Source organism: Quercus lobata, chromosome 12, assembly GCF_001633185.2.
Source record: "Quercus lobata isolate SW786 chromosome 12, ValleyOak3.0 Primary Assembly, whole genome shotgun sequence".
Classification (NCBI taxonomy): domain Eukaryota; kingdom Viridiplantae; phylum Streptophyta; class Magnoliopsida; order Fagales; family Fagaceae; genus Quercus; species Quercus lobata.
In genome coordinates this window covers 9,853,712-9,925,800 of record NC_044915.1, presented here as the reverse complement: position 1 = coordinate 9,925,800, position 72,089 = coordinate 9,853,712, and the positions used below count along the sequence as shown (strand labels likewise).

The following is a 72,089-nucleotide window of genomic DNA, read 5'->3' as shown; positions in this document are numbered from 1 at the left end:
GCCGTCTCTTCTTTTATTTCTCCTCAACCATTTTCACTTTCATCTCTTTCTTCACTGTGAAGAATAAGCAAGAGTCTATCTAAAACAAAAATTTTATAGTAAAATTAGAACCAAGTCATACGGTTTCCACCATTGATGTACAAGAACCCCACTCTCTCTAAGTGAAGAAAAATGATCCAAGTACTGAGCATAAGTCTTCTGATACCTGAAACTACTCTCACCATGACATCTCTGCTGACTCTGCTTCTATTGTAATGACTAATGACACTCAACAAAGATATCATCAATCATACAAATCGCTCCCATCTCAATCAACCTCTAAATCAAATGAAACGTCCCTTCCACATCCATTTCATCACCACGATATCCCTCTCCAAAATCGTCGTCTTCAACCAGCTGGCAAAATTTAAATCAAATCCCTGAATCTTATTCACATCGCCAATATAACTCATGGAGGTCTGCGCAGTGCGCAGGTTGAATCTTCCTCATTTCCCTTATTTACCTTTTTTACTTGGATCTCAAAGAACAACGGGATTTTGATCTTATTTTATCTCAATGAATGAAAGAACAACGCTTGCACGTGAGGTTTCTAAGTTATCTGTTATTATTATTATTATTATTTTGATAAGTTTATGCTGACATGGCAGTTGATTTTTTTTTTTTTTTCGCTAAAACGCAAATTATATCATTTAAATTTGATTGAAATTTATTTCAATTTTTTAATTTTATTTTTGTTCAATTGAGTCCTCTAAGTATCAAATTTATTCAATTCAGGTATTTTGTCTAATTTTGCTTTAAAAATGCCCTTAAAAATTTTAATTTTTTACTTGAAAGAAATCTATAAAATTAATAATAATTTTTTCAAAAAAATCTTTTTTCATTAGTTAATTTCATACTTAAGGACAATTAAAAAAAAAAAAAAAGACTAAAGACTTAAATTGAATAATTTTGAATTAATTTAGATGACTCAATTGAATGAAAGTAAGTTAGAGAATTGAAATAAATTTTAGTTAAACTTAGAAGGTGCGCTTTGCATTTTAGTTTTTTTTTTTTTTGGTAATTAACCATGTTAACATTTTCTATCCAACACTTAACAGTAAAGACCATTTTGACACAATAATAAAAGATTAGAAGCTAAATTAACACATTTGAAACATTAGGGACCAAATTGACATATAAGGTAAATGTAAGGGACAAAACTCATAATTTACTCTAGGTTAAATTGTTGAAATATTCCATTATACAAAGTCAAAAATATCCTCAATTAAATATAAAAAGTCTAAAATATCCTCAACTAAATATAAAAAGTCTAAAATATCCTCAAGCTCAGCTAAACTTAACCCAGGTAAACACAGCCTGAGTAAAACTCTTGAAACCTCCATATAGTCATTCTCTTGAAATCAAAACCCCAATAAACCAAAACGTAGATTATATAACAAAAATTATGAAAAAGACAACCCAAATCAAAATTATAATAAAAGGCAAGGACTTGAAAAAACTAATAATAAAAAAATATATATATCCACATTCAATACCAACATTCTCATTTCGCCTCCTTTAAGAGCATTGGCACCCAAATTGTAAATTTATAGCATCAAAACCATAAAAGTGTGCATTATCGGAAATTCTAATGATAAAAAAATTTACAATTGTGCTACAGTACTATCTTATAAATAAGATGGTACTGTAGCAAGATGGTATTTTTATAAAATAATATTTTATTAGGTTTTGGGTTTTATTTGGGTATTGGATTTTATTCAAATTTTGAGTTATATTATTTTATTGAGTAGATATAATATTTTAATGTGTTGTATGATAAAATAAAAATTGAGAAGTTGGTTGCACAAGTAATAATTCTAAACCATAAAAATAGAAAAGTAACAAAATTTAAAGAGGTATAAATTCAGGTCAAGGACACATGAATCATTCTCCAACTAAAAATTCTATAAAAAAGAAAAAAAAAGTGAAAATGGCTGCCAGCCTTTCCCCTTAACCAATAAGGTATTAAATTTTAGCCTTACCAAACTCTGCTACACAGTAGAAACACACACGTACGGAGGTGCTCATAAATAATGTCCCCCCCTATCCATTATTCCTAAATCTTATGGCCGGTTTGGGTAAAGCGGATAGGAGATTGTAGGGTAGAATTTGCCAGTAATTAGCTAGATGTCACAATATTTTAGGAATCAAAAGATTCCGTTAAAATTAACGGATAGAGTAATAGAATAAGTGAATTTGCTCTTTTTTTTTTCTTCTTTTTTTTATTATTTTTTTTTATTTTTTTATTTTTTTTTAAAACAAAGAGGGGACATTGCTTTATTCCAAAAATTAGGAGGAAAATTGTACCCCAAACATAAAAATGCTTTTCCCCCCAAAAAAATAAATGTTGAATTATTTTGCTATCACTTAAAATAGTATAGAACATAATACAATTCATTTGCACTACAAGTAAAACACACAATACAACACATTTGCACTAGAAATAGAATACATCATATATTATCACCATGGGTGGTTAGTCTAGTGGCCATGGGTTCACTCCTAAGGGTTTGAGAAGTTGAGATCCTAGGTTCGAATCCCACAATGAGAAGCGTTTGAGAAATAACTTCATGCTTTCGACTCATACTCACTAACCCCCTCAATGGGGCTAGGTGTACAACAATGACTTATCCGGATCTCCTACTCTCGCAGGCCCAAGTCCAGGGAGAAGAGTGTCACTATGATAATGCCCAAGTGGAAGATGCCAACTCAGATAACCCCTTTACCCATTTTTCATTCATTGAAAAAAGAAAAGAAAAAGAATACATCATATATTTATTCAACACAATACAAAACAGGGAGAGAGTAATATAGCAAAATATAATTCTTATTAACACATATTTAATTCAAATCTCCTATTAAATAAATTAAAGACTTTGGATAGATGTTTTTTTTTTTTTTTTTGGGGGGTTAAAATAGATGCCTTTAGTTATGGACCAAAAAAAATCACAAACCTTAAACCTCATCATTACAAATATGGCAACTAATGATGCAAGATGTGAAAGCATTAAGATGCAAAACATGTCTAGTTTTAGAAAAACAAAAAAAAAAAAAACATTTTTCCTTTTAAAAAATAACCTCAAATACATGAGAGTTCCTTGAATTCACAATGAGAAAGGATTCTAGAATCTACTAGAGAAACAATAGATAAAAGTCTAAATTTTTATTAATATCAATAATACTGGAAAAACATTTACAAACTTAGAGGTCTATTTAAAAGCTTTGTAAAATTTGAAAGACAATAAAATATATTCTAAAATAACTTCTAATTAATACCTAACCATAATAGAAACCATATTTGACTTAAAAACTATTAAAAGCACTTAAAAATAAGGAAATAACTACCATAAACCTAAAATAACAAAAATTACATAAAAACACCAAACTTAATGAATTACAAAAATTAAATTTTAGATCCTGTACTACATCAACTAATGTAAATGCAATAACAAACTCAAAACAATAGAAGAGATAACCTCGTGAATAGTGTCTTACAATCCTTTATTAAGTGAATATCCTTTAAAATGATCCAACTATACCTTATACTGAAATAATGGGCAAATAGCCACTAAATGTTTCTGCATTTAGGAATGGAATGTCTATTTAAGCTAAGGAAATGAATGGAATTAAGTAGTATTTTTTGGATGTTTTAAAATAAATGAATGGAAATGAATGGAATGTAAGTAATCTTGTTTGAGAGTAACGTATAGGAAAATGAATGAATCATTTTATATGACAATATTATTATTAGACCCATATTTTAAAATAAATGACTGAATATATAGGGGTATTTTTGGAATTTTAGTAAAAAAAAAAGTCATTAAATCTAATTTTATTTCCTCTAATTCATTTCAATTTCAAGGGGGAATGAAAATTTGAAATTTTAAGGGAATAAAAAAGAATAAGTGTTTCCTCCTATCCATTTCATTCACTCCCACTTAAATTCTCAAATAAGGGAATAGACTTTTCATTTCTTCCATTAAAACTCCTAAACAAGGAAAGAGAATAATATTCTTTTTGTTCTTTTTCATTTCATTCCATTCTCTACTCCCAAACAAGGGCTTAGAGTACATCAAATATTTATTCAATATAAAATAGAGAGTACCATAACGAAATATCATTCTTACAAACACATATTTTAAATCTCCTATTAAATAAATTAATGATGAAAGATAGATGTGTTTAAGCTACTTTTATTTTTGAAGTAGATGTCTCCAGTTATGATCAAATAAGAAATTACAGACAACCATCAAGTCCACCACAAATATGGCAGCCAATGTAAGTGCAATAACAAAACAAAAAACAATAGAAGATATAGCCTCATGAGTAGTGTTTTACAAAATCTTATTTAGTGAATCCCCTTTCAAAGGATCCAACAGTCCCTTAATGTCTTGTGGCGGGTGAAAAGTAGATCAATTAATTAAGGCTCGTTTTAATTATGTTACATTTCACCTACACAATTAATTTATAGAGATGGGATGCAAGGTCAACCTTTAAATACCTGTTGTGTAACAAGAGACAAAAATCAAAGTAAAAATCTCTATGCGAAGTGGAAATATTCAACTGGAAATAGCATAAAAATTAGCTAAGTGTTCGTCCTCGGTTCAGTCCAAGGATGAAGGTACAACTGAATAGTTTCTTTCTCTCTCTTTTGTATTTCTCCCCAAATCTTTGGTCCCCTTGATCCAGGTGCTTCTTGGCTTTATATAAATTAGCAAGAATACATTTGGATCTTACATTTGGAGGGTTGAGATCAAATTTTCTTGGTACTTATCCCATCAAGACCTTGCTAGAAGGTTTCTACAACAAAATATGAGCTGTGAAGGACACTATTCATGGTCATTTCTCCATTAATGCAATTAGTTAAGTGGTTGCAGTGCATTTAATGCGGAGGGAATGGTTGCCTTGTCCTTCCTTTTCCTTCTTTTCCTTGTTCAAAACCAAGTTACCTTTGTCTCCCCAGGGACTGCACCATGCTTCCTTCATTCTGGATTCTCGACCTTCCCAAGGTTAAGTAGGAACCTTCGGCATCTTCATTAGCAGCATCATCTTGAACTCCTTACTAGTTAAACAAGTTTTCTCCGTAAAGTTTCCTTCCTCGGAATTACTCTTGTTGCCTCTATTAACTACTTTTGATCCTCGTCCCCCCATAGGTCTGTTTGGGATCCGCTTATTTTGCTGAAACTAAAAACTTTTTACTGAAAGTACTGTAGATAAAGGTAAAAGTTAGTTGAAATAGTAAAGTGAGACTTATAAATAGTACCAAAAAGTGTAGTGAGACCCATGAATAATAGCAAAAATAAGGTAAATAGTAAAATAAACTCGTTTTTTAATTTGGAGCTAAACACATACTTATAGGAAAATAACCATTTCTACGTTTCTCGACCTTCACACTAGATTTTCCAATTGTATCTTTTATAAACCTCAGAAGTCCTAGTGTTAAGTTATAGAAGAAACTAGTTTCTATACTAACGATATGCACATTGGTTCATATCTAAAATCACATATATAATATCATTGTTCAATAACTAATATCTCATTCAAATCGTTGGTTCCTTTGACTAAGACTACACATGTTTAATTCAAGTATAAAAAGTGTAGAAAATTTCTAAATAAAACCAATTTAATAAAAATTTCTAACATGTTAGATAGAATAACGAGGTGAGGACACAATTGTGAAAACCATATTATAATATGAAATAGATCAACATGTAAAAAGAACTCCTCAAATTTGTGACAGTTGCAAATAGACATCCATGTTTGAGATTAAGAATAACTAAATTGACCTCTCTAGTACGTTCCATCAATTGTTAGTGTTGAAAAATCATTTTGAAAATAAGATTTAATAGTTTTTTTTCACTAAAATTAAAATCTAATTAAAAATTTTCTTTATTTAATCTCTTTTTATTTTTATTAAAAAAAAAAAAAAAAGGCAATCAAATATTATTACCATCCCCAGCAGTGGGTGTGGTGGTCTTTGGCCATCTCTCTCTCTCTCTTTGCAATAACATAGTCAAAAATAATTCTTTAGGGGATGTAGTTTTTATGTGGTTTACCTTAATATAATAAATGTATAAAATTATATATATGTATCTTATTTATTGGGAATATAATCAAAATATCACAAAATTATAAATAATTATTCTCAAAATAAATTTTTTAAAAAGTAATTATTTAAAAAGTAATCTCTTTGAATAATATATATATATATATATATATATATTGTAGGGGCTGGTCAGACACTAAAATTATTAAAAGTCAAGTTAATTGGGCCTGTGGCCCATCTGAGGATACAAATCTGTCTGAGGAGACCCATATCAAATTGTAGGGGTAATCAAACGAAAGGAAGAGTGAATATCACGAAAGATGAGTTCAGTATTCGTTCGAGGACAAAATCCTCCTAGGCAATATGAGTCCGAGGACGATTAGAACGCTACCTTGTTACAAACATACTTCGGAGCTACGTCACCACTAAAGGTGGGATAAGGGACCAAGGATAAGAAAGAGAAGGCAAACAAATATCTACAGCAACAGCTACCTCCGCATTAATTGCCTCTCAACCAACTCTTTGGCCGCATTAATGTGAAGGTGATGCCTGAACAGTAATGAAGCAGCCTTACAGCTACTAGTAGGAGGTTCCAGAAGGTGTTAAATGGGATAGAAAAAGATCTCTTGAACCCAACCTACATGTGTGTGGTGAGGATGGTATGAAGAAGGCAGTATATAACATGAAAGAAAAACATGCAAAAGGAGAAAAACATGCAAAAGGAGATCGGAACATAAAGAAAGACACAAAGAACACCCAAAAAAAAAAAAAAAAGAGCTGTATTAGTTTCAAAGAAAAACAAATTGTTGTGTCAGTTATAATCCACCATAAACGTGAAGTTATCGTTTTACTTTAAAAAAGTTAATCTAGTTCTTGAACACCCACGCTCTACAAATTTTATTGTTTAAACCTTAAACGTGCGAACCCAATACCAGTTTGGGGTCATTGCAAATTGAGTCCTTACATATATATATATATATATATATATATATATAAATATATATTTGGTAGGATCTTTGTATAATATTTAAATGGTTATAATAAACTAGAAAAAAAACAGAAGATATATGTATTCTTTCACATTTGAGTATATTCTAGTCACACCCCATGATTAAAAATGTTTTAATTAGAATCATTTGTTTTGGGATTGCTTTAATCACACCGCTTTCATGCATTTCCTTTGGAATGTTATCATTGAAATTTATTGTACTTATAAGTCAAAATATCTAATGTAAGCCTCAAGAAAAAGTTTACATCATCCTGTGCTCGATAAGATTACACACTATTTCTAACATTTGCTGAAAACTAACTGGATTAATAAGAAATGAATAAAATTTGGAGATGCATTATTACATTATACATATAAAAATTTTATACTAATTTACAACCGTTTATATTTTTTGTTTATTTATTTAAATATCATCCCTTCACATATATCTTGATAGGATATGCTTATAATATGTTTTTTTCATAAAAAATTATAATATGTTTTTTTAGAAGAAAAATATGGTTAGAAACATTGAAATTTGAAGAAAATTGATAGTATGGAATCTGCTTGTAGGTCACCCAAACCTCATATGTTAGATGCTTTCTAAAATCACAATGATTTTTGTTTGCTTAATAAATTGGGATCAAAATTCTAAAGTGATTTTGTTTTTGGATTTTATAGCATCTGCGTTGGCAACAGAAGAGGATATAGTGCATGATTTGATGGACGAGGGTGTGTCAACAATTGTTCTGACTGGAGAAGCTGGAGTAGGAAAAACTTGGATGGCGAGCGAGATCAGCAAACGGGCAATGCAGGTGGGCATATGTTTTGGGACTATTTGGGTGTTTCCGAATCCAGAGGATCTCAGCTTTCCGATTACAGGGGATCTCAAGCCTCATATCTTGAGCATTGCCCACCAGTTATCTGTACTTTCTACTGTTGAGGAGTGGGAAGATCATAGTACCGTCATTGATGAAAATATTACTGTCAATGATGAAAAGAAGGCAACGGATGAGACTGGGAAGTCGGGAGATGACACTACTTTCGAAGATGACGAAAAGGAGGCATCGGAAGATAGCCTGAAGAAGAAGATGTCTGATAAGCTTGAGAAGATGAGATCTGATAAGCTTGAGAAACTGAGATTTGATTTGATTCAGGAAGTGAAAAATGATATGACTGATGTGCTTGAGAAAATGAGATCTGATGAGCTTGAGAAAAAGAAACTTTTATCTGCTGAGCTTGATAAAATTGGACTTGATGAGCTTGAGAAAATGATGGTTGACATGGTTAGGATAAATGAACTTTTATCTGCTGAGCAGCCTGGGAAGATGATATCTGGGATTGAGAAAACGAGATATGAGAATATGATATCTGAGTTTGAGAAAATTATATCTGAGAAAAATGAACGTTTATCTGCTCTGCTTGGGAAAATATCAGAGAAAGAGAAAATGAAATCTGAAGTATCAGAGAAAGTGAAATCTGAAATACCAGAGAAAGGGAAAGAGAAAACGAAATCTGAAGTATCAGAGAAAGAGAAAGAGAAAGTGAAATCTGAAATACCAGAGAAAGGGAAAGAGAAAATGAAATCTGAAGTATCAGAGAAAGAGAAAGAGAAAGAGAAAATGATATCTAAAATATCGAAAAAACTGAAAATGATATCTAAAATATCAGGACCGACAATGAAATTTTTCAAAGGATGGACGTGTCTAGTAATTCTAGATGGTTTTCCTGAAGAGGTGCAAGAGATGAACTACTTCAAATACATTCAGCTGCTTCCTCAAAGTGATAGAGTTGTGTTTAAGTTTTTAATCACTACAAGAAGAAAAGTGACTGAGCCTGAGACTGGGAGCAACAAGAAAGTGTTTAAGATTGAACGCTTGTCTGATGATGATTCTTCGTCTCTATTGGGGAAGAAAGTCAAGGAAAAGGATCAAGGCCATCCAGATTTTGAAACATTGTATAAAGAAATTGCTAAAAAGAGCAAGGGTGCTCTGCCAGCAGATATTAAAACGTTGTATGAAGAAATTGCTAAAAAGAGCGAGGGTCTGCCAGCTATAATCCTTATGGTAGCAGCAGCCTTAACTCATATTGAAGAACATGATTTCGATTCGAGAGTTTGGTTGTTGAAAGGTGCTCTGGATGAACCAGAATCCACGCTACTGGGCTATGTGTATGACATGTTGGCTTGCACTGATATGGCTTTGATGAATTGTTGTTGGCAAAGTAGGCAATTATTTCATAAATTTGGAGGCATCAATTATGAGGAGTTGATAGCTTGCTGGATACTCGAAGGATATATTGATGTTAATGATCAGTTTGACAAGGCATATGAAGAGGGACATTGTGTTTTGATGAAGCTTATAGATCGTGGCATACTGAAATTACGCGTAGATGGTCTTGTTACCATGGAAGGACTAGCACTTACTGTTCCTGATGAGCATTGCCATGGTTGCCGGACGTCAAGCTTGGGATTGGCTACTGTTCCTGATGATCATTGCCATGGTCGTGAGATATCAAGACTGGGGTTGGCTAGTATTCTTGAGTATGGAAAGGAGCTAGGCATTGGGCGAGTTGCACCAGGGGAAGGCATGATAAAAACACCATACGGTCCTAAAAGTTGGAACAAAGTTTCCACACTCTTGATAGATGGAAGTCGTTTCTCCGGGGAAGTCCTTGACACAATGTTTCTTCAGCCCATGAAGAATCTCCAAGTTCTTGCCATTTTCAATCCCAGATTCAGGTCACTACCCTCGTTTTTGTTTGAAAATACTGACCTTCGCTTGCTTGTGCTCAGGGGCTGTGATCAATTGGATAACATTGATCAAATCAAAAACCATGAAGATTTAATCGTTCTGGAAATATCTGGTGCTAGCTCCTTGCAGAAAATTCCAGATGATTTTTTCCTGAAGATGAAACAACTTGAAAGCCTCAATCTCTCTGCAGTCCCGTTTCAATCACTGCCTTCTTCACTTTCCAAGCTAACTAAACTACGTCGTCTCATCCTTCAAAAGTGTTCTGAATTGAAAACACTACCATACCTAAAAGAAATACCACCAAACCAAAAACTTAAGGAAATACCACCAAACCAAAGACTTGCCAACCTTGAGGTCCTTGACCTTTCTGGTTCTACTTCTTTGAAAAAAATTACAGACAAATGCTTAAATCTTGAGAAACTTCAAATGCTTGACCTTTCCCAAACCCAAATTAACCATTTGCCCATTCTGAAAGAACTTAAAACACTCACTCGGCTCATATTAAAAAACTGCAAATCCATAACCAGATTGTCCAAATTTGATTCGTTAGCTTCTCTCCATAATCTGGGTCTTTCTGGTTCTACTACACTGAAGCAAATCCATCATGATGATTCCTTTAAAAACAAAGGTGGCCTCAAAGTCCTTGATTTATCTGAATCTGGAATTGATAGTTTACCTTCCAGTTTTACAAACCTTTCTACTCTTGAGTCGTTTGATCTTTCTGGTGTCTCTAATTTGGTCAAAATCCGAGAAAATATCTTTGCAGGGATGACATGTCTTCGTAGTCTCAACCTCTCAAACACTAAAATTGAAGAACTGCCACCATCCATTTCCAATCTTAAGAACCTTCGTCAGCTCCTTCTAAGTAATTGCACATTGAAAACATTGCCGAAAACGGGAGGGCTTACTAGACTTGAGAAACTTGATCTTTCTAATGCCTCTAGTCTGGATAAATTCGAAGACGGATCCTTTGACCATTTGACTAACCTCCGCTATCTCAACTTCTCAAACACCCAAATTACAAGTCTACCATCTATAGCCAAACTCGTGAAGCTTCGCCAACTTTTGCTACAAAATTGTGTACACTTGTCTGAGTTGCCGTCCTTGGATGCCCTTGAACAACTGGAGGAGCTTGATCTATCAGTAAAAGAAACAGAAAATAAATCCTCTCAATCTTCTCAAGAACCTTTGGCAGAGCCTTTGAAAGAAAATGAGGCTAAATCACCAGTGAAAGAAACAGAAAAGAAACCTTCCGAGTCTTCTGGAGAACCTTCGGCACCAGTAAAAGCAACAGAAAAGAAGCCCTCTGAGTCTTCTGGAGAACCTTCGGCAGAGCATTTGAAAGAAACTGAAGCTGCTAAATCACCAGTAAAAGAAACAGAAAAGAAATCCTCTGAGTCCTCTAGAGAACCTTCAAAAGAAACTGAAGCTAAATTATCAGTAGAAGAAACAGAAAAGAAATCCTCTGGGTCTTCTGGAGAACCTTTGGCAGAGCCTTTGAAAGAAGTTGAAGCAAGATTCTTAGAGAAGATGGTCCACCTTAGGCTGCTCAACCTATCAGGAACAAAACTTAAGATTAAGATACCTCTAATGTCCAACCTCACCAGCCTCACCAACCTTACCGAGCTTTGCCTAGGAGGTTGTAAACTTTCAGATACTGTTCCAAGTTTGGAAATGTATACAAAGCTAAATGTTTTGGATCTTTCAAAGACAGAAATTCAATCTTTACCATCACTTGAGAATCTCACCAATCTCCGTGGTCTAAAGTTAAGAGGTTGTAAAAAATTACAGCAACTACCAGATCTGAAGTCATTTAAAGATTTGGAGTCTCTTGATTTACAAGAGACTGGGGTCAAAGAATTTCCCTATTGGATCTCAGAGTTGACTCATTTGAAGCACCTTGATTTACCAGACTTAAATGATCTTAAAACACTTGATTGGGAGAGGATAAAGAACTTACCAGAGGAGCTAAACTGGGATCATTGTGGCATCTTCAAGTTCAATGAAGAGAGGCCTTGCATGTCATTGAGTGGCACTGAATTTTTCCAATATTTGACGAAAAAAAATTTTCCAATATGGGAGACATGTTTCAAAGAATTTCAATTCTCTGTTTGTGCTCTTACGAAGGAAGGGAAAGATTCTAGGAAAGAAAAGAAGAAAGATAAAGGTTCCATCCAAGGAAAGAAGGAAAACAAAGTTTCGAGGCCAGAAAATAAGGATGACAAAGCTTCGAGCCAAGAAAAGAAGGAAGACAGAGCTTCTAGCCAAGAAAAGAAGCAAGACAAATCTTCTAGCCAAGAAAAGAAGGAAGACAAAGCTTCAGGACAAGAAAAGAAGGAAGACAAAGCTTCAGAACAAGAAAAGAAGAATTACAAAACTTCAGGACAAGAAAAGAAGGAAGACAAAACTTCTAGCGAAGAAAAAAAGAAGGAAGACAAAACTTCTAACAAAGAAAAGAAGGAAGACACAGCTTCCTGCAAAGAAAAGAAGGAAGACAAAAGTAGAGATATTTGTTGGCATAGAGTTGACCCAAGCTTTAGAAAAATCTACTTCCAAACTCATTGTTTTCCTAAAGAACTTCATCGGTATTTGGAAATCATTGGATTTGACGAGTATCCTGTTGGTGTTGAGGATGTGCTCATGAAAGCCGAATATGTGTCTTTGATTGAAAATGACTTCGTCGAAAGCTTATCTAATTTAGGTGTGGGCAATTTGAAAGCAATGAAGGGCTGTTGGTTGGAGAGGTGTGGCGAAATGGAGACAATATTTTGCAGAGAAGATGCAGAAGTTGAAATGCAGAAAAATCTAAACATTCTATGGGCATCAAACCTTCCTGAATTGAAGAGTGTGTACAGTGGGGAAATGCCACATGAGAGTCTCCTAAATCTAACAGAACTGTATTTAGATTGTTGTCCGATGCTTGAAGTTGTTTTTCCCTCTTCTCAGCTGCCAGAAAATCTTAAAATCCTTGAAGTCAAATTCTGTGATAAATTGGAGACTCTGTTTAGGCCCACTAAAGTAGAAGAATATAGGCACAGTTTACAAAAGCTGCATTTGGTGGAACTGCCTAAGTTGACTAGCATGGGGTTGCTGGAGGGAAACAACATTAAGGACAGATTCCCATCCTTGAAAGTAAAAATCAGGGAATGCCCGAATCTGAAGAACATAGGAACAGTTCAGGAGTTGGGAGGACTTGTGGAAAATTCTAAGATTGAAGAGTATTGATTGAAGTGCCATCTCAACGTGGCTTTTGGAAGGGTGGGATATGCAGCAAGTTTGAGAAGCGACCTCCTGGTGTGTGTTTGTGTGTGATAGGCAAGGTCCCTCAATATTTATCATGTGCATTTTGCCGCTAACAGGTAACTTTTGCTTTCTTATGGTCTCCCTGCGTGTTTATTATGTACACTACAGAATGTGCATGTTTGCTCAGCCTTCTGTTTTTCAATTCTCTAAGTTCATTTTTCTTATATTTTTCTTGATGTGTGGTAGGCAATTTTTATAGGTTTTTCTCCCCTTAATAATTTGATAGTTAAAATGATGAGGAATAAGAGATTTAAACACTAATTCTTTCAATATAGGAGAGCCACTCGATTACTAAGCGCCTGACAACAAGTTATATAGTTGTTGCAAAAGTTGTCTATCAATATTGGATTTTTTGTTCTTTGTATTATAAAAGTTTTTGTATTGTAATGCTCCCAAAGAAAAAGATAAAAGAAAAGAGTTTATTAAATTAGGACATTAAATAAATTAATTTTGGTATTAATTATTTATTAGGTTTCCCTTTATGTTCTGTAATATCAAGAGCTTTATAGATCAATTGATACCCTCCTATTTAAAGTTCAAATCTCATTCTCTCAATAATCAAATTATAAAAAGAATAATTTATTATTAATTTTAAGGGTGTAGTTTAGAAAAATTAAATTAATCAGCTTCTATTAATTTCTAAAATCATCAAATGAAACGTATTCTATATAGAATTCTAGGGAGGAGTCTAAAATTTACTAAGGATAATAGATCGTGGTTGAAATCTTGAAGCCAAGATCAACTAAAGCATCCCCAAGGTAAGAAATTCTTACTAGTAATTCTAATCTCTTCAAATTTCCAAAATATAGAGTTTTAACATTTGGGGATTTTTCAATATTAGAGGGATTTTGGCCAATTAATTTTATTAAATGTGATACTTCAATGGATTTTGGTTTTTGGGCTTAGATCATTGACTCTAGGATGTTAATAACTTCATTTTTTTAATGAGATTAGTTAATGAATTAGCCCTTAACATGAAATTAGCATTATAATTTCATTAAAAAAAAAAAAACTATATATTTGAATTCTGATATGGTACATAAAAAGAAAATGTAGAAAAGACAAAAGAAAATTATAGAAAAATTGGGGAAAAAATATGGAAATTAAGGGTTTATATCAAAGCCCGCTCCCGGGCCATATTGTTGGGGGAAAATATGGCTCACCTCTTGCCCAATTTGGTCCAATAAGCAATTTATCTTAAAGTATGTAATTTCCAAAATGTAGAAACTTTAAGAGGCAATTTCATATTGCTTCTCTCAAAATTTTTATGTCAAATTTTAAGATAGTATTTTTTTTTCCAAAATTCCGTAAGTAATATTTTTTTGGTTTTCTCTTAGCTGAGGTGTTTTAAGGAAAAAGTTCAAATTAGATCGAACATGCATACATTTTGGTTAATTGCTAAAGTTTAGGGTTAGTAAATTAGTTTGTATGTTCCATTATATTAGCTTGATCTTGAGTGTCATACCTTTGAAATTTGGTGGTTTTAGTAAGGCTATTGGAGGTAAGTGACATTCCCCTTATCTAGTGGTATTTTTACTTAACACATTTAATAAAATAATTAATTATTCTTTTTAGGAAATTATTGTTGATTTTTTTTTTTTAAATAAGTTTGTTTAAGGGGGGAAAAAAACACAATTTCCTTCCTTTTTTGATGAAAAAATGATGGAAATTTTTTATTAAATTTATTTTCTCTTTCAAATGTCTACCTTCTTCAAAATTGAAATAAATATGTGAACTTTTTTGTGTAAAATACCAATGGTTCAAAGGGAATAGATATATAAGATTGTCTCTATTGTTGATTGAAATGTTATTATATATGATTTTGGATATGACTACAATGAAAATTCATTTGTTTTATGAATTTGATTGATTACAGTTTGACTATACTTTGTACCCCACCAATGGGGTATGCATTGGTATTTTTGGGTCTTACACTAGCCTATATGTTATTCTAAGTCTAGTCATAGGTATATAACATGATCATAATCATAATTGTTTAGTATATGTAATATTTTATGACATTTGTATTATTTTCAAAGTTCAATGAATTTCTATATAATTGTCAATTGCTCTTAGCAATGTAATTATTAGTTCTAAATAAATTTAATTATTGTTTCCAAAACTACTAATTAAGTTTGTTTACTATGACCAATGATGTTTTTATTATATACCACATTTTTATCCAACTAGGTTAGGGCTTAAAGCTAGTGGTTACTTATTGAGCTCACTATTTTCTTTCTCTTTTACAGATATTGGGGAGTAGCAAGCTTATTGAGCTGTTGTTGTGTGTGATAGGAGCTTAGTGCTAGTATCAATAAATGTTACATGTTGAAGTTTGAGCAACTTTTAAAATCTGTATTTGAGGAACTTCTACTTGTGGTATGGAGTCTTGAAAACAATTTGGATTTATTTGCTTAGCTATTAAAATTATCTGAGATGAACAGTTATTTGTAATAATATTTAATTTGAATCATTTCTGAGTGTATGTTTTGGAGGACAATTATAGCATTTAATAGGGTCTTGTACCTTGAAAGGTGAATCTTTCGAGTGTGCAGTCATTATTACATGCCCAATCGTCACCTCTGAGTTTGAAACTTACCTATATTTTTCTTCCAATTTGTTACTTTCCTTATTTTAGGTAACTACTTCTCTTTTTTTCTTTTTTTTCACTCACATCAAATTCATTTATAAACCCTATTTCAACAAATATAGGTAATTTGAACCGTGTTCCCCAAATATAGGTAATCACTGTAGATTAAATAGGTATGTACAAATAAGTTGACGGGAAAAGGTTTTGGGTGTTTGGTCACCTATTTTCACTCCTTTACTCATTTTAGGTAATTTGCTACCAATGCTCTTATTGAACTCTCAATTACTACTTAGTGCTCATCAATTGTATTGTTTTCCTTTTCATAATTTTATTTTGTTGTTGAAGAGTTAGATAAGACTTTAACTTCTAAGTTGCAATGTTGTTACTATATATCGATCTTGTTTTTCCAAGTACTTCTACCCCCCCCCCCCCACAAAAAAAGGTTTTAAAGGTGATGGAATCTTGGAGTAGGCAGGGGCGGCCCAACATAATTTGGGACCTAAGGCGAAAAATTTATGCGGGGCCTTTAATAGATAAATATTAATTAAACAAAATTATTTAATACTAATCAAATTAAAGTTAATTTGATACATTAAATACATAAATAATACCAACTAGACTAATGTTAATTTCATATAGGGAATTGAATATCATAGTTGAATTATAAATATTAATAAAAAGAAATAAAAATATATTGCGATTTGAAAAGATACTTTATTTTGGATATAAGATGATGCATAGTTAAATAAAGTTGTAATCTAATTTTTAATTTTATATTTTGATTTTAAGAGAGAGAGAGATATATATATTATTTGGTGTATGGTTTTGTAGGATATTAGTTTACAAAAATCAAAGTCTCAAACTATTAGGGGAGATTAATCTATAATTGATGATTTAATACATTTGCAACATCTTTTTGAAATATTTTAGGGTTTCAATTGAGTTAAGTTGTCTTGTACTTTGAGAGTCTTAATAGAAATGAAAAAGAAAAATACGCTAATTAAAAGTACTATAAAATGTTCAAAATATAATGTGATATTGTTTCTCATTGATGAATTTCATCAATTTAACTAATGAATGTTTATATCACATTTTTTGTGATTAATAACATGGCAATTTGTAAGCTAATAGTAAAATTTGTATATCACTAATAAAAAAAATGTACAACCTTTAGAAAATATATATAATTTTATAAGAATTTGGGCATTTTAACTATAAAAAATGGGGCCTTTTTTCTCAAGGAATTTTTTTTTTTTAGTGGGGCCTTAGGCCTAGGCCTAACTTGCCTAGGCCTTGAGCCGGCCCTGGGAGTAGGAAACTAATTTCTTGATAATCTGAAAATAAAAACATATTATGCATTCATAGTTTAATTAAATATTAAGAATCTAGTAGTGTTTGCCCCTTTAAACACATATATTTTGAACTTTTGAGTTCAAGATCGTTCCATGTGGAAAAGATAATTTGCATAGAAGATCCCAAATTGTTGGGTGTAAGGGGATAAAAACCTTTGTCCCGCTTTGGCTTATTCAAATTTCAAATACTTTTCATAAATTGCATTGTTCTTTTTTCCATAGTTCAAATTTGTTGTTGTAAATTAAGTTAGACAAAATTTAAGCTTCTTGGACCTTGGTTGCAGTGTTGTTAGTTGTTACACTTGAGAGTTAGAGATTATTTTACCCACAATCCTCTACATCATTTCTCTAAAGTTTCCATCTACTCCCACCTTTCCATCTACACATCCTTGAGAGATTCTTAGCCCAAACTCTTACCTCATCCATTCTAAGTATTGAGAGAAGCTTTGGTGCCTTTGGGAAGTATTGGAAAAAGCCATTGAGTAGCGGATGCAATCGGGTGGAATTGCGAGATCTAGATAACTAGCGATGACATGACTCCAAGATGTTCGTTGGTAGCAGGAGTTTGGAGGGCTCAAGTACATTGGGTAGATTAGGCTTTGAAGGTCTTTTTGATATTTGTGTACTCCAACTTATTCAATAGTGGATTGATTTCAACTTGGAGAGCCGTGGAGAGGTTTTTCACCAAGTACTTCGATTTCCATTTCAATAGCACGTCTCGGTGTTATCTTTGTATTTACATCTCTCTTCCCTACTCTTTAAGTTTTACATTTATCACTTATTGTACTTGCTTATAGCTTAGAGTAGTGTTCTGATTTATTGCACGTGTTTTACTCTTATTTCGTACTTAGATAAGTTAGAGTAAAAGTAATCAAGCCGTAATTTAAAATTGGGGAGGAGTCTAAACAAGCATTAGTATTTTCTCACTAATTGAGCTTTCAAGGAGTATTATAGGCTAATAGCTAGTCAATGATTTGTTCTTTCTATTTCAATTACATTATTTTTCTTATGCACAATGTTTGTTTTCTATATAGTGTTGTTTCTACACAGTGTTGTTTTTTGCATATTTGGTTGTTTTCTATATAGTGTTTCTCTTTCTGCACAATGTGTTTTCTGTACAATGCTGTATTTGCGCACTTTTTTTTTTTTTTTTTGCATTTTGGTTGTTTTTTGCAAAATAGGTCTGGTTTCCCCAGTATTGATGTTACAAGGTTCTTATATAATGTTTTCTCATACTTTATCTAATAGAATTTATGTTTTGTATCTATTAAAAAAAAAAAAGAATATTAGGCCACCATCCAGCCATCACACGCCATCAAAAAAACCCATCTCAACCTTTGCCCACCTCAACCAGTTCCAAAATCCCAAATCACAACCTATCTTAGTCGCACCCACCAACCAAATCATGACCCAATTTCGATGACGCATTGATGTGATACCCAAGGGTAGTTGATCATGAGAGAGGGAGAATAAACGAGATCAAAAGGGCACAAAACCACCTTCAAACTTAGATCTCCTTCAAACCAGACTAGCCACTATCAGAAACCACCACCAACACCTCGCAAATAAAAAATTAACACAAACCTAGCAACCATAACACATCAACACCCACTACATAAATAAAACCGAAAATCAACATAAACCTCACACTCACCACATAAATCAAACCAAACCCATCATCTACCACACCCACCGCCCAAATCAGCGTAAATATCAACACAAAACCTGCAAAAATTTACTTTCATGATGAAGTCAAATTCGTCAGTCAATATGTTTGTCCAATGAGAATGAATTCAAGTCCTACAGCGAAATAATAATGGATTTTCCTCCTTTTAAGGTCACTAGCATGGTGCTTGCCAATGAGCCTAAACTAATGAAGTCAAATTCATCAGTCGATATGTTCGTCTAGACGGAATCTGATGAGAATGAGTTTGAGACCTACAACAGAATAACAATGGATGTTCCTCCCTCTAAGGTCACTGGTGGTGCCTGTTAATAAGCCTCCAATGATGATGTTGAGAGAGAAATAATAAGAACTGTGAGTGTATTTTAGTATGTATGGATGTGAATGTGTGTATCTATGTGTATGTGTGTACCTATCCGTACCTTTGCTTAGGTACTAAGGTGGTTTATATAGATCTCTAACTTCTCTAACTATTAGAGGCCTTTAATGGTGGTCTTAATGGCTCTTGTAACACATTTGATGGCTTTATGAGATGATTGATTATCTTGCCAATGGTCATGTATACGCGTGCATTCATTGGTAATGGCTCATGCATTAATTATGTATTTATGGCACTTTGGTCGTCCAACGATACCTACTTTGGTCGTCCAAAGGCTTTTCTAGACGATGGGAATTTATTGGTTCATCATTTCATATACCCAAATCCACCACCATCGCAGCTATGGCCACCAAATTTAAGAGTCACGATTCATTATAGCTTCGACTACCACAAGATGGAGCTTATGTGGAGAGAGACAGAGACAAAGACAGAGTTTGGTGGGGAGAAGGAGAAAGAGAGAGAGGAGACTGTTTTGAGAATTAAAAAACATTTTGTAGGACTAGCTAGCGAGGAAACTATCTTGCCACATGTGGCGATCAATGTTGATCACTACAAATTTTTAGTTAGTTTATTAAGCCTAATGCATGGATTTTTTTGGATTTTTAGCTATATTTTTAACTTTAGACCAATTTATTAAGACTAATATGAATGCTCTTACATTTATTCATGTTTGCTAACTATAACTATAAGCTCAACATGCCTTCTTTATAAAGAATCAGTATTTAATTTGTTCATATGAAACAATGGACCACATTATTTTTTGATGAGAGATGCTACGTCTATAACATTTCTACAACATTTTTACAACAAATCACATGTGATTAGTGGTTATTAGTTCAAATTTCAAACTAACGCTAAAATTACTTTTTTGCCCTAACAATAACAACTAGTAACAACTTGCCATTTAGGATTTGTTGTAAAAATATTGTAGAAATGTTGTAGACATATCATTTCTCTTTTTTGATAATCGAAATAATGGACCACATCATATTATAGGTTGCTTCAGGTGCATAACATATATCTAACAAAGAGTAGAATTTACATTTTCTCTTCTAAATTTTTATTCTGCAAATTATTGCCTTAAAAATTGATGTATTGGTTTATGATATCTCTCACGTTGTTTTGGAATATTGAACAATATCTTTTGCATTTCACTTGAAATGGAAAGAAAACATTCACAATTAATATTTTATTTCCTAAATCCAAAAGTGTAAAAACTGTTATATTGTTAATTTTTTTTTTTAATGTGACTCTAGATACATTTAATTTGAGCCATAAAATATAACAATTTAATTGAATTTTTTTTTTTTTTTTCCTTTCATGCTTTGGGGGCAATAGGTCACCCGCATTGGAAAATTATTCAAGAGACAGGAATGTCGATCCTTTTCCTAAGCTGTACTCCGTTAAAACATAAAAATATAAACAGCAAAGTATATTATGCCCCCCCCCCCCCCCCCCAAAAAAAAAAAAGCATATTATGCAAACAACTTACCCCTCCAAATTAAAAAAAGTAAATTCCAGACAACTAAGAAAGTAGGAAAGTATTTCAAATGCCAAGGATACTTCACTAGCAGATTCCTCACCTTTGAACTGAGAAATTTCAGATTTGCCTTAATGAGGTTAAAGTAAATTAAATGCAAGAAGCCTTAGGGAACTTCAAATGTCAAGTAAAGAATAAATATACTGTAGCTGCTCACCTTTGCAAAAAGAGATAAGCATTAACACAAATAGAAAAAGAAATAAAACGACTAGCTTCAAGTACAATTAAGAAGATAAAGGCAGGCATGATCAACAAATTCCAAGTAAAGAATACTACACCAGTTAGCCAAATAAAAAGAGTAAAGAATAGCTCTCTAGGAAATAGATATTTGCCTTACATGTGTTAAGAAATAAATAAATATTTGCCTTACCCGTGAATCTTGAAAGTCTATACTATTCCTCTGACTTTTATAATTGCAAAATTTAAAGAAGATAACAAATTAATAGTTATGTTATCAATGATATATTTAAATTTTAAGTTCTCGTGGTAAAAAATCATGTATGAAAAAAAAAAATTTCTTTTTTTTTTTAGTGAAACATAAAAATAAGTTTGTTGATCGAATAGTGATCCAATAAGGCTCCTGAGATTCATCAAATCTCACATGATTTTTTTTTTTTTTTCCGGTGTTAGTGTTAGGGGGGGCATGGCCCCCCAAGATTTTCAAAAAATGCCCCCTCCCCCTCTACTTAATTTTAAAATATTGAGTAAATTTTACATGATGCCCCCTTTCATTTAAGAAAAAAGAAGTATAAATGCTCTTTAATTTATTGTTGTCTTCTTTATTTTCCTTTTAATATTTTATTTTTTGTCATTAATTTTAGGAGAATTTAAAGTATAAGTTAATAAAAATATATAAGTAAATCTCTTCAGCAAAAAATTATTGTTGTTTTCCAAAAATAAAGTCGTACGTGTTAGGGTCATATTTTCTATGTATTAGCTTATCCTTTGACAAAACGCACTTTACTAATAATTGGATAGATCTAAGTTAGGTTTAATGTATCAAGAAGCATGTTGCTTAAACATATCAAGTGATATTATTAAAGACAACCAAGAAACAAGTGAAGAAAAGCTGATTCAGACAAGCTCAACACTAGTTTCGAGACTATCTATCTAGAGTTAATAAAGAATTCTCGACACAAGCTCGACACCTCTCAATCTATCAAGTTAACGGATGTCAGAATATAGCCAGCAACAATTAATTCTATAAGGCCATTTGTTTATGGGTTTGTATAATCCTAATAGGATTAGGAGAGTCTAAGATTTGCGTAAACCTATTAAGAATAGGAAAGCCCTTTTAAAAGGCCCCTTAAGCTCCTATTTAAATAAGGAGATGGAGAAAGAAAACCCTAACCCTAGAAAGCTTCATAAGGTTTTTTTTTTAAAAAAAACCTAGCCTCCTCCTACAAAAGAAAGAAATATTGCTACATTTCTTGTACGCATTTGGGTTCTGTAACCAAGCAAAGTCTCTAACACCAACATTGAAGATCTTATTGATATTTCTATGTGAAACTATTGCAAATCAACTATAACAATCAAAAGGTTGTTGTGGAGTTAGTCACGTACTAGGATCCAAGCAAAAGAGTTAGTCACAATTGGAGGTTTGTGCAAAAAGAGAAAAAGTCTCTACAAGATCAAGTCCAATTGGGGATTAGAACAAAGTTTAACTACAGGTTGATATTTTGGGATAATCCAGGGTAGTAGTGAGATTCCTTATACTTGTAACTGCTTGTTCTTGATTAGTGGATTCTTGGGGGGGGTGACTTGAAATTCACCTAGTGGGGTTTTTGCCTTGCAAGAGGTTTTCCCCATTCGTAAACAAATCACCGTGTTATTTATTTTCCAATGCATGATAGTTTACTTGGTGATTTGTTGGTTTCTCCACGATTTGCATGTAATTTAACCTAATTAATTAACTTAGGTAATTGAATTAATTACCTGGGGTTAATGTAAAACCCAATAATACACATTTATATAGAGAGTGAAGGCTACCAGAATACAATGATACATTTGGCTTGGCCCTCCTAGAGAAAATTTTATAACTCCACCACTATATATATATATATATATATGATGAGTAAGGAGAGACGAGGGCATCAATTTAGGAGCCACTTCACAGTGTTGGGTGGTTGTGATAAAAGTTAATGGTTCAACCATGAAGGTTTGACCCAGTGAGAAAGATAGAGGGACAGAGAGGGTGTATTTGGAGGGAGTGATTGTGTGTGGTATGTCTATTTGATTTATTCGTGAAATGTTGATGTGACATGTTTCTATTGAATAGTGTAAAATAAGAGATTTATACCAAGTCCTTATTGAATGTATTCTCTAAAAATAATATATGAATAAGCTACATACACAACATTTTTATAACAATTTCGCAATGAAGCATAGATGACAAGCTGTTTATAATAGTTGAAGAAGTGATGTTGAGAATCACCTAATCAATCCTAGGAAATTATTTAGACCCTTGAATTTTAAATTTACAACTTAATCAATTTTTAGGCTAAGCTATCAATTCACCCAAATATAATTGATTAGCCAATTGAATTAAGCATGGATGATAAACATAACATGGTTAACAATATAACCATAACAAAGCAAGTAAGTAGGCAACCTCCAAAAAATCAACCATAATATAATACACTGATGTGTTATCAAAGAGGAAAACTCAAATACTGGGCATAAGAACATCTCTATAGCAAGGCCACCGAACCAATCCACTTAGATAAATAATTGCAATAAAATTTGACTCATAACTTGAGCTTTCCAAGCTCTAGTTAGTTACTGACTTCATGAAGTCCTTTATCTACCTTAGCGTTCAAATTTATAACCAAGCACTGGTTGCATCTATAGGCCATCAAGACTAATTGTGGAGTGCTCCAATGATTTTCCAATCACAATCACCAGTTAAATCACACAAGTTAGGAATTAATTAGGAAATATTGGTATCAATCTCCTCACTAAAATATCTAGCTATGTAGAGAGAGAGAAGGTAGAGAGAAATGAGTATGAACTAGGGTTTATCTAAGCTCTCTAACACTTCAATTGAGAATTTTTAGTTGTCAAAACTTGTGGGAAATGAGGCTTACATAGATGGCAAAAGAGTTGACACTATAGAGAAATTCGTAACAAATTTCTCTTAGGTTCTAAGGAATTTGCTTGAGCTAGTGTCTTCTGATGTTTGGCAAAATAATCTGCAACTACTTTTCAAAAATCCAATTCACCAAATGGATTTGCTAGACAGATTATGCTTGAGTGAATTTCTTGATCTCGCAATTTTGATTTCCAACTCCACTTGACTTCAACCCAATACACAACAAGTTCCCACGCAAATTTACAATACAATTTTTCTTTTACATGATAGAAAAATAAATCAAATTTGTCATGGAATTTTACAACAATATAATCTAAGAGCATTAACATCAATGGGTGTATAATAGAAAAAGTTATCAAATTTACATATTTTCCTTCAAAAACTCTCTATATCAGTCTGTGTAAAATACTGTAGCTTTTCATTTTTCCATAATAACCGTGTAAATATATACAGTTCCTATAGCTTTGTATTTTATTTTTTTAATAATTTTTTCTCTCACCTCTCTCTCTCTCTCTCTCTCTCTCTCTCCATACAACAAATCCTAGATCTAGACCTCAAACTCATCAAACTCATATGGTTTTCCTAAATCTAGATCTAAAACCCATCAAACTCATATACAAAACCATATCATCAAACCCATATAGAAATTTATGTGAATCATCAAAGAAGAAGAAGAAGCAGCGGCTGCATTAGTAGCAGAAGAAGAAGCAACGGCTACAACAGTAGCACAAGAAGAAGTAATGGCAGCAGAAGGAAATGGAGGTCCAGCCATGGAGGTTCGCCTTTGTGGTGGTCATGTGAGCTTCAGCCATGACCATGGAGGTCCAACCATGGAAGTTTTGTGGTGGTCAGGAGAGAAGAGAGCAAAGAGATGAGAGGGAACACAAAGAGAGAATAGAGATGAGAGGGAATGTGAGAACAAATAAAGCTAATAATAACAATAAATGAATAAAAAATTATTATTTAAATAAAAAGATGTGTGTAATAGATAATTTGATGTGCATGTTTTGTAGAAGTGACTATATAACATATAAAGGCAAAAACACCATTTTGATCCCTATATTTTGAGTTTATAGTCAATTTAGTCCCTACATTTTAGTAGCAGTCAATTTGGTCCTATTGTTTTCAACTTGCAATCAATTTGGTCTCTACCGTTAACTCACTAACGATAAATGCCTACAAGGCTAATGGTATGCACTGTTGACATGTCTAATGTTGACATGTTTAAATTTTAATAACCATGTCGATGAAAAAAAAAAAAAAAGTCACGCCAACATTTTATATATATATTACCAATTTTACCTTTTCTTTATTTTTTTATTTTTTTTTTTTATGTTTACCATTTTTTTTCTTTTTTCTTTTTTCTTTTTTTATGGTAATCAAACAGATTTTTATTTTTATTTTCTCAATTTTATTCATCTTTACTTTCTTGTATTTTCTTGGTAACCGAACAGTATACCTTGCAATTGTATGTCATTCATTGAAACCCACCTGTTAAAGATTCGCAGTCACAAGTCAACCGTGGTCTTATATATTTTTTGCATATGGCTGCTCCTAGACAAAGCGGCGCCAATATCAATGCCGCTCCCACACTTCATGCATTGACTCGAAAGGGACTCCCTTTGCCTTTGGCAAGAAAATTGCAACGAAAATTGGTCACAACCGAGATCCAATTTTTTTTTTTTTTTTTTTTTTTGAGAAAAACCGAGATTCAAATTTAAAGTAAACTGGGCTGTGATTCGTTGTGCTAGCCCATTGGAGATTCCAAAGCACAGAGAAAGAGAAAGAGAGAGAGAGAGAGATCTGCAAGCGAGGAAAAAGAAAATATGAAAGAGAAAAGAAAAAACAGGAGACAAGGCAAAAAAATAATATTAAGAAGAAGAAGAAGGTGAGGGATTCTCTGGTGTGAGATGAAGATGAGACAAAGAGTGGATCTGTGTTAATTTTTTGGTTAGTAATAAGAAAGGGCTGTAAAGATAAAAAGGAAAAATAGATGTATCGATTTTTCGGTTAATAAGAAACAGTTAGAAAGATTAAAAAGAGAATATAAACAAAAGAAAATAAGATTTTAATTTTTTTTTTTTGTTTAATCGATGATGTGGAATTTTTTTTAGTGTCTATTTAAATTTTTTATTATTATTATTATTTGCCACATAGGATTTAAATGTGCTAACAATGCACACCGTTAACCATATAAACATTTTTTGTTAGTGAGTTAACAGTAGGAAGTAAATTGATTGCAAGTTGAAAATAACAAGACCAAATTAATTGCTAACAAAATATAGAGACCAAATTAACTATAATCCCAAAATGTAGGGACTAAAATGATATTTTTACCAAATATAAAAAAGTAAGTTCTTATACTAAAATAGAAAGAAAATTTTAAACTAATTAATGTGAATGCTCTAAAGATCCTGTGCGCACTGGAAATGAGACTATTGGGCTTAACCTCACTTGGGCTCACAACTTATTTATAAGGTGGGCTTTAAAATTTCCTACTTTGGGTCATTCTCGGCACAGAGACTCAAAATAATATCCTCTCTCCCTTCCTGAATAACTATTTTTCTCCACCGATCTCGTTGTATAGTTCCTAATACCGACTGGCATAACTCAAAGGGTTTCACCGACCCTCATCTTTATGGAAAATAGCACATCCACCGGTTGTGGCACTCGGCTGCATGTCACGAATCTACTGCCGAACTCTTGGATTAGCTCGGCGAAGCAGTGAATGGAACCTTTTCGTAACCCATTGAACCATTTCAAGGCCGTGGAGCTGAGACTAGAAGGGAATACCTTACACATCAGTGCATCATTGTGTGCATGCAAGGACATCATGTGAATATAATGATTGACATGCTCCACAGGGTCCATTTTCCCATCGTAGGAATTGAATGGTGGTCGTGTAAATCAACTCGACATAAGGGGCTATTCAATTTCATTGGAGAATGGTGACCGAGCAGCCCTTCGTAAGGCCCGGCTCATGGCGTCCATGGCAGCATCGTGGATTTGCCGTTCCTTTGGTGAATCCGAGCCTCGGTCGTCATATCCACGCGAACGTGAACGGTTCCGGTGATGACGTGTCTCTCGGGAGTGTGAGTGGTTCCTACGCGGCATGATTCTCGAGAGAGTGACCAGTCCTGGAATCGTTAGGGACCGGATTGGCTAGAGCTCTCTTCGTCTCGATTTCCCATGCTATCACCTCTCCTTTGTTGGTGGTTTCGATCCCTTCCCTAGCATCCATCGTAGGGCTCTCCTATGAAGCTGTGGTTTTACCGAGACTCAAACGAGGGAAATGTCCGAGGGGCGTTCGGGAGGGCACGTCCAAAGCGGTTCGATAGGATCTTCTCGGGATTCCACATGATGGGAAAGAAGACAGAAAAGGCGTGAGGATAGGGAGCATTTGCGAGGAGAAGAAGAATTTGGCCTGGGAAAGGGATCGGACCAGACTCATCGAACGATATCAGGTGCCTCGACAGACAGGTAACGTGATGATAGGGACCGAGAACTAGAGCGGTTACGCAGACTGGTAATGGATCTAGAGTTGGAAGCAAGGGGTCTGCGCCAGGGAAGGGATCGAAACCACCAATAAAGGAGAGATGATAACATGGGAAATCGAGGCAAAGAGAGCTCTAGCCAATCCGGTCCCCAACGATTCTAGGACCGATCACTCTCTCGAGAATCACGCCGGCGCAGGAATCACTCACACTCCCGAGAGACACGTCATCACCAAAACCGTTCACGTTCGCGCGGATACGACGATCGAGGCTCGGATTCACCAAAGGAATGGCGAACTCATGATGCTGCCATGGACGAAATGAGCCAAGCCATACGAAGGGCTGCTCGGTCACCATTCTCCAATGAAATTGAACAGGCCCCTATGCTGAGTCGATTTACACGAGCACCATTCAATTCCTACGATGGGAAAACGGACCCTGTGGAGCATGTCAATCATTATATCCACATGATGTCCTTGCATGCACACAATGATGCGCTGATGTGTAAGGTATTCCCCTCTAGTCTCGGCTCCACAACCCTGAGATGGTTTAATGGGTTACGAAAAGATTCCATTCGTTGCTTCACCGAGCTGATCCAAGAGTTCGGTAGTAGATTCGTGACATGCAGCCGAGTGCCACAACCGATGGATGCGCTACTTTCCATAAAGATGAGGGTCGGTGAAATCCTTCGGAGTCACGCCAGTCGGTATTGGGAACTATACAACGAGATCAGTGGAGAAAAAAGAGAGAAAAACAGTTATTCAGGAAGGGAGAGAGGATATTACTTTGAGTCTCTGTGCCGACGATGACCCAAAGTAGGAAATCCTAAAGCCTACCTTATAAATAAGTTGTGAGCCCAAGTGAGGTTAAGCACAATAGTCTCATTTCCGGCGTGCACAGATCCAAATATATATATATATATATAAATTTATTTAGAAACAAACACATACACAAACAAAGGAGAGGGAAAGAGATTCTAACATAAAAGTACATCAAAACTCCACTCAAAAACCATGGATCTAAACAGATGTTAGTAGTGGGTCTAAACAAAAATCAGTAATAATTTGCCATCTAAAATTTGTTGTAAAATTGTTGTGGCCATAGCACAACTTAAAAAAAAAATTCCTATACATATGGCCATGACATTTTGTGGCTCTTGTGGATTACATTTTGGCCTTAAGGTTCACCCTTAAACCATCATATGAACCAAAATTCCAATTTTATTTTAAGGGTATATAGCCGCATTTAAAAAATGCGGCTGTAGACACAATTTTTTTTTTTTTTTTTTTTTAAAGAGGACCTATAGCCACGTTTGAAACGCGGATATAGGTTAAGTCTATAGCCGCGTTTTAAATATGGCTATAGACTTACATTTAAAAAAAAAAAAAAAACCCACTGAATGGGTTCAGCACGTCAACGCAAAGGAGAACGTGGAATATGCCATAGAATATTCCTAGAATATTCTATGGCATATTCCAAAATATCCCATAAAATAAAAAATAAATAAATAAATCTGAGATTTCAAAATATGAAATCTCAGACTTCATTCGTATGGCTAGCAAAAGAAAAAAAAAAAGAAAAAAAAAAAAAAAAAAAAAAAAAAAAAAAAAAAAAAAAAAAAAGCTCACTCACAGTCTCTCTCTTTAACTCTCTCACAGTCTTAACCACTCGTATTAATCTCAAAACTCTCTCAATCTCTCTCTTTCTTGCTGATGCTATATGAATGGGTTTGTGAAAATATGGAGTTTTGTTCATTGTTGTTTGAGTCTTGTTCATTTTTTTTCCCTTTAACTTTCTATGTCTCTTTGCAGTAGATCTGAAGATTAAGTCTCTCTTTGCTTTAGATTGGAAGATTTTGAATCAATGAAGCTAAAGTGCCTCAAAAAATTATCTCTCTTTGCTTTATTTTTCTTTGACCCATGGCTGAAAATTATTTTCTTTTGTTTGATTGTGTTTTGATTAATTTTTGGTTTGGACTCTTTTTGGCTGTGTTTTTGTTATGGGGATTTTTGTATTTTTGAGCTTGTGCTTTTGTTTTCCTTGAATAGTTTGTGTGTTCAGTTTGGGTCGATTTCATTGAAGGAGATGTTCTATTTGTGTTCTTGTACTGTTTTCTTGTATTTTAGAGCATGTTGTGTTTGTATTGTGAGCATGCTGTGGTTGATTAGTTTTGAAATTTTCTGGGTTTTTGTTAGAATTTGAATTTAATGGGTTTGTATTTTTGTTTTGAATTTCTTAATTTATTTAAAATTGAAATTTTAAAGTTTGAAAGTATTAATTTTAAAAATTAAAATGTTAATTTAAAAAAAAAAACTTTTGATTACCGAAAATTAATTTTTGGTAATCAAAGTTTTTTTTTTTTTTTTAATTTAAGGGTATATAGCCGCGTTTTTTAAATGCGGGTGTAGATTGAGGACTTATAGCCACGTTTTAAACGTGGCTATAGCTTTCACCTATAGCCACGTTTTAAACGCGGCCATTGGTCTGAACTTATAGCCATGTTTTAAACGCGACTATAGATCCTGGTCTTAGGCCACGTTTAAAACGTGGCCATAGGTCCTGGTTTTAGGTCGCGTTTGAAAAGTGCGGCCATAGAACCCCTCAGGCCTATAGTCACGAGGTTTAGGGCACATTTGAAAACGTGGCTATAAGCCAAATTGTCCTATAGCCACGTTTTTCTGACCTATAGCCGCATTTTAAAAACGTGGCTACAAGACCTTTTTTTTTTTTTTTTTTTTTGTAGTGGCGCCTTGGGATCACAATCTGCCCTTGCTACGAGCATGGAGTGTGGATGAAGAATCCTGATCAAACCGAACAAAAGTAGCTGTGAGAGGGGATTGGTTGTTGTTCTCTACTGGCCTCACATTATTATTAAATACTATTCTGGTGTGTTAATTGATTGCTTATTTTATTTTATTTTTCTTGAGAGAGAATATTGCTATTTAATTTGAATTCCTTTATTTTATTTTATTTTTTTGACATGACTTTATTTTCTTTTTTGGTTGGTAGTAAAATTTTAATTTGAATTTCAAATCTATATCTTACCTAAATTCTGTACTTTACTAATGTATTTTTACTAAATAAAGGACAATATCTCCTTATATTATAATAATACTCCTCGCATGTTTGTTCCATCGAAGCCAATATTATTTCATATGACCTTTTCATATTTCTTCATAAAAAGCTATTGATGTACTGCTGATGCACGTTGAGTACCACTGAATGGAATTAAAACATTAAAGATCAAACTTTTGCTAGTATTGCTCAAGATTTATAAGTAGGAGGGACAAGATTTTCAAAGTGCGGGAGAGGGCCTAGCAATAACCTTTGCAGCTTCATTAATAAGGATTGAAACCTATTAATTCTCCTTCTCCAAAAAAAAAAAAAAAAAATACTTCTCTCTATTTCTCTACCCTTCTTCCCAAAACTCCAACTCTGAAAAGAACACCAAACGCCATCTTCTTCTCCTCTCTCTTCTCTAAAACCAATACTGCCCTAAAATCTTCTCTTCTCAGTTCTCACCTCCCTTGGAACCCAAATTTAATCATCAACCTTCTCTCTCTAACCTTCTTCTCTCTAGGTTGCCTCACAATACCTCTTCAAGAACAAACCATCCTGGATCAATGGGAAAGTCCCTCTCCAGTTTCTACACATCCAAGTGAGTGTTGCCCTAAAATTTCTCAGTTCGATTTCTGATAGTGGTTTTTTGTTGTTATATTATTGCAATTTTAATGTGGTTTCCTTCCCTTTGTAAATTTGGATTTTTTTTTTTAGGTTTCTGTGTAGGCACTGATTTGTGAGCCTTTGATTTACAGATAAATTCAAAATTCGATAGGAAGTTTTAGATAATAATTTTTATGATTCATTTATGGTGGGTTTGTGCATTAACATTAGAGTTTGGGAATTTCTCTGCAAATTTAAAATTTTTCATTGAGAATGAATTTGGGTCTAATTTCTTTGCAATTTACTGATTTTGATTTTCGGATTTGTGAAGGGTTTTTGCTCATCAGACCTCACCTCGACCCAAAACCCTAAACCAAAGGTCTCTCTCTCTCTGTTTGTTTTTTCTATTTTCTTTGTTTAAGTTTTGTTTGGTTAGAAAGTAGTGTTTTACACGCTTTCATTTTTTTTTTCTCGAAGAAGATCGGAGTGAAAAGTGAAAGAGTGGTTCCTCGGTTGAGCCAACCAGGTCAGTTTTTCGATTGTGCTTTCTCTGTTGGGTTGCTGAGAAACAAACAAATAAGAAGGATTGTTGTTTTTCCTTTTTGACGTAAGAAATAAGAATGAGCTGAATACAGCTATTTGGTTTAGTTTATCGTAGTCTCTAGGCTCTCGCTTTTATTATTTTTTGTTTTTTTGTTTGGGGAGGAAGAAGCAAAAAAAAAAATTGGTTGATGTAGTACAAAGATGCAGAGACAATAGAGTGTGCAACTGAATGGCCTATCTTAATTGATTCCCTTATTCCCTGCAGTATACTCTTAGGGTTGGCCACAGCCTTCACTTGCAATGTTGAGGCTGAATTACTTGAAATAGAGATCATGTCTATTGATGAAATAGAGAAGCAGAAACAAAGCAAAAAAAAGCACTATTATAATAGTTAGCCTTTTCTGTTGTGCACCGCCACTGTTGTATAAGCATATAAATCTCCTTAAAGCCAACATTTTATGGCTTTTCAGGCTTAGCAATTCTTCTTTTGATGTAAATAATGAAGATCTCAGCCCAAAATTATCTTTCATTCATTTTTTGTTTTCAACATAATTGCTAATGAATCCTCATCCTTCGATGATAATGAATTGGAGATAATTATACGATTTGCTATAGAATGTTGAACACCCATATATCCCTTAAATGTATTTTGAAAGGGTTTAGAACAAGTCACACTTTTTTACTTCACATTGTATCTGAGCTAAAAAGTGATCTAGCCATACTTGGTCCAATGAAGAAATAATGTTGGAAGGCTTGCTTCTAATAGGAGGCATCAATATGTTTCTAATTTGTATATTCCATTATTCTAAATATTCTTTAGGCATTGGAAATATTGCTTCCCTCTATTACAACACTTCTAGATTAACCAAGTTATATTTCTTGGTTATATATGCTAAGTGTTTGACAAAAGGCCTCTAAGAGCAATTGGTTTTACTTGACATTTTTGCATTTATGTTAGTTTACAAGCCTATACAGGTACTGGGATTATAGTATAGATGAACTATCATAAACTATTTGATGATAACCCACTAAGTTCTGTATTTATGTTTATTTACTTTTATTTATCGCAATAATCAAAATATCTTAGGCATTATACCTAAGGTGTGCATTTTTGCATTATGCAGACTGGGGATATGCTGTCTTGGTTTTGAATAGTGGAAATATAATTATTTGGACTATCTAATGTGTTCATTCCCACACCTTTTGATTTATGTTTGGATTGTGCATTCTTGGTTTTATGCTACATTCTAATTTTAGAAATTTTCTTGAAATTAATAATTTTTAATTTTTTTCCCCAATTTGTGGGTTATTGGTTTATAAATTGATATAAATCATGTCAGATGTCAAAACTCATGTATAAATTAGTCCTCAAATCAGTTGGTTACATCCTAAACGTAATTCCTCATTGTTCAAGTTGGCTTGGGCTGCCTATGTATATATTTGGATTAGGGTGTTTAATGGCAAAGTATTATTAGAGGAGGCTATGCTATATCTGTTCAATTGTAAAGTGTTTAGTTTGTCATGGGTGTAATTTTTTGGGTGGATTCAAGTTGTAGTAATTTTAATACTATTTTATCAAAAAGTTGTTCTCTTCCCAAGTTTCTGTTTTCTTTGTATATTAAGTCATGTTTTCCTCTTTATGATGTTAGGCATAAAGAAAATGCAAGTTAAATTCTACTGCAATTCTCTAATATGTCAATAGACCTTCACATTTCTATTGCTGACTTCACTAACGTAACAGAGCTGTTTGGAAGTAATCTTTAAGTTATGATATGATGATTGGAATCCTGTTTTACATTTAAAGATGTTTTTCTGCCACTCTTCACGCGCATCATTTGATCAACTTGAACTAAAATTCTTGCTTGCCTAATATTGATTTTTATTGGCTACAACCATAAAATAAAGGACAACATGGTCCAGCATAGAAGGTTGCCATTGTAGCTCTTTCTAAATAAATTTTTTTTTTTTTTTAAAAAACATATTTTCTCTATTAATTTTCCCCCCATAAAATCTGAAATATCTATGATAAGAGAAGTTAGACAATATATGTGATTGATGATAGTATTAACAACTATGTATGATATATGGTACCTCTAATGCGTAACGGATGAATATTAAAACTTCATTTTCATGGAGGTATTGGTACATTTGCAATTCAGTATTGTTGATGACAGTACAATATCACTTTTCTTCTAATGTGTGCATAAGTTTAGTTTCCATGTATAATATATTTAAGATTGTGTTTGGCAGGGAATGATGAAAAATTAGCTGTTTGCAAGGACTGTGGAGCTAATGTTTGCATTAATTATAAGATGGAGGATTTTGTTAAAAGGGTGAAGAAAGAAACATGTGGAAAGTGTATTTTTTTTCTAATATCAAAACCTCACTTTTCTTCAACTGTGTATTAGTGAAACTAAAGAATATGGTTATTATTTTGTTAAGTGGACCTTTTCATAAGGAGGTCTTTTTTATTGTTTGTTATTGTCAAGGAAGTTTATAAGCTATTTTCTTTTTCATGGCATATAAGCTACACTTTTGGGAGTATCTAGGGTACCATGGAAAAGAAAGAACACTGCTAAGGGCCTAAAAACAACTTTTTGTTTCTGTTTGGGGCCATGTTTAACTTTACCTTGAGGTGAAAAATGAGACTACATCATACAAAAATATAATCTCTTTGCAGAATGTACAGCAATATAGAGATACGACTGCATACAGTGATGGAGATTTCCATTCATAAGAAGTGGAAGCACACAAGCATAAACAAATTATTTTCGTATTTATTTGTATGTGAGCTTTTGTTGTTATATTGTTGCAATTTTAACGTGAAAATTGTTATATGAACCTATGAAATAACCCTCAAGTTACTATTAACCTTGATTTATTTGTTCATATATACTCTAGAGATAACATATATAATATTATATCATGTTAATATGAAATTAATTGACATTTTTTAATTTATTAGTACTTAATAAAGAAAACAAATATGTATAATAATTAAAATAAAATTGCCAAACTTTCCCATGCATAGCACGGGTTAACGACTAGTTTACTTATACTATTGAGCCGCCTCTGAGGAGTGTTGAAGTATGGTCAATGCGTGTAACGACCCCACCCCAACTGTGTAGATATTGTCCGCTCTGGAGCCCATACCCCTCACGGTTTTGTTCTTCCCCAGGTTGCGCTGAGGAAAAGGCCTCTACACATTGAAGGGAGATCATTCCTTATAAACACATTCCCATGTGCTTCCCTAGGCGATGTGGGATTCCATGGAATGCAAGACCCCTTTTCTTGGGTCACTACAATCCACCCCCCTTACGGGCACACGCGTCCTCGCGTGTGGGGCCCACACTTCTGGCTAGGGCATGGCTCTGATACCATCTGTAACGACCCCACCCCAGCTGTGTAGATATTGTCCGCTTTGGAGCCCATACCCCTCACGGTTTTGTTCTTCCCCAGGTTGCGCTGAGGAAAAGGCCTCTACACATTAAAGGGAGATCATTCCTTATAAACACATTCACATGTGCTTCCCTAGGCGATGTGGGATTCCATAGAATGCAAGACCCCCCTTTTTGGGTCACTACAATCACTACAATTGATTGTAGTGACCCAAAAAGGGGGGTCTTGCATTCTATGGAATCCCACATCGCCTAGGGAAGCACATGTGAATGTGTTTATAAGGAATGATCTCCCTTTAATGTGTAGAGGCCTTTTCCTCAGCGCAACCTGGGGAAGAACAAAACCGTGAGGGGTATGGGCTCCAAAGCGGACAATATCTACACAGTTGGGGTGGGGTCGTTACAGATGGTATCAGAGCCATACCCTAGTCGGAAGTGTGGGCCCCACACGCGAGGACGCGTGTACCCGTAAGGGGGGTGGATTGTAGTGACCCAAAAGTGGGGTCTTGCATTCCATGGAATCCCACATCGCCTAGGGAAGCACATGAGAATGTGTTTATAAGGAATGACCTCCCTCCAATGTGTAGAGGCCTTTTCCCCAGCGCAACCTGGGGAAGAACAAAACCATGAGGAGTATGAGCTCCAAAGTGGACAATATCTACACAGTTGGGGCGGGGTCGTTACAGATGGTATCAGAGCCATACCCTAGCCGGAAGTGTGGGCCCCACACGCGAGGACGCGTGTGCCCGTAAGGGAGGTGGATTGTAGTGACCCAAAAAGGGGGGGTCTTGCATTCCATGGAATCCCACATCGCCTAGGGAAGCACATGAGAATGTGTTTATAAGGAATGAACCCCCTTTAATGTGTAGAGGCCTTTTCCCCAGCGCAACCTAGGGAAGAACAAAACCGTGAGGGGTATGGGCTCCAAAGCGGACAATATCTACACAGTTGGGGTGGGGTCGTTACAGATGGTATCAGAGCCATGCCCTAGTCGGAAGTGTGGGCCCCACACGCGAGGACGCGTGTGCCCGTAAAGGGGGTGGATTGTAGTGACCCAAAAAGGGGGGTCTTGCATTCTATGGAATCCCACATCGCCTAGGGAAGCACATGTGAATGTGTTTATAAGGAATGATCTCCCTTTAATGTGTAGAGGCATTTTCCTCAGCGCAACCTGGGGAAGAACAAAACCGTGAGGGGTATGGGCTCCAAAGCGGACAATATCTACACAGTTGGGGTGGAGTCGTTACAATGCGTATGGAATTAACCTTTTTTTTTCTTAGTGAAGTATGTATAGACCCAATATGACATTATTAAAGATAACAATTTATAATTGGTTTCAAAAAAAAAAATAATAATAATAGTTTATAATTTGAATTTTGGCCCTAAAGGGCCAATTGTACTAAAAAGCCCATTTAAGGCTCACCCAAGTCCATACATACCATGCATTAGGTTCTTTGTAACACAAAAAACAAAAATTAATAGGAAAAATGCTCACACATCCTCTAAACTTTAGAGTAGTGGCCAAAACACCTCTTGAACTTTTATTTTAGCCAATTTATACCCTAAACTTTGGACAGCTGCCAAATCAATACATTTGTCAGTCTACTATTAACAAACTAACAGGAAACTCATGTGAGAGGCATGTAGGAATAAAAATTACCAAAGATTTTCCATTGAGAGGGAGAGAGAACGTTAAGGAATAGTTTGGGGAGAGAGAGAGACAATAGTAAAGAAGGCCATAACCACCACTGCATCCTTTCTCCAGTGCCATAGTTCCACCGTCATCTAGCCGACCGAGCTACTCACCCTTTGGTGTTTTTGTTTTTTTTTTTTTTTTTTTTTTGGCTGCTCTCTATATTTTTCAATTTGTGCGATATATTATTTTTTTTGTTGGTTTGGTAGTTGGTTATGGTGGATTGGGTAGAGTTGGTTGTATTGAAATGCCTATAGTTGGTTATTTTTCCAATCCACTATGCTTTTGAGTATTCTATATAAATGTTTGATGAAATGCCTAAGAGGGATGGCCAGTGCTTTAATGCGGTTTGGTTGTTCAGTAGGATTTTAGATGGGTTTGCAATTTCTTAACGATAATTCAAGTTTATTTTAATGCATTTCTACTAACTTTTGTGAGTTAAAAACTTCATTTTGATTTTCAATGCTTGCCGAGAGGTGATATTTTAGCAGATTGTGGTACATTGCATTGTGACCTTGTGATGAACTCCACGCCTCACAAAACAAAGTGCAATCCTACTCCTGCTTCGTGGAAATCCGTTAGAATTCGGGGGAGCAAAAAATAAAACAAAATTTGGAGAATGAGATCTTCCCAAGCTAGCTAAGGCATTGTCACATCTGTTAGCTTTTCTAAACGCATGGTTGATTTGCAAGTAAGGACTTCTATACAAGAGAGATCTACAATCATCCATCAAATGCAGCAATTTAGGGTGCACTTGGATTACTTTCAATTTGTTGTTGCTATATGAAGTCGAACTACTACTGGAAAATGGAACTAACCCCCATATAGATCAATGCTTTGTCAGTAATGGAGGTGTTGAGGTTGTGATGGAAAAATGGAAAACAAAAAAGGAGTATATGAGATTCTACTAGAGTAAAGCCATTATGAGGCCCTTGATTAACACGTGTCATCTAAAGAAGATATTGCAACCACCTGTGCTCACGTCTTGTTAAAAATCTATGATTTTAGATAATTTTTTCAAAAAAAGAAAAATGTTAAAATCATATTGCTCTGGCTATTGCAAAAAAAAATTTATAACTTTCATAACTCATACCAAATGTGTGACAAAAAGGGAAACATTAATACTAATATATTTTTTAAAATACTATTTTTGTTGAAGTTAAAAAGATAGGCAAAAATCAAAAACATAAACTTTTTAACCAAATTACCTCCAACACGGCTCACCCAGAATTCAATATGAATAAAACTTTTGCAGCTTTAAATTTTTTTTTAAAAAAAAGTGGAAAGAAAAAGAAAAAGTCACTTTAAAGTTTAAAGCAATTATTGAAAGGGTAATTTCGTAAACACAACTCGCAAGAAGTTGACTTGGGAAAGACTGAAGACTTTTAAACCAAAAGCCAGCGAGATAACAAACAGGACTTTTGATCAGTCATACTTGAGAGTTGAGAGAGCTCAGACTCTGAACGTTGAACTTGAAGGAGCTGTTTTGCTTTGCTTTGCAACCCAGAAAAAAAACGTACCAGGTTTTTCTTTTACTTTCCTTTTATTATTTACCATGTTTCTGATCCTAAGTAATTTATTATGCCGTTTTGGTTTAGATAATGTAGAATAATGTCTAAAATTAGAAAATGTGTTTGTCTGTGCATCTTAACTTATCTTAACGATCTCTCTCTCTCTCTCTCTCTCTCTCTCTCACAGAGGATCTGTTTCTGTGGAGATATTGAGAGCTTTTTTATTTTGTGTCTCAAATCTTAGCTTGAGAATAAAATACGGGTTTCTAATTTTTTTTTTTTAATTTTTATAATATTGTTTTCATTATTCTAGCCAATGATTTTATAGTGCTACGTAACAAAATAATTTTTCCACCACTTTGCTGTATCTATGATTCTATGTCCCCATTAGTGATATATTTTACAGAATTATAGATTCCACAATCCACTAGGGAAGTTGATATTTTAGTTTTATATATATATATATATATATATATATATATAAGTAAGTAGTTGATCTCAAAGAAGTACTTACAAGAGCTAAAGTCATTGTAGCAAAGTAGTGGTTTAGGCAGAGGACACTAAAAAGGGTGTGATTGAGTTTGAGGTTTCAATTCATAGCACACCTGTTGAAGGAATTTTTTTGGTAAGAAGCACGGACATTCCAGAATCCTTAGCATGTCCATCTCGGACATGGACACGCCGGGGACACTATGCTTGTTCTCAATGTAATTTTAGATATGCTTTTTAAACATTTTGATGGTTGTTATTTGTTTTAAAAACTTCAAATAAACAAAGAATATGTATAGAAATAAATAAAATACACTTAGAGAGAGAGAGAGAGATATATATATATATATTAATCAATCAATTAATTAATTTTTGGTACGCCCACTTTGTCGGGTTGAGGAAAAAGTGAATTGTTAAAATCTATACTGGATGGAGTATCAATGCTGCATTTAGTGATGAAAGATTCTCTACATCATAAATTTTAATTACTAAAGTACAAAAGCTTTGCTTTTATTTGTGTGTTTTCATCTGTGGAACCAGTTAGTTATTCATCCGCCCCTCTCACTGTGGTGGGTTGTATATTGTTAATATTTGGTCAAGATAGGAGACACACTTAATAAATCATGTTCAACATGTACATCTAAGACTCCACCATATTCTCCAATCCTAAAATTACAATGATTATCTCTCATTAAATTTTGTGGCACATGTGTAAAACTTTGATTCTTTTTAAATTTTATCTAAACATAAACCTCACAGTCCAAAAGATTCTTGATAAAGTGGGAGTAAAAATTAACCATTTAATGCAAATCTTTTATAAAGTGTTGTAAAAAACTTTCTTGGAGGAATAAAGTACTTTGTGTATATCTCTATATCTATATGTGTGTGTTTGTGCAAGGTGGAATTTATCTTTTTGCTCAACTGATTCTTTTAATCTTATCAAAATTCTGACATTGAATTTTTCATATTAGCTATGGCCTTGAGAGAAGCGAAGAATGCCAATATACTTCAGCTGTTGAAGGACAACAATGTGATGACAATTGTTCTCATTGGGGATGCAGGAGTTGGGAAAACATGGATTGCAAGAGAGATAGCTGATTTAGCAGACAAGGAGGACCTATCTTATGTGACTCTTTGGGTATTTCTGAATCAACAAGATGATAAGAAGTCTCTCCATCAGAACATTGCCCATCAATTGTCCGTACTTTCCACTATTGAGGAGTGGGAAGATAATGCCACTAAGGAGGAGGAGCATGAAGAGGAGGACGTGGAAAGCTTGAAAAAAAAGATATCTGCTAAGCTTAAAGAAATGAGATTGCCTAATAAGTTTCTTCTCCTGATTGTCGATGGTGTTCCTGACACAATGGATGAAAATGATATTTTAAGAGAAATTAGGCAATTGGATGAGCAGACTTCGTTTAAGGTTTTAATCACTAGAAGAAAAGAGCCAGTTGTGGAACGAAAGGAAGTGACTGAAACTAAGAGTGAGCTAATAAAAATAGTGATTGAGCCTTTGTCCAATGAAGAGGGATTAAGTCTGTTTAAGAAAAGAGTCACTGAAAACGTTTCAAGCATTGATGGTTTTCAAACACATGCATTAAGTATTGTCAAAAAGAGCAAGGGTCTACCAGCTGCGATTGTAGTAATAGCAGAAGCCTTAAATCGCATTGTAGAGCATGATTGTGGGGTTTGGACATTGGAAAGTGCTATGAAAGAAGCAGCGACATGTGAGGATGCACATAACAGTGCAAATCCACTGCTGCGCTGTGGGTATGAAATGTTGCCGAAGAGAGATAAGGCTTTGATTGATTGTTGTTGGTATAGCTTGCAGTTCTTTCTCAAGCATGGTGGAGTCCATTACAATGAGTTGATAGCTTGCTGGATATTGGAAGGATATTTTGGTCCTGTTGACCATGTTGAGAAGGTGTATGAAGTGGGACATCGTGTTTTAGTGGAGCTTATAGATCGCCATCTGCTGAAAATACGAGATGATAATGCCGTTGTCGTGGAAGGATTAGCACTTACGATCCTTGATTGTTGTCCTGATAGGAATGAAGGGAAATCAAGTTTGGGTTTGGCTAGAGTGTTTGAGGGTGGCCATTGGCAAGGTTTTGGGAGAATCACACATGCAGACGGTTTGATAAAAACAATGTGCAATCGTGACAAATGGGATAAAGTGTCCACACTACTAATTGATGGAAGTCGTCTCTCCAGGGAAGTCCTTGATACATTCTTTGAGCCAATGCGGGGAATCGAAGTTCTTGCACTTTTCAATCCCACAATCAAAACATTGCCATCAAACTTGTCTAAAATTCACAAGCTACGTCTTCTTGTGCTCAGAGGATGTGATCTATTGGAGAACGTTGATGATATCAAAGAACTTAAATCATTAACGGTTCTAGAGATATCAGGTGCTACCTCCTTGAAGAAAATTCCAGATGATTTTTTTCATAAATTGCTTCAACTTCGAAGCCTGAAGCTCTCTGCAGTCCAGATCAAATCGCTGCCTGCTTCGATCTCTGAATTGAGTGAACTTAGGTGGCTCATTCTAAGGGGGTGTGCTAGCTTGGAAGAACTTCCAAGACTACAAAAACTTGAAAACCTCCTAGTGCTTGATCTTTCTGGTGCTATTGAATTGAGAAAATTGAAAGATAAAACGTTTAAAGCACATGCAAAACTTCGAATGCTTGATCTTTCCCAAACAAAGATTGACCGCTTGCCTTTTTTGAAAAATCTGGGAAATCTCACTCAACTCTCCTTAAGATGTTGTAAATGCTTAACTAGACTGCCCAGCCTAAAATCAGTATCTCAGCTTGAAATTCTTGATCTTTCAGGTTCTTCTATGCTAAAGGAAAATCAAGATGAAATCTTTCCAAGTATGGATGGCCTCAAAACCCTCAATCTTTCTAATACCAAAATCAGGCATTTACCTTCCAATAATAACAGCCTCCCAAATCTTGAGTTGATGAATCTTTCTGATGCTTCGAGTTTAGACAAAATCGAAGATAATATCTTCGAACATCTGAGATACCTCCGTCATCTTAAACTCTCAAAAACCAACCTTCAAAAGTTACCCTCACTCTCTAACCTTTTTAACCTTGAAATTCTTAATCTTTCAGGTTGTAGTGCTTTGAAAGAAATTGTGGATGAATCCTTTCAGCACATGACTTGCCTTCAACAACTTAACCTCTCAGAAACTAAGATTGAATGTCTACCATCCCTTTCCAATCTTAGTAACCTCTGTCAACTCTTACTAAGAAACTGTGTCAATCTCAAAGAACTTCCACCTCTGGAATCTCTATCGAAACTTGAGGAGCTTGATTTATGTGGTGCAAGGTCTTTGAAAGAAACTGATGCTAAATTCTTGGAGAACATGGTTCACCTTCGGTTCCTCAACCTATCTGGAACTGAACTTAAGTTACCTCCCACGTCCAACCTCACCAACCTCACTCAGCTTTTACTTCAACGTTGTAGACTGTCCGAATTATGTCCAAATTTGGAAAAATGTACACAGCTAGAGGTTTTGAATCTTTCTGAGACAGACATTCAGTCTCTGCCATCACTTGAAAATTTTAGCAATCTCCGTGACCTTAACTTAAGAGATTGTTCAAGCTTGGAGAGGCTACCGGGTCTGAAATCAGTTACTCATTTGGAAGTCCTTGATTTATGGGGAACTAGAGTCAAGGAGTTTCCCTATGAGATCTCACAGTTGACTCATTTGAAGCGCCTTAATCTACCAGACTTAAAGGATGTTCAAACACTTGACTGGGGGAAGTTAAAGAACTTACCAGAGGAGCTAAACTGGGATCAGTGTGGCATCTTCAAGTGCAGTCAAAATAGGCCTTGCATGTCATTGAGTGGCACTGAATTCTTCCAATATTTGAAGACAAATCCTGGGTTATGGGAGACATGCTTCAAAGAATTTCAGTTCTCTGTTTGTGCTCATGAAAAGGAAGGCACAGCTAGGGACATTTTTTGGCACAGAGTTGACCCTAACTTCAGAGAAATCTACTTCCAGACTCTTTCTCTTCCTGAAGAACATGGCAAGTATCTGGAAATCGTTGGATTTAATAGTTTTACCGGGTTTGAGGATGCCCTCCTAAAAGCAGAATATATCTCTTTGATTGATAACAAGTTTATCAAATCCTTATCAGACTTGGCTGCGGGTGTGAAGTCAATGAATGTTGGCAATGTCATGGCAATGAAAGGCTGTTGGCTAGAGAGGTCAACCGAAATGCAAACTATTTTTGATGAAGAGGCAGAAGTCTTAATGGAGGAAAATCTTGAGACTCTGTGGGCGTCAAACCTTCCCATATTGAAGAGTGTCTCCAATGGAAACTTGCAACTTGGACACCTTAAAAAATTATATCTAGATTGTTGCCCAATGCTTGAAACTGTCTTTCATTCATCCCAGCTGCCAGAAAATCTTGAAGTCCTCCAAATTAAATTCTGTGATAAATTGAAGACTCTGTTTATGCTAAATCCATCAACAGATTGTAAACTGCAGAATTTACAGAAGCTGCACCTGGTGGAACTGCCTAATTTGTCTAGTATTGGGGTGCTAGAGTCAAAGAGCGTTCTGGATATATTTCCATCTATAAAATTAATCAAAGTCAGGGAATGCCCAAACCTCGAAAATTTAGATAAGATTAAGAAATTTGCATTTGTTGAAAATTCTGGACCCATGAAGTCCAGGGATCACTAGATTGAAGGAGAGCTCTCATGGTTTAATTAACAAGGGTAGTACTAGTTACATTGTGCATCTTGCGCCATTTGTACGCTCAGGTTTGTTATGGTTTCCCTGCATCTTTTTCATACATGGAAACCACAATTTGATATTCCTGCCCAGCTTGCTTTTTCCCCGTTGTTCCGTGTTAATTTCTCTTATGCCTTTCTTCATGTATCCAAGTTTAAGGTTATCGTAAAAGTTGTCTATTTTAGAGTGCATTAATTTTCCCAGTCCATATAATGCTCCGTAAACATTGTTTTTATTGACTTATGCAAATCACCTATGTTCTTTTCCTTCTAATTCGTTTGGTACAATGTTGAACTGTAAGGTACAAAATTCAGCTTCTAGGTTGCAGTTGTTTGTATAGGACCATTAATCCACTTGCCCTGGTATTTTAAAACAACTTGATAAACTACTTGCTGGGAACAGAGTGATACTTTGCTTATGTCAGTATACAAAGTAAATTTCTAAATTCATGTTTAGTTTTGGGTGAGAGCATTTTGAAGCAGGAGAACCATGGTTCGCCACTCCTTAATTAGCTGAGACTGCAAACTAATTAGCAAGTTCTGAGTCCATGGTATGGTATAGGTCATGATCAAGCATCGTGTAGCAACTAGGTCCAGATAGCTACTTACCACCAAGAAAAAAAAAAAAAAATTAATGAAGAAGAAGATCAACATAGCCAAAGCTCAAAAAGTATTTGCATCTATTTTGAACTTGTAATTACATGATCAAGCCATATGTCAGAGGATTTTGTATAGAAGATTTCACTCGGTTATAAAATTTTCCTTAAGTTCAGTTTCTATCTAAACGAGGCAAAACCAAGAATCTGATATCATGTTTGGGACTTGTCTCTTAATGAGTTAGTTTTTATTATCCCCGTGACTGGTTAGAATTGTTTTCTGGTGAAATTGAATCAATTGATAGTTTACAAGAGTTTTATGGATGATTAGTCAAATATGTCGCCAAATATGCTAATATTAGTGATTATAAAAAAATGTTTGTTGATTTGCAAAATTTGGATGTTAGATATTAGTGATAAAGATGATCTCTTGTTTTGGGTTTATTGGGATTTTGAGTTATGTGATAATGCATCTACATCGTATTTGTATCTTCCAGATTTGTTATTGAAATTTCCTCTTGACCGTTGCCCATATATGTAGGCTATAGTTGAATTGCGTAAATTTCTAGTGTTCTCTTTTGTGCATGGTCATCTTTTTATTTTTGGATTTGGTTTTCTCCCGTTCCTATTAATTTTTTTTGTAATATTACTATTTCTCAAATATAATACTACCCAATGAGTATTATAAATAAACTATAAAAATATATTTTACAAAATATTTCCATATGAGTTTATGATGTACTCACATATCCGAAAGAATCTGTAACTAAATTGTTCACTTTATACTCCAATGCATATTAATTACAGAGTATAATGAGGACCCTTAAGACGTGGTAAGAAGAGACACAAACTCTGGTAGTCAAGACTCAAGACTCAAATCTTGAAGTAATGAAGTCACATGCGTGTTATTATGTCGAACGTATCTTGGAGAATTTGAGAAACGTCACTTCTCATCTCAATCTTATGTCTGATTCATGCAATTAAACGATTTTGTTTGAGTTGCCAAACGTCTTTCTAGTGTCTACTTTTTCAAAATTATTAGCTCTTAAAGCCATACATTTTTTTTTTAAACAAAAATTTATACAATCAAAACTAATCTATACCTACCATCTTATATAAATACTTTTTTTTTTTGCCTCTAAAGGTGCTTCTGTACTATGATGTCCTAAATAGTTCATGCTTACTATTGATTACTTGCTTGGTTTCACAATCTGGTTATAGTCTCCTAATTTCTCAACCACAGCTGAATACTTTTCTTCATCCTGGCAGTGTATTTTCTTCGAGTGATAGATCCTTATAATCGTCACTGTCGCCACCACCATCGCAAAAATGAAGATGCCGATACTGAAGACTGCAAAAATCAGACCACAATTAGTATAAACTTACTAGACCAATCTCTCTTTTATTATATGTAAAAACTAACAAATACTACTAGTTGAGGATTTTACCTACAAGCACATGCATAATAAAAACCCAAAAATTAAGATTAGTTTGTATTATGATTTATATATAATACATACGATCAATTGATCATGTATTGAAAATGGGATATATTGGTTAGCTAGTGAAAAAGACCTTTCCTGTGCCTGTTTTCCTCTGTTTTGAACAAGATATTGATGCTAGCTACTCCAATTTTTCAATTCATACAATTTTAAAATATTAATGTTACAACAATTCTAAAGTGTAATCAAGGGCATCATGATAGCTACTTATTTGACAAGGGTACATAGTGACAAGAAGGGAAGTTTCCTTTCAGTATTTCTACGAAAACCGGGTCAAAGTCTTTGTCAATTTGACCAACGTGAAGTAGAATTGAAATATAACCAATTAAAACCTTTGAGAGTTCTTATCCTAATACATGATGGACACATTACATATTTATGTGAGTGACATGACATTCATGATTTCTTTAGTTTTAGATCTTATTTTCCCACCATGATTCCATGTGAATGCTAGAAGATTAGACAGACAGAATAGTTACTTGGAATATGTGATAGGTTGGACTTTAGGGGGGTAGAAGATTGCTAGTATTTTTTTTTTTTTTTTTTTTCCTTCATTGGAAATGACATAGCAAGTCTGGAAGAATTTAGTAGTACATAAATTTTTTCTGATATCTCAAAAACTCTCAAACTATTGTTTTATTATCCCCATCATGATTTTATTATTCTCTTTTTAGTAAAATGAAATTTTCTTTTCTTTTCTAAGAAAATAGTACATGACAATATGTCCTGGTACATACTTTACAAGTTTCATTACTAATCAAAATTGTTAAAATTAGAAATTGTCAAATATTATAGGACATAATAAAAATTTCTAAAAACAGGAAAAAAAAAAAAAAAAAAAAAAAAAAGGGACAAAGGACAAAGATTACCTATATCATGTGCCAAGTTAAAACATCCTGTTTTATCCTTCAATCCACAGTGGCTTCCGTTTGCTTCACAATCTTCTGATCCAGGCAAATCCCAAGATAATCCAAGACCAAAACTATTGTCAGCTAGGTAAGGACTATACTGAAAAGGAATTGCCACAGTTTTCACTGGCCTACAAGAATTTGGTAGAGCCAAGGAAGGCTCTACAGTATAGACATGATATTTGGAGCCACTTAGGCAGGGGATCTCACTGAAGGAAGAAGAAATCAACCTAGAAGAACAATTGAGGTATGTGTAGTTCTTAAGAACATGGTAATAATGGAAAGGTGTAAGAGAGAGATTGAGGTTAAGAAAGACTTCATGGACACAGTTTTTGGGGTCAAGAAGACTAAGACTTTTGGTGTGGTAAGAGATGGATTTAACAACCAAGTCACCATTATAGGATGGGAAGGGAATGAAAGTGGTGTTGTCTTTGCATACAAGCTCAAAACCAGGGTGACCACAGTGTTGGAGTTGCAAGCCTTTTACTTGGAATGGGAACTGAATCTTGGGAGCTCCATCACCACACTGCATCATGGTACAAGTGTCTTCAGAAGCGTTTATGCTTAGCAAGGTGGAAGAGAAGAGAATAAGGAAGAGAAAAGCATCCATTGCTTAACCAAAAAAAAAAAAAGTATGTAGAAGACACAAGCTTGGGACAATGATAGTTGTTAGTTACTCTTTAATCTTATATGGGAAGGTGTTTAAATGGAACAGGGAAAAGAGAGTGAAGCACACCCGAAATGACTCAGAGGCTGCGAAACCCAAAGGACAAGCAAACTTCAGCCACCTAGAAATACTGTCTCTATTTTCTTTTTCTATACAGAACAAGTGGAGAGTTTTCACTTTAGAGAAAGCAAATATAGGTTTATTATTAAAAAATTTATTCAATTTTTTCCATCATAGAGTGTTTAAGGGGTTTGAACATTCAGTTGGAAAGTTTTAGGTAGTAGTGGTTTTGGACCCAAAACTTTGAGGAAGCATACAAGAAGATGCTTAAGGAGACTTTGGTACCCGGTCAAGAACGCAACCTAACGATCTGACCTCTCTTTTTACTTTAAAAAATTATAATAAACAACTAGGCGTCTCTTATTTTTCACGGGCTAATAAACCTTTACCCCTTTTTTATATTAAACTCACTTTTGACATTCATTTTTTTTACCATATTGTCTAAACTGTACGTTTTAATTTCAGTTTTATTTTCGGTGGACCCCTAAACTTTATGATTTTTCTGCTTATCATTTTCTGTTTTGGACCCTAGCCTTTCCGGCCATACCTCGTTAAATAACAAATACTACTTCATTTTGCAGGCTCTAACGAGTCAATATCTCTCACCAGTCATTGCCTTGCTGATTAAGTTATCTTGACTTTAGTCCTCTCCGTTAATCAGCTATCAGTTTAACTAATCAAACACTCAAAGAAAACTTATTTTATTCAAGATTGTATGATACAACTACCAGCACTCAAATACCCTCTGGTCACGCAACATCGATTGTATTTTAATAAAGCAACACAATTCATGATGCTCCAAATTGATTGTATAATAATTGATGCACTATTTGTTTTGATTGAAAATCTTTTGTGAAAATAATTTTTTGTTTTTTCCAGTATTAATTAGTATTAGAAAAAAATAAATTAAAGGAAAATTATCTTTAATCAACAGAGAATCTTATTAAATATATGACTAATTTATAAGAGATTATTGTGTTTGACATGTCTATAAATTTATTTCATTTATTAGTGAAATCTTGATGTGACATATTGCTAATGGAGGGTGTAAAGTGGGGGATTTGCATAAGATCCTATTGAATGTATTCTCACAACAACAACAAAAATTTAGACTTTTATTTTTTATATCTACTACATGACCTTTATTCGGATTAAAAATAAAAATAAATAAAAATAAAAAATAAAAAGAAGGAGAAGATGGGAGGAGAGTCTAACTCTAAAAATCCAAGCACTATTCATTAATACCCACTTCAGGAATTTGGGCCCTTTAATCTACTAGTCCTCCAGAGGCTTAGGCAGAACCAACTCTCTTATAACCTAACCAAACCAAACCAATGCATCTATGGTCTTCCATATCTTTGAAGATTGAAATCCTGATGAGGGCTTCATGACAAGGACTCAAGTGAAACTATTGGCACTACTTATCAGAGGGTGATCCAAAGCAGTACAACCTTGCAGGTGGAGCTTCTTGGCCATAACCCACTACGGGAGTGGCGACACCATGTGGGATGGACGAGTGAACTGAACTATGAGCAAAAGATCATGACAAAAGAGGTGGGCTGACTACATATTTGAGTAATCAATTCCTATATGCCAGGCCATACGCCCATACCTGCCTGATGCACTAGAGATTTTACCAATTTAGTTAACTTATGATACCCCAAATTATGTGGAATAGTTTCCATAAATAAGAAAATGCTAGAAATCTTACCAATTTAGTTAACTTATGATACCCCAAATTATGTTGAATGAGTTCCATAAATGGGCATTGTGCATTCGTGTGTTGAGTGACTTGAGTCCCACATTGGGTGTAACACAACACATGAATTGTGATAGTTCGGATTATGTGAACTAGATTGTGTTGTGGTAAGGTGTCTTTACTCTTTAGTCCCATGTATGGGTGGTGTCTCCAAGTTCACAGCATGTCTGCCAAGTCCAGTTAGCCCACAGCCTGGATGTCATCGAATGGACAATTCCAACAAAATTTGATCGTAACTTGACTAATTTTTTTGGAGTATAAGCGCATATATAGTTAACGTTTTCCTAACTGGAACCCACGTCTTGTCTTGAAGTTAAGAGAACGCAGTTTTACAAACATTTTTCTGTGATCATAAGACTCTAGAATCAAAGAAATGAGGTAAAGAGAGATAAATAAATAAATAAAAAGTTGGCAAAAAAAAATACTACTTTGTAAAATATTTCAGTCACATACCAAATATTCTCAGCAAAAAATTTAAAACTTCTTCCTGCAAATTCGTACACAATAACAATAATTTTCTCTGTATTTCAATGTAAAAATAAAGGAAAAGAAAAAAATAAACAAAATCCTTAATAACAAATTTCTGGGATCTGCAATACTCATCATTAAATTTGAGAGTATTTCTTTTGAGTTTAATAGCAAATACAAGAGCCCTTACATTTAAGAATTACTAACATGCTAATAAGCAAACTTCTAATGCAGTTATAGGAATATCTGAAGCATAATCATACATTTCAAAACAATACTGGCCACATACAACTTTTTGGCATCAATATTGTACCAGGAAACATATATTAAAATTTTAGAAAAATTTACTTGAGACATGTTCACTGATACACCTGAGCTCATACATTACTAAAACAACCAACAGACAGACCCAAGAGACAAAAGAATTGGAACTGGAATTGGAGGAAAGAATCACATGAGCTCCCTTGCTAGCCTCACTGGTTTTTCCTTAAGAAAAGCCACATCGCCATTTGGTGTGGTCAGGAGATGATGATTTTGCTCCCCTTCACTCTCTACTGATGCAGATGATACAACCGATTCTGACCCATCATCATCTGTATTGACATAATATTTTTGATCAACGGAGAGAGAGAGACCTCAACACTAACACATGTAATAGGAAAATCAAATCTCTGAATTTAGTGCTTTCTGCTGAACAATTAAGCAGTCACTGTCAAGACATTCCTAGAACTTCTTAGATGGGGACTCCAGATAACTAATTATAGATGCAACTGCAGGGATTGGATGGTTCCAGCTTCTAACTTCTAAGAGCCTAAAAAATCATTTTCACTGGATATCCTAACAGTCCAGAGTTCAAAATTTAAAGAAACAACACCCAAGCCTTACCCATATGTTTTGGATCAACTATGGATCTAGTTAGCGACTTAGACTAGGTCACATTTATTCTATTTCGCCATTCTATTCTATTCTATTCAAAGTCATACTTTTTAGTACTTCATGCATTGACATACCATTTTTTACTACTACTATTAATATTATTCTTGGTCTTCCTACCTTTTTTAATTCTCTCAACTTGAACAACTCACTCTTTCTCATTGGTGCAATAATTGCTCTCCTCTGAACATGATCTAACCATTTCAAGCGACTCTCCCTCATCTTTTCATCAACAGGGGTCGCCCCAATCTTTAATTTCCTCATTTCTAATCATATCTTTCCTTCTACACTTATCCATCTTAAAATTCTCATTTGAACTACACTTATTTTATAAATACATTGTGCTTAACAGCCCAATATTCAGTACTATAGATCATAGCTAGTCTTATAGAAGTCTTATAAAATTTTCTTTAAATTTATAGATATTCTATGATCAAACAATACTCTTGATGCACTTCTCCACTTCATCCACCTTTCTCTTATCCTAGGGTTCACATATTCTTCAATATCTTCATCTTTATGAATTATTGATCCATAACTTAACCATCTTTTTGTAACTTGATAAAGTTCAACCAATGCTAATTAAGCATGCGATCCTGGGGAATATCAATGATTTAACTAACCTTTTCACCTCATATTTTACACGTTAAAAAAACATAAAAGATTAAAAAGAACATCTACCTTTCATTTCCATTTTTCGACAAAATGAACACAAAACATATAGAAATATATGGTTATTCAATTACACACAGTGACTCTGTTATACCAGATTTTGTATTTTTGGATACCCAATGACAGTAATATTCTTTCAAGAAGAAAATACTTTCAAGCATCTGAGGTAATTAGTCTTGCAAAAATGGTTGTCTAAATAGACTTACCAGAATATACTGGATGATCGGGAAGATGTCTCACTGCTGTAACTTGGATGCTTTCAGGCAGAAGACAATTGCAGAAAGAACCTGAAACTTCAACCAGATATCCAATCAGATTAAGGAAAAGCCAATCATATGTTCGCCAAAATATCCATTTGCAGTACCAATAATTGTAAGCAGCTCTTCTGTTCACACCCTTTGAAAACCCTATATAACCAATCTACCCAAAGGTGTGAAACTGCCAAAAATATATGGACCCTGGAGAGATCTGATGTAGCTGATAATATAGAAATAATAAAGTATGACATAATGGAAAAATAGTGATTGATCAGGTGTTTAATCATATGACCAGGTAAACGTGGAACTATGTTCATACGCATAGTCTAGAAGCTATGTTGAACTTCAAGGTAGATTCTCAGTAATGTAAATACATAGGCAGAGAGATCTCTTACCTAATCGGGCAAGCCGATTAACCCATCCTGGTATAGACTTTCCGGTTAGCTGCAGAGAAACTTCATCTGTGAAGTGGTTGCAGTTCTTGGCAATCAAATGATAGGTGTCCCCGTGATATTTTGCAGAAAGGTGCTCCATGAATGACCGGAACTCTGAACGAGACATATCAGTGCTGCCCAACAACACTGACCGTCTGAAGATGAAGCCAGGGCAACTTTTTGGTTCCACCTCAAACACCCCACTGGAAGAGTACTCATGTGCTCCAAAGCCATACTCCAAACCATGCACTGTCCATCAAATTTCAGAGACAACTTTTTATGGTTGGCACACCATAGAATTGAAAATACAAAAGCTTCACACCTAGAATCCTCAACAACTACCCATATACAATATCATTTGATAATATCCTAAGATCAAAAACCCCTCATACATGAGTGATCTTATAAGATACCTGCCTGTAAGTCACAAACGGGAGAGAATTGATCAATTGAAGCAGGAATATACACTTTCCTGGAAAAGAGGTCATTTATATTATAACTACTACAGCTATTTAGTGCATGACATTTGTCAGGAAAAGATCCAACAATGAAATAAGCCCAAGCATAACCAGTTTAACTAAGTATTTTGGTAGAATGAAAGACCATGTATGCATATGTGCCTATAATATCCCCAAAAAAAGAATTAGTGCATGGTACAAGTAAGTTTGTTGACCTAATTATCCACTAAAGAACCACTGAAAAAAAAACTGCACCAGTTAGACTCAAATCAAATGGGTTGATGCTTAACAACAGTAATTCATGCAAATTTTCAAAAAATTTAAACTAGAGGACGCATATAATCTAAACTCACTTTTGTTGTTGCAGATTTGAGTTTATCAATCTTGAATTTTTCATTTAATATCTATATAGACATGAATCATGTGTCTAGCCAGATGCAACCAATAAGTGACGTAGAACAAGTTTCCTTGGAATTTGTCGAAAAGTATGATCATAAAAAATCTACGCAAACGGCATGCAGTCATAATGTTCATTCCATTGACCCTTACTTTCATGCCTAGATTTAGTTCTTTTTTAAAAAAATATTTAATTTCATTAATATTAGTCTTTCAGTGAATTAGTTGGAATATTATATTATTTTTTCTTATATTTTTTTTTAAAGAAAAGCTGTCAAGAAGAGTTCCCAAACTAGTTTTATCATAGTGGAATACAATATTTCTCTGATTCTAAAATTTTTGTTTGATTATAGATTTCTAATTCTTGAATATTAAAGAGGTTCATTAAGGTAGAACAAGAGCCTTTTGCGTTTCTGTTTTGCATTAAGTGGTATCATAGCTGTTCAGCAATCTAGTACAGCGAACAATGAGGGCAAGTACAACTAGCATATTGATGAAGATCAAGGGAGTACAAGCCCTTTCAGCCAGGGATGGCAATGGGCAGGTTTTTTGGGTGATCCCATTCCCCGCCTAACCCCACTCAAAAGGCCCCATGCCCTATCCCACATCAAGAGGCAACAGGGTTTTCTATCCCTGGCACCCTGGCATGCAGGGATTTTTAAAAACCCATCCCACCCTGTTGTGGCCTGCCCTACCCACCCTGCTGGTATATGCAAATTTTCAAAAAACCACATTCATTTCTCTCTTTTCCACAAGAACAAGATATAATACTATCTCCAAGCACAAAAATTTGTAATAATAATAACAGAAAATTCACCTACTCCATCACCCAAAAATAAAGACCAAACATAGGAAAATAGGAGAGCATAGCAGTACAAATCAAATTCCCAAAATACAGAGCACCATGAACTAAGAGCACTAACCAACTGATTCAAATGGAGAAAATTAAAATCAAACTGACAAGAACAATGAGAACTTGGAGAAGAGAGGAGAAACCCTACCATTGTCATTGAAGTGAGGACATGGGGATTAGAAATTGGATTCTCACAATCCTTTGAGGAGCGACAATCATGATTGTCATATTATTGAATCGGTCATTATCGCTCTTCATTGGAAATGAAATAAGAAAAAAGATCTTGTGTGGAGGAACAGCAAATCAAAAACATGCAAGAAGGGAAGTTGTTGGAGATGATGTTGGTGTTTGTTGGGGTTAGGGAAGTCCTGTATTGAGAAGTGAGGAGTTAAGTGCCACAGTCAAGTGAGTGTTTGGTGGGGCCTGGCTGGGCCCACCATTTTGAGGTGTTCTTTTGTCTCCCCAAAATCGGGGTGGAGAAAATGGGGGGAGAAAGAGGGGCTTAGATGGAAATTTACCTATCTGCCCCTCTCCTATCCCAACATTAGTTTTTTTTTTTTTTTTTTTTCAATGTAACATGAAGTCCCCTATAGTGTTGTCCAAAGTTCTATTGGATTCTCACCATTCTCTATTTTCTACAAGAAGGTTCCAAAGCATGCACTTGACTTAGTAAAATTGGTTAAAGTTGTTGGTCCGAGAGTAACAGCAATCAATATAGCAGAACAACTTCATTCAGGTCAGGCAGAGATCAAAAATAAACTTAACAATGCTAGCCAATAACCTTAAGCTAGGACAAGATTTAGCCTAGTAAATTTACATTTTACATTAAAAAATAACCTTAAATTACCCATGAATCCACCAAAAGACTAACTTAATAGAATATAATAAGCTAAAACAAATTTAGGAATGAAAACAAGAAACGATAGACAACATCCTATTTGCTAGATTTTTTATAATCACACTTCTGTGGAAATGTCTAGAACAGCCATTCTACATTAGTCCTAACACATACTTTTAATCATAGCTGGCAAAAGTTGTGCATAGCAATGCAAACATGAAGCTTCAAGATTTATCCAAAGTAAACCAATTATGAAGCGCAATATCTTCCACTCACCATTTGAAGCAGTTGTTTCTATTTCTAGTGCAATCATTTTGCAGAATACAGCTTTTTATAGCATATTCATAACTATTACAGCATAAGACAAGGAAACGTAATGGCAATAACATTGTGACCTTGTCATACAATCCCATAATTATCTATTTGCAATTTTTGCAGCATTGAAGTTTGAAATAACTAAGGCTATAAACAAGCCAAGTATTAAAAGTTCAGGCTTGTTCATTTGGTTTTATTTTGAACACGAGCTGAACTCGAGCTTATTACCAAACAAGATTACATATTCAAGCTTGGTTCATTTCCTTGTTGAACAAGTTTGAGCTTGTTTACAAGCTACTTGATTAACTTCCCAAATATAGTCAAAACTTGACAAAAATTTTGTTACCCTTCCAAAATCTATGAATTTTTACTATAGATTGTTTATATTATCAACAAACTACAAATAGTAATTTGATATCATATGAACCTATTTACAAATTTACACAATTCAATCTCAAGTCTATTTAAGTATATTTTTAGACAAGTATACATATGAAAATATAATATTATTATAACAGTTAAATCAATCATCATGTTACTATTATATACGGTTAAATTGATCATCATGTTCACCAGCTTGTTCACGAACACATTATAACGTATGAGCTTGGCTCGATTAATAGCCGATCCTAAAATTGGGCTAAGCAAGCCTTTTTCTCAAGCCGAGCTTGAGCTGTTCATAATAAGCTTAATTCATTTACAGCCCTAGACTTCAAATAAGTAAGAAGCTAAGCAACACAATGCAATGGGTTGGAAATTCATATACCTTCGATACCAGAATGGAAGATCCCAAGGCCGAACCAGTAAAGGTAGTTGTTAATGGGAGTGAGATCATAGACATTGAGGTACAACAACGCCTGGTTTTTGGTTTCATCGCTCTCATCCTTTTCCCTGCTTGAGCTCGAGCTAGAGCTCAACGGGAACAACCGCATTTTTTTTACCAAATTGCCACTCCCTCAACACCCAATTTTTGCATACATATGTATATAATATTTACACACTCACAAGCTCATCATCTTCAACACCAATCCAAACACCCTATAAAACCAAACAACAACAACAACAACAAAAAGTTACAGAATTAAGAGAAACCCTAAAGATGTGTTTGGCTGCTGAGAAAGCAACGAAATTGTAGAAGAGAAAAGAGTGGAAGTTCCAACTAAATATCTGGCACGCCAATTTAAGAAGAAAGCTACAGTTTCTTTTTTGGGAAAAAAAAAAAAAAAGGGTTAAATTCTCGGGAAACAAACATGGTTTAAGAGTGAGTGAGTTTAGTATATAAAGATATGAGGATCGGTGGAAGGGAAAGGTGGATCGGAGGGAAAGAAATGAGAATTGGAGGGAAAATGTTTTACCTGAGTCTGACAATGAGATCGGATTTGGATTGGGAGCGAGCGAGCAATTCAGAGCTTTTGCTAGTTTTGCTTTATTGGGAAAGTGAGACAGAATTCCAGGGAAATTGTGGGATTTTCAATTTCAATGGAATCTGTTTCTGTTCGTACACTGTTGGGACTGGGATTTATTAAAAATTATTAATACTTTGAAAGTTTTTTCTTTTTTTATTCAGAGCACACGGACACCGGTTTTCGACTGATGCCAATGCCCCTTGCTTTACTGCTATATCACGAGTCTACCCCTTCCTTTTTTGTTTTCCATTTTTGAGAAGAAGATAGCATACCCCTTCATGTTGGTTGACTTGTTTTTTTCAATTTTTTAGATTTGTTTTTTTAGTAAAATATTATTTTCGTCTTTGAATTATTACAAAAGTTCGTTTTTCGTCCTTAAAATTTTAAAATTTCTTTTTTTGTCTCTAAATTTTTCTAAAACTTTTCTAAATGTACTGATTTTCGTCCCTCAGTTTGTTTTCTTTAACTTATGTCTTATGTGACTTGATGAAGTGCTAATGTGATATCTAACTTAGATTAAAATTATTTTGTTTAAAAAAATATGAACACGTGGCAAATAATTATAGGTACATGTGGGAACCATTTTTTAAAAGCCCAAAATTACCCTCAGTTGACTCTCAAAATATTCTACACTTTTCATAAATTAAAAAAAAAAATTATTTTTAAGTCAAAAAACCGAAGTATATACTTATTTGAAAATTTTGGTTCAAATTCATATATATATATATATATATATATATATAAACAAAAATGATATTCAAAATCAGGTTAGACAATAGGAAAGAGAAATTAAAGGCAATCTTTAAGACAAATAATGACATCGTCACTCCCTTATGCAACACTAATAAGAGTTAGAGCAGCTCTATTACATCGCAAAGGCACACTACCAAAGAAAACAAAATAAAAACTCTCATAAATCAAATTAATATCATCAAGTATCCATACAAACTCCAGAGGGTAGATTATGTCCAAGTTTAGGAGATCTATCAATTCAGCAAACATGCACTCCACAACAATTTTAAAGAAACTACTTAACAAAACAGTAGTGCTTTCCTCATAATAGATTTCGAACTCCACGGTATATCCAATTCTTTCCTTATTCATTTACATGCCACCATACTTTAATTAATTTTTTTTTTTTTTTAAATGAGGATATAAAAAGTTATACAAAAACCTCAAAACCAACTTTTATCTTTTTGATTCTCAAAAAAAAAAAAAAAAACTTTTATCTTTTTTTTTTTTAATCTCATGTTTATTAATTAAGTTACCAAAAATGACATGATGCCAAATAAATGTTATTAGGGTTTTTTTATAGCATTTTTTGGTGTGTTATGAGAAGTTAAGCTCATCCCATAAGAGAAGTCGAATCAAGCTCACCTTAAGGAGAATCAAAGTGCCTCTAAGTCAAGAGGCCTTTAACTAATGAATTTGGATGCAGTTTTCTACTAAAAGTTTATTTACTTATTTGGTAAAATCTGATTATATTTATTTATTATGATTATTATTATTTGAAATGAAAATGGTAGTAGATTTTGTGTATTCAAAATAAGGTTTACAATAGGAAAGAGAAAAAATGGCATTCTTCATTCCTCTTTGCAGCATTAACTAGAGCTAGAGTAGCTCTATTACATCACATTCACAAAGGCACGCTTAGAGCATTCTCATCAACAATGGTAAAAATTTTAGCATTTACAATCTCAAAACACTACTTTTACAATTTTAACACCTCATTTTACAATATACCAAACATCAAACATTCTATTTTTTTTACAACTTTATTTAAATATTATTTCTTTAATATTTTTATTCATTTTTTTAAATTATTTGTCACTCTCCCTCTGTCTGTCTCTCCCACTATCTCTCCACCTTTCTCAACCCACGGCACAATCTACACCCAAGGCTAGCCATTGCCATCCACCGCCGTAGCCCAGCCTCACCCCAATACCAACAGCCACAATAGCCACCACAAAACCCACCACCCACCCACCCCAATCTCAACCCTCTATCTCTCTCTTTCTCAACCCAACTATTCTCAATGCCGTCGGCACCACACTACCAATAGTCACCACAAAACCCACCACCCATACCACAACCACCACTAACAAAAAAAGAAAAAACAAATCACAACAAAAAGAAACCTCCACATCCACATCCACCCACAACTAGCACATCCACTCACCACCACAAACCATAGCAAAAAAAAACAAAAAAACCTCCACCATCGCCGCCACTAGCAAACCCACTAGCAGACCCATCACGCTGAACCAAAACCCACAGGACACAGACACCACTTCCCTCCCCGTCATCATCTTCTTCCACAGTGCGGCTTGACGCCTCCTTCACACTATAAGTCAAATCAAGACCCACCCAACCAAATTAAGAACTAAAATCCCAAAATCAAATCAAAATTTTGCTAGCACGTCATTTTGTGTCAGCCTTGCACGATCGGAACCCAAATGGACCCAAGAAGAACCACGTAGAAAAAAGAGAGAGAGAGAGAGAGAGAGAGAGAGAGAAAAGAAAAGGAACAAACCTCCATCACCGCCACCAGACCACAGCCATCGGACCCATGATCCATGACCAAAATCACCGGACCACAGCCATCAGCAGCCCACAATCACCGGAGCACAATCATCGGTGGAGCACACTCATCGGCGAACCACATCGGCGAACTACAGAGAGAGAAGAAAGAAGAAAGAAGAAAGAAGTGAGAGAGGAAAGAGAAAGATAGAAGAGACAGAGTCATTGAGGTGAATAAAAAAAAAATTCTTTTACAATCCAGCTATAGTGCGGTCTTAAATATGAAATTGTACTGTAGTTGAATCTTACAAATTTTAAGATTTAGCAGCTTTAATGTAGAGGTGTTTTTATCCCAAAAATGCTCAAAAATAGCATTTTTAGCATTTAAGAGCTTTAATGTGAAGCTCTAACAAATGATACATATAAAAAAAATCTTGCAAATCAAATTAATATCTTCAAGTATTCAAGCAACCTCTAAAGGGCTGTCTAAGTATCTTTTTGGATCCAACTTAATTCACGGCTGCGTTTTCTTTTCCTACGTTTTTTTTTTTTTTTTTGCTGCTTATGTTGACTTTTCTCCCATGAACAGTGTATGGATATACTATTCATGGACCCACAAACTTCACTTTTTAGCAACTTTTTCATTAAAAATGAGTTTCACGATATTATTCACACATTTAAAAATTATTTTGTTACAGTGTTTTCAGTTTTCATTTTCAGCAAAATAAGTTCTATCCAAACGGACCCTAAGTTTAAGAGATCCTCTAGTTCACTAAACTTACATTCTACAACAATGTAAGAGAAACAATCTACCTAACAAAATAGCAGTACCTTCCTCATAACAGATGTTTTAGTCCACAATACATCCAATTCTTTCCTTGTTCATTCCCACCACATTGTACTTTAATTTATAATAAAAAATTTGAGGTTTTTAAAAATGGTACAAAAATCTCCAAAACTAGCTTCTTCTTTTTTTGGAAATAAACTAACTTTTATTTTTTTACTTCAAATTTATAAAATAAGTTACCAAAAATGATAGGATACCAAATAGATGTTGTTAGATTTTTTTTTTAATGCCCATAAGTCTGTTCTCAAAAAAAAAAAAAAAAAAAAAAAAAAAAAAAAAAAAAAAAAAAAAAAAAAACTGCCCCATGATCATGATTTATGGTTTCTTCATTTAACTAATGCTAACTTGTTAGTGACTATAAACACTTGCTCCACATCCTTGACACTTCCTTGCAAATCATGATCTTGAGTTTGATACTCAACATACTTAAGGGTTTCTTTTCTTTTTTTTTTTTTTCCTTTCTTTATTTAAGTTTATAAGGTGCTTAATTTTCTAATCCAAATAGACCAATTTTGTGTTTTAGGTTTCTTTTTTCTTTTAAATGAAGAAACCATAAATGTAACATTTCAGATAGAATCATATGAATTTCTTTTTTGAGGATTTGGATTTGGATTTGGTATAAGTTAGATCAAAAGTTATGAGTAGTTTAAGAAACATAAAATCTTGGATTTTTTTGTCATAAGTGATCCATACCGATCATTTTTTTATTTTTGGAGATAGGATGAGTGAGAAGTTGGTGGGAGTGGCAATTCGGAACTTTCATATATAAAAAAGGCCCGTAAGAATACTATTGCTGACAATAATACAAGGTACATATGGCTGACATTCCGGATTTTTGCAGGTCCGGCTCTAGGACAGAATGTAGCATACTCTATAATAACTTTATAGCAGGATATTCATGATTAAGAAAAAAAAATACCATTGCAGTTACTTTCATTTATGTTACATTCGTCAACTCAAATGTTAATCTTCTTGGAAAGCTCTGTGAATCTTTGTCATTGTTCATGATTAATAAGTAGTTTTGACTTCACAAGTGTCGGCCAATTTTTTACCTACTATATAACTAAACTTACAATTAATATAGCAGAAAACATGGTGTGAGGTGTCAATGTTTTGCTAGAAACTGAAGATTGGGAACCACAAACTTTGCGGCTTCAAATTGGTATTGAAGAAAGGAAAAAGAAAAAAAAATCATTAGCAGGAATTTGCATAATCTAATAATGAGAAACTGTGACCAGCTCATGTTCGGCCTGAGTCGATTGGATGTGACAGGAGAACAAACTAGGGAACAAAATAAAAGAACAATGTTTTGTTTCTAGCAAAAATAATAACAATAATAACAATAAGTATGACCCACTGGAATGAATTGTCTGACCATGCCCTTGATGGCATAAGGAATTAAGGATAACTTAGAAAATAGAAGGAAGAAAATAAAATAATATTAAGAAAAAAAGGGGTTGATGTCTTTAATAATATCACACATGGCGTTATGTTCTTTTGCCTCTTGACATAAAAATATTAGTTGGAGAATGGTGGGTAAGAAGGTCAGCCGGCCTGAATTCTTCAGGTTTAACAGCAGGCAATTTGAGCTGGCCTATGTTCTATTCAGCTTTGACCCATCAGCAGGCAGTTTGAACTCATATTGATGCATTCAAAATTTGAGAATAGCTTGTGCCCTCTTAGCTAGTTTCAGAAAGCTAGGCAAGCAAAAGTTTTCATTGCTACTTCCTGAGTCCCAAGTTCTATTAGGCCCTTTCAGTTTCAGGTCTTATGGTCAAAATTTTTATACCATCACAATGAGGGCACGTTAGTGTTTGGAGTTATATAAGATTAGTTCATGATGTGTATTCTCACATTTTTCAGTCTTATGATAAAATAAATTATGCCCTTTCCAATTTACTAAAGGCATTCCTTATGAGCGTTTAAGAGGATGATAAATTGGATCAGGCTTTGTCCAACATTAAACATTTAGCATTAAGTTATGGTCACTCATGACTCATGTACAATTGACACATTTTACATCAGAAAAATCATTGTTGTATTTACATGATATACATCAGCTGTAATATCCATAAAAATGGATTACTCCTAAGGTCATTCAGCCTGTAGCTGAACTTGGTCTCAATCAATAAACTCAAGTGTGAGACTCTTATCATTTCCGCATGACAACTGGGAGGATTGTGTGGCAACGCAGAGTAGTGCTTAAATGATTCTCCAAAAAAAAAAAAAAAAATTGTATTGCTTAAATGGCTTCAATTAACTGGCACCACAGTTGAAATCTTGATTTTGAACAACATTGTAGTACAGGGAAGATAACTTGCCATCAAATTTTGAGACCATTTTATGAGCAGATAAGCCACAATAATGCTCTCCTAGCCGAGCAATGCATATATCAATAATTTTCTTGAACATGCAGTCTTCTTGGATAAGTGGTTGCTCCACAAAGTCAACTAGGGGCATCCACTGCATGGTGGAGCATACAATATTCTGAAGTCAGAAACTACATATGATGCCACATAAAATTTGAAGAACCTAGGTTGATGCATTTGTAAAGTAATTTGTAGTTCATTTTCCCCAAATCCCACTGAACAAGTTAGTTGGGTATGTGAAATATTTTTATTAAGTTATTGGTGCATTTTACTGATAAAGGGATGCATACGAGTCAAATAACTCTAACAAAAAGCATCTAGTTAATCAAAGCAGTTCATTATAACCGTGTGATGATTAAGGACAACAATGAGTTGGTGATGCATGAAGCAATTATTTCATAGCCAATACTGTGATTCATTTCCACAGCCTGCATGCTTGCAACAATCATTCCACCTACCTAATTTTCTTTAGTTTCCTTTTCCTATTTTCTTGTGGCTCCAAACAAAACCTTTTTTGTTCTGACACCTAAGTGTATGAAAGGATTGTCATAGAACTGATTGTAGATAATTAACAAAAAAAAAAAAAAATTAGAACTGATTGTAGACAGCTTCACCTTAAAGTGTCTATTGGTGATAGGCAAGTATTGCAGAGGGTAAAGAAAGCTAATGAAACAGTGTAAAGCAATCTTGAGTGTTCTGTGACTATAAGTTAGGACATTTACCTTTGCTGCTTGAATTTCAAGATCATCGATTATGATCTGAGTAGATAGGGGTCTTAGCATGCAGATAAAGAACAAATCTGACTTTTCAAAAGCCACATTGTGAGCATGCCTGGAATTGCAGTTGCAGAGAAAATTAGATACTGTTAGTGCAGGGAATAAAGTATTTGGAAAAGTATAAAGTATGAACAGTGTCCAATTGCACTGGTCAATGGTGCTTCACACCAGAATCTATGCAATGCAGTTATGCCGGCTATGCAGACAGTTAATGAACTTAACCATACAGCCTAAAATTGGTAACTTTAATTATTATTAGATTCTTGCCTGTAACAAGTGATTTTCTCTTTGTTACAAAGTGAAAGTAAACATGCAATAATTGCACTTCCTTTTTTTAAACCACATAATAATAGTTATAGTATGTTTTTAAAAACATTTCAATATTTTTTTACAGCTATACAAATCCAACCATTTTCATGTGCCCCAGATACTTTTCTCCCCTTTCATTAAATGCGTTTGTCTATGAGAATAACATACTGTTATTACCTGAATGCTATAACTTCAACAAACTCAGTATGAATCTGCAATATATAAGAATCGACTAATGTCAATTGGAGAATTCAACTGGTCATTTATGCTAATTGAACTAACAAGAGTAATTTATTGATGTCAGGGTAAAAAGAGGCTTAGAGACAATATCAACTACTACATTCTTACCCCCGTTTCCTCCTTGACTTCTCTAATAGCTCCTGAAAATATCTCCTCTGACTGATACAAATAAAACAATTGGTAAGAATAAAAAAGAAACAAATTGAAACTATTGAGTTTTACATTATTTTTCTGTTTTAAGTAGGATCATCCAAACAAACTTGCAGTCAAGGTACAACTTAAACAGAAGTACTCCACCTCAAGAACAAAACCAGTTGGAATTTTCCAAAGGCCAACAGATGCTGCAGCACAGTGTTTCTCTTGAACTACGAGAACCTGTAAATTGTCATGAGGTTCCTTTATATTAGATTGAAATTGAATCTCTTTCTGATGCATGTACAATATTATCATAGGATATTAACTCTACAGCATGTGTAGTGATTACTAATTTACTACAGGATTCATTCATATTGCTATTTGAACTTCTTTGTTCTGTGAGATACAGAACCAAGGTACCTCATTAAGACTACAGTGGAAGACCATATATACAGGTAACTCATTTTGAAGATTCATTTTTGTCACATTATCAACACAAACAACAATACCTCATTTTTTTCATTAACAACAAATCCTCCAACCCCTACTTGATGTGATGCATTATCAGGAAGCATGCAAGGTCCTTCAGGTATCCAGTATGTTAACATCAAATATCCTCGCTCTGCATGGTGGTATTGGAAACCTTCCTGTAACCAGTTGACATGCCTCAGAGACTCAACGGCGTTTCAGTAAGTAAATCATTTACTACAAGAATGGAAAGGTTTTCAAAAATCATTTTATTATGTTATCCTGAACCTGTATGCAATCTAGATGGCTGAAGCTGAAATTAAATCCGAGTTCACTTTTACATTAAGGGTCAAATACTGGAAAATTTTGGTCCAGAAGTTACCTTTACAGCAATTGGAACAAGCTCAGATCGTTCCACTGGCAACTTAAGCCAAACTCCCTTCTTCCCCTGCAGTAAAATGACCTTAGATTATGTGTCTCAAAACTTCAAGATGCTTTACATACAGCATAAATTCCTCTTGAGCCAAGTATTGATTGAAGGCTGACAAATCCTTTGAAGTAAAAGTAAATAAGTGACAAAAATACTTGGAAGTGTTACTATCATGTTTTTACTTACACAGACAGTTTATGAAAATTGATTAGTCCCACTATGTAAACATGAGAGTAAAATCTTGGATTGTATGATCAAAGTCTAGTCAAGTCTGAAAAACCCATCATACTAAATTTCATTCCAAATTTCAATGAGCACACAATGGGTGCAGCAAGGGGATGGCTATATATTGTAATTGTATTATTCAGCCTTTAAAACAAAAAGGGTATAAGAAACCTTCAGCAAATAATCAACATTTGTAAGATCATAATTTAATCTACCAAGTTGTGCCTAATGCTTGCAGTTCTAGAAAAGAAAAAGAATGAACAAGTCGTTTTTATATTATCATCATTATTTACTCATTGTTGTAAAGAAGAGAACAAATATTCCATGACAAAAACAAAAAACTAAAAGAAAAAGAAATCAGATGCATCTGGTCTCTTTCAAAGGCACTGGTTATGCCTAAAACTTGTAAATTGTAATGGTCAATGACATAGCAAAAGATTAGTAATATTTAATTTGTGATAGTTATTTTAAAGACTCAGAAATTACCGTCTTTTTCCAATGAGAAAGAGAAGCATGAAGTACAGAAACAAAGGCATTTGGGTTAGCTGGTAATCTTTCTGGATCAACTATAACTCCCCCATACTCGTCATCAAATGCATGAAGTACTCTGTTATCACTACAATACAGTCTTGAGCTTGTCCCATTTGTTCCATTGATCCGATAGGACAATGAAAGTTTTCCTTGACCAATCGAACCAATGGCCTTTTCTGGCAGATATGTGTTATCTGAAGTACTTGCACAGGTAACTTTCAGAACTATTCCTGAACCCAAGATTGAGAACAAAAAAATGAAAATAAGAATCTGCACACTCATGTAGTCAAAAATCTAAGTTCATACGCTAAGATAAGTCTAAGACAAATGCCAAAAGTTGGAACATTTTGTGCTTAGTTAAGTGAAAGAATTACCTTTGCAAGCACAGATTTGTGGAGAGAACTTAACACCAATTATATTCTTGAAATTCAAAAAGGGGCTCGAGTATGTTCTTCCCAGATGGACTATCTGAGACACAGACACTGATTTGGATTCAAACAATTTCATCTCCATCACACGGGAGACAACTCTATAATCCAATGAAATCAAAGTCTTTAAATAAATATATATAACAGTAGCTTAAAGAGACTTAGACTAAACTATACAAGAACAATTTTACTTTTATATTTTTACCAAGATTCCCATAACACGTATCGCTCAAGAACAAGAAAAGAACATGGAATTCATCGTCATTCGAGCTTGCATGATGAAAGTGAAAGACTTGGAAATGTAATGGGAGACAGAAACAAACGTAATGAGCTAAGTTAGCACTTAGCACAAACTCAGGTAGAGACACACTGATAAAGTTGATAATTAGGGCCATATCTTATCCAAATATCTAAAATTAATTTGGTGGGACTATATGTATAGCTAAATTTGTGGTGTGAAACGCGTGGTGTGTGTTCAACAAGTTTTTTTTTTTTTTTTTTTTTTTTTGAGAATCTTGTGTTCAACAATAGGTCAAAAACAATTACAGCTAAAATGAAAAAAACGAGGGAAGTAATAACTTTAAAAAAAAAAATTATGATAATAAAGTGAAAAAGGTCCCACGCGCTGTCAAAGAGTGTGGAGTGTGTTTTTGTGAGCATAACAGAAACCAGATTGCACAAAGCGGATCACATATCACTGGCAAGATCAAAGAGCTTTAAAAAAATTTAAAAAAATATATAAAATAAAAAAACAATGAAAGGTCTAGTCAGAAAGCATTGATTAAAAATTCTTGATATGGTAAGGAATAATGTCACCTTTACAATAGTGGCATTTGGATTGGATTCAAAATTTCTTTCGATAATTATGAGAATATTTGAACTTTGAATTATTTTTTTAAAAAATATCAAAAAATATCAAATAATTGAGTTATAAAACTCTTAGCAATGTGGATTTAACTTTCTTTCTTTTTCTTTTTTTTTAGAGAATCATTTGGAGTAGAATTCTCCAACTTAAATAGTTAAATATGCTTCTTTTTTTTTCTTTTTTCTTTTTTTTTTTGCAAAAACTGTTTAAAAGCAGTTGGCTGAATTGCACTATTGGAAAATTTTAAGTGAAAATGATCTTATGGATATGTTAATGGGAAATGCTACATCCTTTATCCCTTTTTTTTTTTGACCCACATCCTTGTTCCCTTAATTATTTTATTCTTTCAATTTTTCTTTTCATATTATATCTGTATCTGACTGTATCTTTGAAAATTACCTTCATTTCATATGTGCCGTTTGGTGCAATAATTTTAGCTTCTAGCAAAACAATTAAATAGTCTACACACGTTTTACTTTTTTTTTTTTTTTTTTTTAAGATGCACACGTTTTACTTCTTTAAAGAAATATAAACAAAGAAATTCTCCCTCCTCCCCCACCCAGCTAAATTATACACTCTAGTATCTATATCATTTAACATTTGAAACATTTAGAATGATACAATTATTAATGAACAAGTCACGGACCCCATGCATTGCGCGTGATCTCATTAAATTTATTTATTATTTCATTTTGAACTAATTTAATAAATAGTAATGTAATTTATAATCATATTTTAATTCATTATAGGGACAATCATATTATTTTTGTCGTACCAAATCAAAACAATATAACTTTTTCAAGAATTCACTCTTCTTTTTTTTAAGCTATTTAGATAAGGAGGTTTCTCTGTGCTTGGAAGTGGGTTTCATATCTAACTTCCTTACACAGTAGAATTAGTGTGTCCCTTCAACGAAGGTGAGTTAGGTTCCTGGAATAACACTGTTATTTCTAGGTTTGTGGGGTTTTTTTTCCGGGGATTTTGGGAAACACTCTTAGTAGTTGTGAGCATGGATGACTTGACTCAATCATGGAATAGGCTCACTCTTTCAGATAAAGAGGGACCGGGTTGCTGCTTACTTGACGGAGACAGTTGTGAGACCTTCTCCATTGCTGCAAAGTTTCTCACTAAGCGAGCAATTAGTATGGAGGTAATTGCGAAGACTTTTACTCCGCTGTGGAGAACCAGAGATGGTTTTAAGATGCAGAGTTTCGGAGATCACAAGATTCTTTTCACTTTTGAGAAAAAGGAAGATGTTGATAGGATTTTGGAAGGAGAACCATGGAGTTTTGATAAGCACTTGGTGATAATGAGTCGATATGAGAATGAGGTCCCAATGCATGATATAAAGTTTGAGAAGACAAAACTATGGGTTCAGATTCACGGGCTCCCAATTAAATATATGACAATTGAAGCAGCGAAAAAAATTGGTAGTGTGTTGGGAGAGGTTTTTGCCCCGACGGAACCAAAGTTTTTTGATGGTGGTCACTTCATTCGTATTCAAGCTCTTATTGATCTGTCCATGCCTCTGTGCCGAGGAAGGTTGATATCTATTGGAGGAGGAGGAAAGCAGGTGTGGGTCGCCTTTAAGTACGAGAGGTTGCCAAACCTATGCTACTGGTGCGGGCGACTTACACACGATGACACAGATTGTGACTTATGGATTGATAGCGAGGGCACACTTACACCTGAGCAACGTCAGTTTGGACCACATTTGAGAGCTCCGCCGTTTGTCGCTGCAAGGAAAAGCTCAATTGTAGTTCCTGGGTTCTATGTCGCAAAGAAGAAAGGGAGCTCAGGTGTATCGGAGGGCGGAGTTTCAGGCCGGAATCCTGTTTCTGGCAGAGGAACATCACCGGAGCTGTCAAATAATGTAACGGTTTGCAATGAAGGGGTTATTAATGTAGCCCATTATTCCTCATTAAGTCCAAATGCAGATGAGGAAATCAATATGGCAGATACGGTTGAGAAAGGGTTTCCTAACGGGAAAAGCACTGAGAAAATTGGTCAAACCGAACCAAATATGGAAGCTAATAATGACAGAAATCATTTGGCACATTTATTTGGAGCGGCTAATATCATGGGATCAGACCTAAGAGGAATTAAGTCTCACGCCGTTTCTGAAATTGAGCCAAAAGAGTTTGAATTTCATTCAAACACATTTAATGCCTCAATTACCTCTCAGTCCGTTGGCCACACTAAATTCCAGGATTTCAATGCTAAATTAAAGGAGATTGACACGGCTATAGCTCAGTTTGATAACGGGAATGTATCTGAATTAAAGTCTAATAAGGAAACTGCACGTGCCACTAATTCTGTCCCAGTGCAACCAAAATCTAGTGAAGCACGTGACACAAGCAGGGCTGCTCTCTCCACCACCACGCATCGTGTTCTACCAACCTGGACAAGGAAAAAACGGGCAGCAACAGGCAGCCAAGGCGTGGTTAATGAGCTCCTCCCCAGTAGAAAACGTGAACTCTCAGAGAAGGAGTTATCCTCAGATTTCCCTAGCAAACGTCATCAGAGTATTCACAATGCCAAGGATGATTATCTTGAAGTGGTGGAGGCTGTTGAACAGCCCCGCCAAGCACAATGAATTGCCTCAGTTGGAACTGCCGTGGTTTGGGGCAATCACGGGCAGTTCTTGAACTCACCGATTTGGTGAAAAAATACGCTCCATCCATTCTCTTTTTGATGGAAACAAGATCTAAAGACCACTATCTTAAAAATCTCTGTTCAAAGCTTCACTTGGAGAATGTTTTTATTGAGTCCCGGATTAATACAGGAGGAGGATTGGCACTTTACTGGAAAGAGGGGATTGATCTTAAAGTTCTGGACTCAACACCAACTTACATTGATGCAGTAGTTAACCCAGGAATGGATGACGCCTGGCGGTTCACGGGTTTCTATGGGAATCCAATAACAGCCAACCGGGAACATTCTTGGGCACTACTTAAACACCTTTGCATAAAAATGGATTTACCATGGATATGTGTAGGGGATTTCAACGAGATCACCAAAGCAGAAGAAAAGAAGGGGGGTGCTCACAGACCAGAAACTCAAATGAAAGCATTTAGAGATGCCTTGGATTTTTGTGGATTCCGTGATTTGGGGTTCGTTGGTTTACCATTCACTTGGTGCAATAACCAATTTGATGGAGAAGTAACATGGATTCGTTTGGATAGAGGGGTGGCAACATCGTCATGGTCACATTTGTTCCCCACAGTTCGTGTTCATCACATACCAGGTACATTATCTGACCATTGTCCCTTATGGTTATGCTCTGATGATGAAAATGTTAGATTTTACAAGAAATCCAGGCCTTTTCGTTTTGAGGCGGTGTGGCTAAAAGATGAAAGATGTGAAGGTATTATCAAAAAAGCGTGGAGTGACAGAACTATGGGGGAACCAGTTGACAAACTAATCCGAAAGGTAGATGCCTGCAGATCAAGTCTGCAAACATGGAGTAGAACTTCTTTTGGCAATATCCGTCGATTACTAAACCAAAAAAAGAAACAACTAGCACAAGCTGAAGCTATGTCTATGGCCGGGGATCATCATGATCAGATTCGTGTTCTTAGAAGTGAAGTGTATGAACTCATGGTGAAAGAAGAATGCCTGTGGCACCAGAGATCAAGGGTTGATTGGTTGAAGAGTGGTGACATGAACACAAGTTATTTCCACAGCCGAGCAACACAAAGAAACAAGAGGAATTTTATTTCCAAATTGAACATGAATGACAGATCGGTGGTGACAGATGAAAAACAAATTGGTGAGGCTATGGTAGACTATTTCAAACAGATTTTTGCTTCCACCATGCCCTCGAACTTTGATCAGATTCTCCAAGGCATTGATACAAAGGTCACTCCAGCCATGAATGCAGACCTCACAAGAGAATTTACCGCAGAGGAAGTTGAATTTGCTTTGAAGAAAATGAAGCCCCTAACTGCCCCAGGACCGGATGGTATGTCCCCCATTTTCTACAAGTCTTGTTGGAATTTTATTGGTCATGATGTCATTGATGCTTCCCTAGCAATTCTAAATTCGGGTAATATGCCTGCTAGTCTCAATCATACTTACATATCACTCATTCCAAAAATAAAATCTCCAGAAAAAGCCACTGATTTTAGGCCAATAAGTCTTTGCAATGTATTATATAAAATTGTCTCTAAAACCATAGCCAATCGCTTAAAGAAACTTCTCCCCAAATTGGTGTCAGAATCCCAAAGTGCATTCATGTCAGATAGACTTATATCAGACAACATCCTTGTAGCCTTTGAAACCCTTCACCACCTTAAGACTAAAACAAAAGGGAAAACCGGATTCATGGCCATTAAGCTCGATATGAGCAAAGCATATGACAGAGTGGAATGGGCATTCCTAGAAAAAGTAATGGAAAAATTGGGCTTTGATAATAGGTGGATTACACTTGTTAGTTCCTGCATTCGATCTGTCTCCTTCTCTGTGTTGGTTAATGGTGAACCCCATGGTAATTTCACTCCTAATAGGGGACTCCGTCAAGGAGATCCACTGTCACCTTATTTGTTTCTCTTGTGTGCAGAAGGGTTACATTCACTTATTCAACAAGCAGAAATTTCAGGCACAATCAAAGGAGTCTCCCTTTGTAGTACAGGTCCAAAAGTTTCACACCTGTTCTTTGCCGATGATAGCTTGCTCTTTTGTAGGGCAAATTCACAAGAGGCTAGTTCTATCATGGAGATTTTGAAACAGTATGAAGAAGCATCAGGGCAACAAATAAACCGAGAAAAAACTCAACTCTTCTTTAGCCCCAATACGGATCCACATGTGCAAGAGGAAATCAAGACTTTGCTAGGAGTGGCAGCCACTACTAATTATGAAAAATATCTCGGTTTACCCTCTTTTGTGGGGAGAGGAAAAAAACAAAGTTTTGGCTACATTAGGGAGAGGATTTGGCATAAGATGCAAGGGTGGAAAGAAAGATTACTATCACAAGGCGGGAGAGAAGTGTTAATAAAAGCGGTCCTTCAAGCTATGCCCACTTTCACCATGGGATGCTTCAAAATCCCAAAAAAGTCTTTGCAAGGATATTGAATCCCTAATACGGAAATTTTCGTGGGGTTATAAGGGGGAAGCACGAAAAATTCATTGGGTGGGATGGAAAAAATTATGCAAGTCAAAGAGCCATGGAGGGTTGGGATTCAAGGATATTGAACTCTTCAATATTGCTATGCTAGGCAAGCAAGTTTGGAGATTGATCCATAACAAAGACTCTCTATTCTACAAGGTGTTTAAGGCCAAATTTTTCCCCAATTGTTCAATTCTGGATGAGGGGGTAAAGGAGAATGGTTCATATGCTTGGCAAAGCATTCTAAAAGCACGAGGGGTGGTGAGGATGGGATCAAAATGGAGAATTGGAGATGGACATTCTGTCAGGATCCGTGGGGATAAGTGGCTACCTGATTTGTTTTCTAGCCGTGTGGTGTCTCCACAGAAAAATTTCCCAAACAACACTCGAGTCTGTGCTCTTATTGATGAGGAAAATAGATGTTGGATGGAGGATCGGATACGTGAGGAATTTCTGCCACATGAAGCTGAAGCAATCCTTAGTCTACCTTTGAGTTTTAACGGCAAAGAGGACAGGTTGATATGGGCTGAAACGGCGAATGGTTATTACACCACGAAGTCAGCATACCGACTACTATTACAGGCAGCAGAGGCAGCGGCTCCTGGCACTTCAAATCCAGCTGATCAGAAGCCTTTCTGGCAGGAGCTTTGGTCACTGAATGTGCCAAACAAAATTCGTCACTTCTTGTGGCGCGCGGCAAACGACTCCCTTCCAACAAAAAAAAAAACTGCTGAAGAGGAATATCATTCAAGACACAACTTGCGAACGTTGTGGTGGTGAAATTGAAGATGGAATCCATGCAATATGGGGCTGCCAAATGATCAAACAAGTTTGGTGGGAGCTGGAAAAATGCAGAGAATTCTTGAACGAAAAATTTGCTAGTTTCCATGACTTGCTGCAAGGAATCCTTGCCCAGAAAATTCCGAATTTCGCTGAGCTATTTGCCTTTATCGGGTGGAGTATTTGGCATGATCGAAACGCAAGGAGGTTGGGCTCACCTTCTCTG

General features: G+C 34.8%; 5 protein-coding genes across 9 annotated transcripts in view; 2 read left to right on the top strand and 3 right to left on the bottom strand.

The window, feature by feature from the left end:
* Positions 1-11,970, top strand: part of LOC115970203 (putative disease resistance protein At4g19050) — a 13,663-nt gene extending 1,693 nt beyond the window's left edge. Inside the window, exons 2-4 of the mRNA XM_031089863.1 lie at positions 7,755-8,617; positions 8,810-11,858; positions 11,954-11,970. Of these exons, the coding sequence (XP_030945723.1) occupies positions 7,755-8,617; positions 8,810-11,858; positions 11,954-11,970 (3,929 nt within the window). The remainder of the gene's footprint in view (positions 1-7,754; positions 8,618-8,809; positions 11,859-11,953) is intronic.
* A 25,917-nt stretch (positions 11,971-37,887) lies between these two features.
* LOC115972236 (putative disease resistance protein At4g19050) lies at positions 37,888-43,416 on the top strand. Its single transcript, XM_031092447.1, has 2 exons — positions 37,888-38,079; positions 39,528-43,416. Exon 2 carries the CDS (start codon positions 39,530-39,532, stop codon positions 43,259-43,261), a length of 3,732 nt encoding a protein of 1,243 aa, XP_030948307.1. The 5' UTR covers positions 37,888-38,079; positions 39,528-39,529; the 3' UTR covers positions 43,262-43,416.
* A 1,377-nt stretch (positions 43,417-44,793) lies between these two features.
* Positions 44,794-47,081, bottom strand: LOC115971316 (RING-H2 finger protein ATL22-like). The gene is made up of 2 exons (XM_031091167.1): positions 46,279-47,081; positions 44,794-45,258 (listed from the first exon to the last, which is right to left on the bottom strand). Exons 1-2 carry the CDS (start codon positions 46,925-46,927, stop codon positions 45,098-45,100), a joined length of 810 nt encoding a protein of 269 aa, XP_030947027.1. The 5' UTR covers positions 46,928-47,081; the 3' UTR covers positions 44,794-45,097.
* Positions 47,082-49,372: 2,291 nt separating this feature from the next.
* On the bottom strand, positions 49,373-56,038 carry LOC115971317 (deSI-like protein At4g17486). 2 transcript variants are annotated; one of them, XM_031091170.1, is made up of 5 exons: positions 55,783-56,038; positions 55,194-55,465; positions 51,529-51,816; positions 51,083-51,163; positions 49,373-49,864 (listed from the first exon to the last, which is right to left on the bottom strand). In XM_031091170.1, the coding sequence occupies exons 2-5, from the start codon at positions 55,357-55,359 to the stop codon at positions 49,722-49,724; spliced, it is 678 nt and encodes a 225-aa protein (XP_030947030.1). In that variant the 5' UTR covers positions 55,360-55,465; positions 55,783-56,038; the 3' UTR covers positions 49,373-49,721. The 2 variants fall into 2 exon arrangements, with proteins under 2 accessions (XP_030947030.1, XP_030947028.1); XM_031091168.1 differs by having other exon boundaries at positions 51,083-51,169; positions 55,783-56,005.
* A 5,239-nt stretch (positions 56,039-61,277) lies between these two features.
* Positions 61,278-65,522, bottom strand: LOC115972277 (nudix hydrolase 8-like). Of its 4 annotated transcripts, none has more exons than XM_031092494.1 (10): positions 65,317-65,521; positions 65,058-65,212; positions 64,639-64,913; positions 63,880-63,945; positions 63,539-63,676; positions 63,192-63,269; positions 63,003-63,053; positions 62,832-62,866; positions 62,292-62,400; positions 61,278-61,663 (listed from the first exon to the last, which is right to left on the bottom strand). In XM_031092494.1, the coding sequence occupies exons 2-10, from the start codon at positions 65,194-65,196 to the stop codon at positions 61,457-61,459; spliced, it is 1,098 nt and encodes a 365-aa protein (XP_030948354.1). In that variant the 5' UTR covers positions 65,197-65,212; positions 65,317-65,521; the 3' UTR covers positions 61,278-61,456. The 4 variants fall into 4 exon arrangements, with proteins under 4 accessions (XP_030948354.1, XP_030948355.1, XP_030948353.1 ...); XM_031092495.1 differs by having other exon boundaries at positions 65,058-65,151; XM_031092496.1 differs by adding an exon at positions 62,028-62,095 and having other exon boundaries at positions 61,558-61,663; positions 65,058-65,522.
* Positions 65,523-72,089: the final 6,567 nt, after the last annotated feature.

What these genes read in the sequence shown, in the direction of transcription:
- LOC115972236 (XM_031092447.1), top strand. Translation starts at nt 39,530, where the DNA reads ATGGCCTTGAGAGAAGCGAAGAATGCCAATATACTTCAGCTGTTGAAG.
- LOC115971316 (XM_031091167.1), bottom strand. Translation starts at nt 46,927, where the DNA reads ATGGATGCTTTTCTCTTCCTTATTCTCTTCTCTTCCACCTTGCTAAGC. An exon ending in TAACTTGGCACATGATATAG is followed by an intron (nt 45,259 to 46,278) that starts GTAATCTTTGTC and finishes TGATTTTTGCAG; the next exon opens with TCTTCAGTATCGGCATCTTC.
- LOC115971317 (XM_031091168.1), bottom strand. Translation starts at nt 55,359, where the DNA reads ATGCGGTTGTTCCCGTTGAGCTCTAGCTCGAGCTCAAGCAGGGAAAAG. An exon ending in TAATCGGCTTGCCCGATTAG is followed by an intron (nt 51,170 to 51,528) that starts GTAAGAGATCTC and finishes ATCTGGTTGAAG; the next exon opens with TTTCAGGTTCTTTCTGCAAT. An exon ending in CGATCATCCAGTATATTCTG is followed by an intron (nt 49,865 to 51,082) that starts GTAAGTCTATTT and finishes ATGTCAATACAG; the next exon opens with ATGATGATGGGTCAGAATCG.
- LOC115972277 (XM_031092493.1), bottom strand. Translation starts at nt 65,196, where the DNA reads ATGGAGATGAAATTGTTTGAATCCAAATCAGTGTCTGTGTCTCAGATA. An exon ending in ACAAATCTGTGCTTGCAAAG is followed by an intron (nt 64,914 to 65,057) that starts GTAATTCTTTCA and finishes TCTTGGGTTCAG; the next exon opens with GAATAGTTCTGAAAGTTACC. An exon ending in TTGAAATTCAAGCAGCAAAG is followed by an intron (nt 61,664 to 62,291) that starts GTAAATGTCCTA and finishes TCCACCATGCAG; the next exon opens with TGGATGCCCCTAGTTGACTT.